Source organism: Solanum lycopersicum, chromosome 11 (genome assembly GCF_036512215.1).
Source record: "Solanum lycopersicum chromosome 11, SLM_r2.1".
Taxonomy (NCBI): domain Eukaryota; kingdom Viridiplantae; phylum Streptophyta; class Magnoliopsida; order Solanales; family Solanaceae; genus Solanum; species Solanum lycopersicum.
In genome coordinates, this window is record NC_090810.1 from 29,601,312 (window position 1) to 29,673,400 (window position 72,089).

The window sequence follows — 72,089 nt, forward strand, 5'->3', positions numbered from 1 at the left end:
GAAAGCAGTTTAATGATGAAAAATTGATCCAGATCCGAGATAAAGGGTTGCAAGGAGAGGCTAAAGAAGCGACAATCGATGAGGAAGGTGTTTTGAGGATTAAGGGAAGGGTATGTGTACCCCGCGTCGATGATTTGATCAACACTATTCTGACAGAGGCTCATAGTTCAAGGTATTCGATACATCCGGGTGCAACCAAGATGTACCGTGACCTAAAGCAACACTTTTGGTGGAGTAGAATGAAGCGTGATATTGTGGATTTTATTGCCAAATGTCCAAACTGTCAACAAGTAAAGTATGAACACCAAAGGCCCGGAGGAACACTTCAGAGAATGCCCATTCCTGAATGGAAATGGGAAAGGATTGCGATGGATTTCGTGGTTGGTCTTCCAAAGACATTGGGAAAATTTTATTCTATTTGGGTAATTGTTGATAGGCTAACTAAGTCTGCTCACTTCATTCCGGTCAAGGTGACTTACAATGCAGAGAAGTTAGCAAAACTTTACATCTCGGAAGTGGTGCGATTGCATGGGGTTCCACTCTCTATTATATCAGATAGAGGTACGCAGTTTACTTCTAAGTTTTGGAAAATATTGCATGCGGAATTAGGTACTAGGCTGGACCTTAGTACTGCGTTCCATCCTCAGACCGACGGTCAGTCTGAGAGAACGATTCAAGTGTTGGAGGATATGCTTCGTGCATGTGTGATAGAAATTGGTGGTCATTGGGATAGCTTCTTACCCTTAGCAGAGTTCTCCTACAACAATAGCTATCACTCAAGCATTGATATGGCCCCATTTGAGGCTATATGGGAGAAGATGTAGGTCTCCCATTGGGTGGTTTGATGCATTTGAGGTTAGACCTTGGGGTACTGACCTTCTGAGGGAATCGTTAGATAAAGTGAAATCTATTCAAGAAAAGCTTCTAGCGGCGCAAAGTAGACAGAAGGAGATGCAGATCGGAAGGTTAGAGACTTAGAGTTTATGGAGGGTGAACAAGTCTTGTTGAAGGTTTCGCCAATGAAAGGGGTGATGCGGTTTGGTAAGCGAGGTAAACTAAGTCCAAGGTACATTGGACCATTTGAAGTACTTAAGCGAGTAGGAGAGGTGGCTTATGAGTTAGCCTTGCCTCCAGGGCTGTCCAGAGTGCATCCGGTATTCCATGTGTTTATGTTGAAAAGATACCATGGGGATGGAAACTACATCATCCGTTGGGATTCAGTTTTGCTTGATGAGAACTTGTCTTATGAGGAGGAGCCTGTTGCCATTCTAGATAGAGAGATTCGCAAGTTGAGATCAAGGGAGATTGCATCCATCAAAGTTCAATGGAAGAATCGACCCGTTGAAGAAGCCACTTGGGAGAAGGAGGCGGATATGCGAGAAAGATACCCACATCTGTTTACAGATTCAGGTACTCCTTTTCGCCCTTATTTTCCTTCTTATGATCGTTCGGGGATGAACGATGGGTAAATTGGTATCTATTGTAACGACCTGGTTAGTCGTTTTGAGCAGCAGATTTTATTTCTGGAAAAACAGGCTGAGCCGACGGACCCCACGACGAACAGTCATGGGCACGATGGACCGTCATGGGCACAACGGACCGTCATGGGCACGACAGACCGTTGCAGGGTCTCGTTTCAAAACACTTAGAAAAACTGAAAATTGGGTACTGAAATCGACCCTCTGAACATCGTAACGGAATGGCGAACGGACTGTCACAGATTCTTCAGAGAAATTGAGTCTATGAACTCTGTGACGGGCAGCAGGACGGATCGTCGCAGGCGCGACGGGCCGTCACAGACTGCGAAATCCCAGTCTGGGCGGATTTCTTGATACGTTTTAAGGGACGTTTTTGACTATTCTTGCCTTAATTATAAAGTTAGTGGGTTAATGTTAATAAGTCTAATTACTTGGGGGTTAAAAGAGGTAACCTTAAGTTAATTAGTGGGGCATTATTGCCATCTTTTATTCTTAATTATATACTAATTAGGGTAAAAGAAAGAAGGTTGAAATAAGAAAAAGAAAAGAACAGAAAGAGAGAGAAGGGAATCGATAGAGAGAGAGACGATCGAGAAGGGGAAACACAAAGCTTTGGAGAAAATTTGCTTGCTTGATCACTAATCTTCGGTGGAGGTAGGTTATAGTTTTCATGCTTTCATAGTAAACTTTTAATAGAGAATGATATGTATTGGCAGCATTGTAAAACCCTGCTATGTGCTTAATTGTATGCATGCATGAACGTGATTATATGAATGTGATTATATTTAAGCATGATGAAGTTACTGAATCCCAAATCTTGATAAAAACCTAATCTCTTTTTAATGATGATGCCTTGGTAAGGGAGAAGGCTTAATGAGTTGATAGAATGAGATTAGGGGATCGGGTGTCACGAACCGACACGTAGAATCAGGGGATCGGGTGTCACGAACCGACACGTAGATTTAGGAGATCGGGTGTCACGAACCTACACGTAGATTTAGGGGATCGGAGTGTCACGTACCGACATAAGATGATTAATGGATATGAGGGAGCGGAGTGTCACGTACCGACACAAGAGAAATCAAGATAATGAATCTTGAAAGATATTAATATACTCAATCTAATGAACATGATTCCCAAATGAGTATGGTATTGAGGCTTGAGTCCTCATGTGTGAACTTGACGGTAATTGTTGATGATATAGTGCTTGTTGTTGCTACATGTTGAGTATCATAGTTGATTTTATGATATTACTTGGTATATATTGTTTTCTATTTTGAGTTGACCGATGATATCTACTCAGTACCCGTGTTTTGTACTGACCCATACTTTTATGTTTTCTTCTTGTTTATTTGTGGAGTGCAGCAAACGTGCCGTCGTCTCCAACTCAACCGCAAATCTAGCCAGTCTTCGTCACATCGGATCTTCAGGGTGAGCTAATGCTTCTAGCTTGGACTGGATCTTCCTCTTCATGTCTTGATGCCTTGAAGTTTCGGCATGGACTAGCTTTTATGTATTTTTAGCTTCTTAGAAACTCTTAGATTTAGTAACTTGAGGTAGATGTTCTTGTGATGATGACTTCCAGATTATTGGAAATAATAGTTATTGAATTGGTTTTTATTAATGAGTTTAAGTCTTCCGCATTACTTTATGTTGATATTACATTGAAATGTTAAGGTTTAGATTGGTTGGTTCGCTCACGTAGGAGGGTAAGTATGGGTGCCAGTCGCGACCCGATTTGGGGTCGTGACAGGGTCACTCAACAATATTCTTGATTTACATAGTTATGTGTATGATTTACTTTTATTGACTTGAGTCTACTTTGATACCTTTGCACACTTAACAATATTCTTGATCTACATAGTAATGCCTATTAATATACTTTCAGTTCTTTGAACACAAAATCAAAGAGGCAAAAATAAAAATAATGTCAGTTTGTCTACTCCAATGTTGATCCAATATTTTGAAATAGAAACACATATATAGGCATAATAAAGACAGAACTAGTTATCAAACATTATTAGTACACAAAATATCGTACTATAGATCTTTTTTTAAGAAAAATCTGTTATAGTAACTCAAAATTTAACGAGTGAGAAAAAGAATATAGAGTGTAGTTGAAAGAATAAAAAATAGCACATAAACTTAATCTTGAATAATAATTCTCTTCTGCAAAAGACAACATAAAACTTAAGTGAAGCTACACAATCAAAGCCTCCTTGAGAAAAGCTGAAAATTCTAATGTCTTATTCCCTTTCCATTACAAAAGTTGATCAACATAAAATTATGTACATCATCTCAACATAATATATTTCACATAAAAAAAATAAGTCAACCTTAGAAGCAATATTGATGATAATACGACCTTAGCGCAAAGACAATCTTTGTATGTAAATAAAGTACCATAACCTAACAGGATTATGTCTTTGTTCCATAAATTGAAACTCAACTTACAATGAGGTGCCACCCACAAATACCCTTGAAATAAAAAAAATCACATACTATATCAAGCATTCAAATTAATGTGTTTTCAGTGCTAATAGAATTTTAATACAATCTAATTCTGCTTTACCTTAATCAATCCTTAATTGAGAATATTTGGATATAAAAGGTAAAGTCATTCAAATGACATATAAAACATGCCTCAGAGCTACATGAATTGTTAAAAGTGACAACTCATCCAAAATAAGTAATTATGAATCATTCTCGTAAAGGAGAAAAGAAGCTAATCATATTTTTTAGAATAACCAACACATACTATAATTTATTTATGTATTTGTTTTCTCAAATGGTGTCCAATATTCACATTCACATCAGTAGGAAGTCCCACATTGGGGGGTAAAGGTCTACCTAACAAAGGCAAGAAAACTTGAACCCGAGATCTCTTGATTACGCATGAAGGAGTACTTAATCCTCTATAACAATCCTTGTTGGTAACCCATACTATTATTTTTATTATTATTATTAATAACCAATAAATATTTGAAACAATATTTCCATTGTTCTAATCACACTAGACTCCAGTACAACAGATATCATATTTGCTTGTCCATTTATTAAAAGTTTCAAAATATATTAGAAATTCATTTGTGAAGCATCAACAAAGAGTCATTTCAGTTGTATTTTCAATATGAAAGTATGGTTGAGTTATAAGTTTATTCGCCCTTTTCATCTTTATTAGTATTTATTGAAACAAAAGTTAAATTCAATATTCTCAAGAAATATCATTGAAAAGACATTAGATAAATCAATTAAATGTGAACCTTTTGAGCAGTTTCTTTGAACAGTATTCCATCATTTTCGTGGATCCTTAATTTTTTTGACATTGAAAGTGCTCATTTGACATTCAAAAGACAGAGGAATGAGAAATAACACAATAGAGAATTATGACTTACTATAAAAAAAAATAGAAGCGGATATTACCATTCAAAATCACTTCAAGAGATGGAACATTAATATGTTGCTTGAGATCTGTACAAGAAATTGACAAAATTAATAAATATTGAACAATAAAATGTAAATCCAAAGACCTTTAATAAACACAAGTAACAAATGGAGAGAATTTCAACATTATTAGACTATCTTGGTGAAGTGTCATTTTCCTTTTCTTCTTTTTAGTTCCAAGTTTATGTGCTATATATTTTGTCATGTATATAGTCTAGAAACAAAACTCCCAAATACAATCTTACTATTAGCATTACGACAACTCCTAATTCAATTACAATTTTTAGCAATGATTAAAATTCGCTTGAAATAACACATTGAGACTTAATTAAGTTATCAAATGTTTTCAACTAAAATTCCGAACAAATGCTTACACATTCAATAAAGCAATACACATATGCAAATGAATACTTGAAATGAAGCTTCTTACAACTAATGAAATCACCTTGATGTTGAGGCAAATACCCAAAGAATCTATTACATTTCATTTCATAAAGTTACTATCGGTTAGAGTTTTTTTAGTTTTATGGTCCACGTGTGTTAGTTTTTTTGGCTCACATCAATATTGTTTGGTTAATATATAATTACTAACTAAATTCTAATTCTAATTGGATAAATGAAGAAGTTACTTATATGTGTGGAGAAGTGGAAAAGTGGGGAAGTGAATTTCAATGGTATGTATTCTTGACTGAATTACCATAGTAATAGATTTATGTGAATATCATATAGTTTTATGATCATAAATAATTGATAGGATTTATGAATGCATAAATTGTTTATGTTTTCACAATTATTAAAATCCTTATATGTGGTATCAGAGTCGGGTTTAAAAACTAGTGATTTTTCATAAATCAATATTTTTCTTATTTAACAACGATAATAGGTAGTACAAGTGAAATAATTATTCACTATCATGATGTATTTTATTTTGAATTTATGTATATGAGATTGGTTAATCACCAATGTGGTCTAATCTTTGAAAAATTAATTCAAAATAATAATGACTAAACATACATTCATATATCCATTATTTTGAGGATTATATCTGATATAAAACTTATGGACATATTGAAGTTTTTAGTTGTAAGATATTTACCGATTACCCAAAGGTTGATTATTTCAGTTTATATCCATTGAAGATTAAGCAGATAAATTAGACGTGTCATTATTTTTATTTATTTATCAAAAGATAATAATATTGTTGATTGACACATTAAAAATTATTGAATTCCGTTAAATTCACATATAAGCATCACTATGTCTAAAGTTGTATTTTGATGTTTCTCTCATAGGAGGACATCAATATATATTTAACAATTTATAAACAATTTCTGAATTTGATACTACATTTAAAATTCATAACTCAAAGTATTAACAAATGAGCATATTATATTTGCACCATTTGTTGTTCATTCGCACTCTGACTCTATTACGACCTTTAACGATCTTAACTTCTCAGATTGGTGCGAACAGATCAAATTTCATCTCGGAGTTTTAGATCTTACTGAAACTAGCAGTACTGAAGAATGTTCTTATAATAAGCATTGGGATCAATCTAACATATTAGGCATAATATTTATCCGAATGAATATTGCGAGCAACATTAAGACTACTTCCTAAAACTGAAAATGCAAAAGATTTTTTGAAATTTGTGGAAGAATCCTCTCAAACTGCTGATAAGTCTCTTGCTGGGACACTAATGAGTACTTTGACCACCAGGAAGTTTTATAGTTCACGTACCATGCATGAGCATGTCATTGAAATGACAAACGTATCAACAAGACTTAAGTCTATGGAATGGAACTAGAACAAAATTTCATTGTGCAATTCATCATCATCTCATTATCGTCTGAGTATGACCCTTTCCAAATGAACTACAACACCATGAAAGACAAATGGAATATGCATGAATTGCATGGAATGTTAGTTCTGGAGGAAGTAAGGCTCAAGAATCAAGGAACCCACTCCATCAACTTTGTAAGTCATCAAGGAGTTGGAATGAAAGGAAAGAAACATGATTAGGGAAAGCAGAGGCACCATAATGCTAATGAGTCCTTCTCTCAAGTACATAAGAAGGAACACAAGAATGATAAGTATCGTTTTTATGGAAAATCTGAACACTTTAAGAAAGATTGTCTAAAATTTAAGGCATGGCTAGAGAAGAAAGGTTAGCCTAGTACTCTTTGTGAATACTTATACAAACTGAATCTTGATAATCTATTTTACAAAACACTCTTAACTCTGCATCATTATATTGGAACGATACGAAGTTTGGTAAATGAAGAATCTACTTTCTTGTGGCACAAACGTTTAGCTCACATATCAAAAAAAAAGATTCAAAATATTAGTTAAGAATGAATTTTTTTCAAATTTGAATTTTACATACCTTAACATTTGTGTGAATTATATTAAAGTAAAACTAACAAGACACACAAAGAAAGGAGCCACCTGAAACACACAACTTCTTGAATTGTACATACTGATATATGTGGTCCTTTTGAAATAGCATCGTTCAGTAAAGAAAAATATTTTATCACTTCTATTGACAATTTTTCACGTTATGGGTATGTCTATTTGTTGCATGAAAAATATCAAGCGATAGATGCCTTAGAGGTCGTTATTACTGAGGTTGAAAAACAACTAGACATAAAAGTGAAAATAATCAAGTCAGATAGAGGTGGTGGATATTATGGAAGATATGATGAAAATGGACAACACCCAGATCTATTTACTAATTTCTTCGAAAAGCATAGAATATGTGCTCAATACACAATGCCCGAAACACCACAACAAAATGGTGTAGAGAAAGGCGTAATCGTACATTATTGGACATGGTTAAAAGTATGTTAAGTAATTCATCTGTTCCTTTTTCATTGTTGATGTATGCTTTAGGGACTCTCGTTTACTTACTTAATTGGGTTCCTGGTAAAGCAGTCTCAAAGACTCCTTTTGAACTAGGGACTGGTAGAAAACCTAGTTTAAGGCACCTGCCTGTTTTGGATTTTCCGACAGAAGTTAGAGTTTATAACCCACAAGAAAAGAAACTTGATTCAAGAACAATCAACGATTTCTACATTGGTTATCTAGAAAAATCAAAAAGCTATAGATTTTACCGTCCTAATCGCAGTACAAGAATAATTGAAATTGAAAACGCTAGGTTCTTTGAGAATGGTGAAGTTAGTGGACCACGTAAAGTGAAAATTAAAGAAGTTAGGGTGAGTGTTTCTCTATATTTTAATACTTTTATATATGTTGTTCCTAAAGTTTTACCACCTAGCAATCAACAAGAACAACAAATTGATGCTCATGTTAATCTCAATTAAGTGATAACTGATGAACCTACAATAGATGTACCACAAGAAGTAGCATAAAGAAAATCTCAAAGACAAAAGAGATATGTTATTTCTAATGACTATTTAATATATTTACAAGAGTAAAAAATTGACTTAGGAATTGATAATGATTCAGTTTCATTTTCACAAGCTATTGAAAGTAATAATTCTGATAGATGGGTAAGTGCTATGAAAGATGAGTTGAAATCTATGGAACAAAATGAAGTATGGCCCTTGTTTAATTACCAAAAGGTTGGAAAAGAGTTGGGTGTAAATGGGTCTTTAAGACCAAATGTTACTCAACTGCCAACATCGAATGTTACAATGCCAGACTTGTTGCAAAAGGTTTCACTCAAAAATATGGCATCGACTATAAATATACATTTTCACCTGTCTCCAGAAAAGATTCACTCAGAATTATAATGGCTTTAATAGCTCATTATGACTTATATCTACATCAAATGGATGTGAGAAAAACCTTTTTAAATGGAAATTTGGAGGAAGAAGTTTATATGAATCAACCTGAAGGGTTTTCTTGTAAAGGAAAGGAACACATGGTGTATAAACTTAAGAAGTTACTATACAAACTTAAACAAGCTTTCCGACAATGGTATCTTAATTTTCACGAAACTATTGTAACTTTTGAATTTAAGGAAAACACTATTGATCGGTGTATATATTTGAAGGTTAGTGGAGTAAGTTTATTATGCTAATCATGTAAGTTGATGATATTTTGCTTGCTCCAAATGTTCTTGGTTTGTTGCACGATACCAAGAGATATCTATCTAACAATTTTAAAATGAAACATATAGGAGAGGCTTCCAATGTGATTGACATAGAAATATTTTGAAATAGATCACAAGGATTATTAGGTTTTTCTCAGAAATCCTATATTAATAGTGTTAGAGAGATTTAGAATGAAAAAATGGTCATCAAGTCCCGTTCGAATTCAGATAGGATATAAATTTAGTCTCAATCAATGTCCAAAGAATAAATTGAAACGTAAGCAAATGAATGATAGTCCTTATTCATCAATAGTTGGGAGTTTAATGTATGCCCAAACATGTACAAGACCAGAAATAAGTTTCGCTGTTGGAATGTTGGGTCACTTTTTTAAGAAAATTGCGAAATAAGTGTTGCGATAATTGCAAGGAACTAAAAAGATCTTATGCTCACTTATAGAAGATCTGACCATCTTGATGTAATTGGATATTCAAATTCAAATTATGCTAGTTGTGTGGATACAAGAAAATCCACATTTGGTTATTTGTTCCTAATAGCTAGAGGAGCAATATCATGAAAGAGTATGAAGCAGTTTGTTATAGTTGCATCCACTATGGAATCTGAGTTTGTGGCATGCTTTGAGGTCATAGTTCAGGCTAATTGGTTGCGGAACTTTATTTCTGGACTTGCACTAGTAGAGAGTATTTCTGAACCGCTGAAAATTTATTGTGATAATTCTGCAACAATCTTCTTCTCTAAAAATGATAAGTATTCTAAGGGTGCCAAGCATATCGAATTGAAATACTTTTCAATTAAGGAAGAAGTCCAGAAACATTAAGTGACAATTGAACATATTAGCACCAAACTTGTGATTGTTAATACTTTGACGAAAGGATTATCGTCCAAAACATTTGTTGAACATGTTGAAAGAATGAGTCTTATTAATAACTACGAATGACTTTATATAAAAACTATATCATATTTATGCAATTGAAACTTTGAGCTCAACTATAGATATGTTTATGTTATTATTTGTTTTCTCTTATATACATTATGTTGAGAATGATGATAAATGATTTCGTTTTAGATAAAGATATTTAAAGCATTGATATTGGATCATTATGTATTTAAAGGTTGTGTTGGGCAATATGCTAATATTGTAGTGCATAAAAGGAATTATGTCGAGAAGTGATGTATGACCGCCATGACTCCTATTAGTTGATCTGTTCAAACAATAAATAATGTTGGATTTACTATACGTGCACATTGTAATTAAAATGTTTATTAAACCATTTAGTAAATGATATTATGTATGCCAAGTGGGAGAATGTTAGTCTTATGGTCTACGTGTGTTAGTTTTTATGGCTCACGTTCAATAATATTTTGGTTTAATATTTAATTACTAACTAAATTCTGATTTTAATTTGATAAGTGGTGAAGTTACAAATATGTGTGGAGAAGTGGAAAACTTATTTAGTAACTTCCAACTACCATTAAGTCTTCCACTTTATCCATTACCTCTTCCAACTATCCATTAAGTGGGGAGTTACTTGATAGTTTAAGAACTACCCATTATCTCCATTACTCACCATGATGAAAAGGTGGAAATGATTTTAAACATACTCTTATTTAAAACGTCTTCTCTCTGCCATAAAGTTATAGTTTTATCCATCAAAGTTATTCATAAAGTATAATCCAAGAGAGAAAAATAACTTTTGAAGAATGAAAAGAAAGTAAAGACGTCCGCTCAATTCAAGTCATCCTTGAAAATTACTATAAATTATTGAGGTATATATTCTTGGCAAAATTATCATAGTAATAGATTATGTGAAAATCATATAGTTGTACGATTATATATAATTGATATGATTTATGAATGCATGAATTGTTTATATTCTTACAGTTTTATCAGCTCATTTCTCGATAAGTTAAGCCATCAAAATTAGAACAAATTGTTTGGTAATCAAAATAATTGACACAACCCATTACTATCCTTAGAGAATTTTATTCACATAGCATGTTTGTATTCTCATTAATACCTCTGACATAAAGTAGTAAATGAGTACAAAATCAGTTTTGAAAAAGCCAGCAGAGAGGAGGATCAAAGAGAAAACAATTAAACCCATTTCAATCAAGGGGCAATATCCCCAAATTATCCATCGAATCAAAATCTAAAGATATTGAAAGCGAGACACAAAAAGAAGAATTAAAGTCCACACCAAATGGTAGAAAATAAAACAAATTACCTAAGGAAGAGGATGGGAATGTAGATGTTGGATTACAACTATTTACAGCAGTACACGTGGCTTGCTCACCATTGAATACAATAATACACATGTTGGCAGAAAAAGTTATGATGAAATACATGGACACTTCTAAACAATATAAAATTAATAAAGCATGTAGTACAATAGTTATTGCATGCGTTAATTATTATATTCATTACCGTGACAATGTTGTTAGCAACTGAAAATATTTGTAGAGAAATGAACATCCAACAAAAGGAAACTTTATTTGGAAGTTGAACTTCTTCATCGAGATCTTAATATTGGTGTGAAACAGAGAGATTTTATCCAAAAAATGAGGGACACATAATGCCTCTTGTCTTCTTGTAGATTGTAAGGCCTTTTACAATCCAAATAAAAATTTTGATATCGCACTTGCAAGTATTGTTGAATTGTATCTGCAGAAGGCAGCTTCACAATGACCCTGCAACTAAAAATTATAGAGTTATTCATATAGAATGATTATTGTTAGATCAGTTAATATCACATCAAGAGCCAAATGAAAGAACTCAACATAAAATAAACAAAAGAGGACCCATATCTCCCATCCTTGGGAAAAAAAAACTTACTACATCCAAATTGTTAATTTAAGCATGGATGAAAGAGCTCATTAGCAAAGGCAAGTACATGATTTATAAAAATATATACAAAAGCTGCTTCACTTATTACTGTTTCAACGATAATATACACAAAATGTATTTCACATTTTATCACTTCATGTATAATTACACAAATTTGACAGTTAAACTATATGATGCACCTTTTAAACTACCTATTTTATCCTTCATAAAAAGTCGAGTTGGTTTGTCCCCATGTTAATCAGAAAGATAAATGGCCACTCTAATTCATAAATTTTCCTTGAACACTTCCCAAAGTTTATACTTGTAAATAAGCTACCTAAAATATTTGACCAAAGTAATATTTAACCCACACCAATAGCCCCTTATGTAGGAAATAAAACATATGAACAAATATAAAAAAACTTATTGCAAGATGACGACAAAAAAACAGAGGATTCCAAGAACTCATAGCTTATGACCAATGTTGCATACATTGGCATATAATCGTGTTCAGATTGATGCAAGTTTTTCGGCATTATAAGAATCACCATAAAAAATAGAGTATTCCTTAACTGCAATTTCATCACCAAGTAAAATACATAATAGATTGAAGAGTCAATTGTTAAGTAGGAAGAGTACGTGGGCCTGTGCAATTTCACTGATCGTTCAGATACCTAATAAATATTAATTGGTTTATCTATGTTTTAATTACACAACCCCTATTGTCCACTACAGATTGGTTGAAACTGAAACCATTTAAGTTGAAAGTCATAGTTCTCTATCATTTTCTACAATGACAACAGAGAAAGCCACACCAAGTTTCATAACTTTTAACAGCAAATGCTACTGGGAAAGTTGAATCTGAATAGTTGTAAAAATATTTACTAAGGTCAACTAATATCATGTAGTTAAAAGCTAAAAGTAGGTATTAACTTGCTAGCAAATGTAGGAATGCCAAAGAGCTTGAATAACCAACATACTATCGTTGATAGTTCATTCTTCCTAGTTCCTATTGATCGATATCATTATCGAGCCAGACTGCAGCATTCACTTGAGAACCTTCTCCAAAAGATGTTCTTTTTTAGTAAACTAATATCTCCAAAAAGGAAGATATTTCCTGCAATCGGACAACATAAAAACAGTTAAAATTGTGAGGAAAGAAGCAAATTTAAGTCATATTATGTTTCAACCGTATCAACTCAAAAGTTCAGGGGTAAGAACCAAATAACGATTGAAGGGCCTTTTGTTCATCACAGTTGTTTCCAAGTTCCAAACAAGTGTGTTGAGGACTCGATTTGTATGATGGACGCAAGAAGACGTTTTATCAATCAACCAAGCATGTTGAAATTAAGAGAAGTGCGAGAGAATATGTGGTGGAGCAAAAACCTTGATCTTCATGCTGCTGGGAGCCAAGGCAGTGATTTCAATGCTCATACGATCAACAATAACAGGGAACTTGGTTGAGACACCACTGAGCAAGATGTTACCGTAGAGGTCCTTCATCATATCAACATCACACTTGAAGTTTTAGGTAGTCTCATGGATACCTGCAGCTTCAATACAAATCATGTCTGGTTCGAAGATGACATCTGGCAACGAAACTTCACTAATTTTTATGTGTTTATCATCTTCTTTAACATGTTCTTCATATGTTAAATTCCTCAATAACATGCTTTGAGAAATTGAATGAGAGAGTTTCCTAACCAAAACAATAACTGTGGATGACATATGGATAAGATAACCAAGCCACACCATGCTCGTAGCCTCGACGAAAGAAAGAAACACAGAGGCTACTCTTGTTGTACATTTGAAAGTTGAACAATTAGATACCAAAATCTAGAAAGTGTTGGAGTAACCTTGAGTCACATTCATGGGAAAATTACAGTGGGTACTTTCATGGGTGAAAATGTGGAACATTACAGACATACCTCCATTTTTAATTTCAGCATAAAGTTGTCCTCTACAAGTATAGCATAATATATTTGCAGTACACTGCCACTCAATCGTCATACCTAGGCCCATTAGTTCACCGCCTGAGTTAGCAATAGTAGAAAAAAAGTACCGAAGAAGTGAGGAACTTACCCAAAAAAAAAAGATAACACATGTGCACGAAGAGTGAAGTATGAAGTGGACAGTGTTAGATAGAAGAAGAGGTCTACCAAATGAAATCAGAAATTCAACATAATTATAGAATTGAAGTAGGTTTTCAATAATTAATCCAACTTGAAAACTCACACTTGTTTGTAGGTTTCAATGCTCCATTTTCACTCATAATCGGTGCTTTATCAACACATTCTATTATCAGTACTCTGTTCATTAACAACTACGGTGGGTCAAAAATACATGATTCAAAAACGGCTTGCCTAAACATAAAAATGTCACCCTAAAAGGCAATATAGAGGTCATTTAAATGTACTAACATTTCATAATGCGAAAGAAAGTGACAGATTGCTTTACCAGTAAATGAACGACACTATTCAACATTGACCAGGTTCTCTGCTTTAATCATAATACTAAAGCATACTGAATGGACCTTGAATTAAGAAGTTGGCAGTTAGTAAAATCAAATTACAGGAAAAGTAGAATAAGGTAGTTTCGAAATTCTCAAAAATCTATTGTTGCCACGCATAAGCCATTAAATATACAACCTTAGCTTTACCTTCAAAATTGCTTCGGTACCATTATTTGACACATTAGGCGAGCATCGTGAGATATACAATTCTTACCAAAACAACTTATATTATCCTAATTTTGTTGAGAAACTGGTCCTCATATTCCACACACCCAAAACAGCAAAATCCTGCCAATGACCTCTTTCCCTTACAAGTGAAAAAGACATCTCTAAAATAATCTATCTTCAGATTTTACATACCGAGTCACGTCGCGGCAAACGGGTCGAAATACAATAAATCATATATCGATAAGAATGAAATTAAGATATACCCACCATTCATAATAAATATAAATATTAGAAGACAAAAATAAACAGCAATATAATAGCAAAACCAAAACAAGAAAATATTTAAATTTGAACAGGGAGAAATAGGAGAAAATTAAGGAAAAGGTGTCAAATAAGTTCGTTTTTGTTTTTGGTGACAGATTCATGAATTGGTCAAATCGTCTTTAAAATGTAATTTAGTAAATATGGACCCAAATTAATATTTTTAAAACTTTTTAAATCTTTTATAAAATACAAAAAAACACATTTATAATTCAAACAAAATCATTTAAAAAGAAAAAAAAATTCATCTTCCTTCCTCTCTTCTTTTCTTCCACCCTTGGGGAATTGTTCTTCTTCTTCCTCAGAAATTCGAAAATTCGTCGTTACTGTTTCTCTCCATTTGTTACTCTTCCTCTCCAGTCCTCCATTACTCTCTCATCTTTCTGAACTGTTATCATGTTCCACAAGAAATGGGTAAGTTATTTTTTTGAAATATTTTGTAATTTTTTAAGTTTTTTTGTTGGGTTAATGAACAATAGAAGGTTTTGTAGATGTAAAACTTAAATAATCGAATTAATGGTGAGTTTTAGTTATTATTTTTGAAAGAAAATGAGTCAACTCAAAAAATCCTTATTTTGAGGAAATGTATATGCATTGTTATCCTTTAGTGAAAAGTCGTTTCTTGTTGCTGTTGTTGTTCTATATGTGGCCATTTTGTTGATATGATTTTAGAAATATAGTGTTGTTCAGGCGTCCAAAATATATTTCATTTGTTGAAATATTAAGCGTATGTTGTAACATTTTAGTGATATGTTGGTGCATATTCAAACAGTTATCATATGTTGTAACATCTCACTGTATGTCAACAAAATGGTTAGTTGTTGCCACATAAGATTCAAATGTTGCAATAATTTGTACATTTGTGTCAACATATGATTCATCTGTTACTACATAAGATCTATATGTTGAGACAGAAAGTTTATGTGTTGCAACAGCAAGTACATATGTGGCAACATAATGTTAATATATGGCAACAAACTATCCATCTGTTGCGACACACTGCTATTATTATTTTATAATGAATTGTAAAATCTCAATATTTCTTTTATTTACCTTGTAGATGAAATGATACAAGCAGTTTAATCCATGACAACAACTCAATCTACTTGTACCCCAACAGAAAGAAGATATGTGGCAACATATGTCATAGAAAGAAGATATATGACAACATATGTCACAGAAAGGAGATATGTGTCAATATTTTATTGTTACCAATGTGGTGTCTGTGACAACATATATATATCATTTGTTGTAAAAAACTGATAAAATTATATCCATTTAGCCCAACACAAAGGATATATGTGGAAACAGATGTCACACTATGAGTTATCAAAAAGAATTAAAAAAATAAAATAAAAAGGTATAAAAAGATTGTTTTGTTTCATATTTCAAATTTAATTTATTTTTTACTAATTTTCGTTTTCTTTTCTCTCTCTCCTTTATCTCATTCCATTATTTCTTTATAATTCAAATTGATGTTATTATTTTCCACAACACCAGTGATAATATGTTCCGATTTTTTTTCTACAACAAAGTGTTGTTGTCTCATCATTTCTAGTTTATCGTAGATATCTTCTAATATAAAATAGAATAGTTATTGATATTAAATCAAGACTTTTAGAGACTTTTTTCACTTATTTGTTTGTAGGATGGTTAGGTTGTTATTCCTTTTGAAATATTATCTCAAAAAAATACATTTTAAGATGTACATGTTGCCATATATGACATGTCTGTTGCAATTTATCCAACAAAACGGGCATATGTTGTCACATATGTCACTTCAAGGTTGACCTAATCGATAATTGAACGATTTAGGCATACAAAAATGTAAAATTCAATCAAATTTTAATACTCTGGACCATAATTAAGCAATAAAAATATGTTATAACACTTGAAACAACGAGTTACAACGATGTTAATAACTATCATATGAAGTAAGTTGATCATTGTATGATGAACTAGTGATATGATAACGTTTGTAAAAATAATTGATAGAATTGAGAAAGGTTGTTACATTATACTATAATTTTGTACTTCAACATGTTGTAGGACTATATATTAGTGTTACATGTTGAATTAGGTGACAATCTAATTGAATTAACACATCAAAGACCATTTTATGATATACATATGTTGCTACATTGACATTTTTGTTGCAATTTTTTCAATAGAACATGCATATGTTGCCACATATGTCACTTTAAGAATGGGTTAAATGATTAATAGAACAATTTATGAATGGAAAAATATCAAATTGGACTAAATTTTAGTACTATGGGACATAATTAAGCATTAAAAATATGTTATAACACTCGAAATAACAATTTATAAGGGTGTTATATAACTATCATATGTAGTTACTTGATGATTGTATGATGAACTAGTTGTAAATGATAGTCTTTGTACAAAAATGATAGAATTGATTAAGGTTCTTTTATTAGACCATAAATATTATACTTTGACATCTTATAGGACGATATATTAGTGTTACATGTTGAATTATGTGACAATTTAATTGACTTAACCCAAAAGATCATCTTATAATATACATATGTTGCCACATATGACATTTATGTTGCAATATTCCCAATAGAACGTGCATATGTTGCCACATATGTCACTTCAAGGATGACTTAATCGATAAATTGAGAGATTTATGAATGAAAAAATATCAACTTGAACAAAATTTTAGTACTTTAAACTATAATTAAGCAATAAAAATATAATATTACACTTGAAATAATGATTTACAAGGATATTATATAACTATCATATGTAGTTACTTGGTCATTGTATGATGATGGTAAAAATAATTGATAGATTGATGAAGGTTGTTGTATTAGACCATAATTTTGTACTTAGACATGTTATAGGACTATATATTAGTGTTACATGTTAACTCATGTGACAATTTATTTGAATTAACCCCCAAAGGATCATTTTATGATATACATATGTTGCCACATATGACGTTTTTGTTTAAATTTTCTCACTCGAACGTGCATATGTTGCTACATATGACAATTTTGTTGCAATTTTCCCAACAGAACATGCATATGTTGCCACATATGTCACTTCAATGATGACTTAATCGATAAATTGAGCAATTTAGGGATGAAAAAATGTCAAATTGGATAAAATTTTAATACTTTAAACTATAATTAAGCAATAAAAATATGATATAACACTTAAAACAACGATTTACAATAGTATTGTATAACTATCATGTCGATTGAGACATGCAAGTCATATGTTACTACATGTCTACCTTATATGTTGCAACTTGTGTAAGTTATATGTTGCAACATCTATCAATTCTGTTGCTATTGAAATAACCAATTTGTTGCTACATATGGCTATAACTTGTTTCAATAGTCAATTGTTGCAACATATAACAATCTATTGGAAACACAAATGAAAATAATTGAAAAAATTGCAGGTGCCCAAATGATGATGAATAATTTCAAAGAACTATTAATTTTACATATTAAAACAATAGTTTGTGATTCTAATCATTTATGAAGTAATTTCAATTGAGAGCAACCAAAATCTAATCCATTGATTAAATTAGTTAAATCTGATTCAAGAAGAAGAAAAGATGAAAAAATAAGAAAAGAAGAAAGCTCAAGCACTAACAACCAAGACAAATAATGCACGAAAAGAAAATGAAAAAGATAAAGAGAACGAGAAGAAAGCCAAGCAAGCAAGCAAGAACGACGAAGAAGAAGAGAAAGAAAAAAATAAGACGAGAGGTGGGGGAAATATTTTATTTCCCCTTTTAATACAACTTGCTGGTGGCTTCCCCCAATTTTAATTTCCACCGAAATTGGTTAAATTAGATTTTAGTCAATTTACGTTTTTATCCTTCATTTAATTCAATGAACCAAACTATCAACTTATAAACTTGAGGGCAAATCCACAATCCTTAATTATTAATCATATAATTGTCAACTACATCCAATATTCATGACTTATGTCACCACACATTTATTTTGAAACCATATTGTCACTTTATTTTAAAAGTCCCTAGGAGAAATAGAGCAGTGATGTTCAGTTCTTCTTGAGTATTAGGGTTTAAATGTGGAGATACAACCAAGTGTACTATGTAGAGAAAAAAGTTACACGTGACTTAATATATTACAATACATATGTTGTATGTGAAAGAATAAAGTAGTACAATTTAACTTCCTTTTGGTACAATTGTTTTATATTGCGTTCGTCCCTTTCCTTGTTCACATATATAAATACTAAATAAGGATGGCTCGAGCTCACCACGGGCCCAACATTATAAATCTGCTCACCGTTGATGATAAATTTTAGAGCATTTTATTGCTGAAAAATATATAAACTACAAATTATAAGGAAATAATATTCAAATTATGTGTGTTAATCTAATAAGGAAGGAACAAAATATGCTCGTTGACTGTATTAATTGTACAAAATAACAAATCATCGATAAAGTAGAAGACATGAAATATTGACACAACTCCGAAAAAATGGAAAAGAGAATGAATGTTGTCGGAAACATTCTGCTTTTATGTGTCATTCAAATTCTAGTGCTTTTATTTTTTCCTCTTTTGTTGTTGTAATTTGTTGTATGAAATGAGGGAATGAATATTTAATTCCTATACCCTTTTTTTTAAGGTAGTTAATTGTCTTAATGTTATTATTAGTAATAATTTAACCTTTATCTTCTTCCTGCATATGTTGTCTCTCTCAGAGATCACTGGACTTTTTTTTAGTACTCTCTTGTTGGATTGAAAGCTCAATTTACATTGTTCATACAGTTGGCTCATTTCTCGCGAAAAATAAAAAAAATCAACATATCATCAATTATCATAGGTGCACAGTAGAAGAAAGTGTTTTCAATTATGATCTATACTTTAACTTTGTGGGAAATTATCATCACTGATCAAACAAATCACAAGCAGCAGAATAAACACTAACTAATCTGATTATGATCATATGAGAGAAAAAAATTCAGTTGCGCAACCAAGTTTGGTAATCACTTGCTGTAAGCATTTGAAGAAATTGAAGACCCATAAAAAAATTTATTTTTTCACAACTTTCTTATAAGAAATTAAATTCAAGCACCACTTGTTTACTTGAAAGTGTTCATCTCAAAGTGTTATGCACAAAGCAAAAAAGATCTCTTAAATTGGGGGAAGAAGCAAAGTCAAGAAAATCTTGTTCGAGGGAATCTAATTATGAATGCCGACATTACATGCTCTGCATTAGTCCTTCTACAGTTAGGATGTTCTGATGCTAAAATAACAAAGTATCAGATTTATTTTCTAGATTTTCATCTTAACACTTTCAGAACTCCCTGAAGATGGGCATTCAATATTTAGCTACAAATAATGCAATTCTCTACAATAATATTTCATTGGCAATTTACTACCATGGTGTTGCTATTCAAACTTGTAATACACGAACTCAAGCCTAGCTTTCTTAAACTTGTAATACACTAACTCAAAATTTTAAGGATCTGGTGCATCAATGAGCATTATCTTGAAATCAAGTCTAGCTTTCTCACATTTTTTAATAAGCCAAATGATTTTCTAATTGTATTAATAAGATGAGGATTGAAATATCAATTATATATATCAATCTAAATACCATTAAGTCACATGTGATTGATTGTTCTTCTTTCCATGGTAAGAACTCCCTCAATTTCACTAAGTACATTTATTTTTCTTTCCGTTCAGAAAGATACACTAACAATGGAAGGCAACATGAGAGTGTTTTAGGCAAAATCCATATATAATCAATGCCTTCACAAAATTATCAAGAACATCTAAGGCCATAGACAATCAGTGATGATTTTCACATCCACAATAGAATCATAGAAGAAAAGAAAAGATACGTTAGGCAAAAAAAAGGGATACCATGTACGTGATCCCTACTAATTTGAACAAAAAAATAAAATGAAAAAGAGCTTACTGACCACTGTGTTTTAAATTGATGTCTGGCTTGGTGAAATTAAAAATTCATCAAAAATAAGAAGGGAGGCTTCAACATATATGATATTTATACAAAGTCCATGAGTATTCTGTGCATCTGACACATAAGCTATTGAAATCACGAAGGTAACTGTGCAGCAAGAAGAAGACATAGAAGGTGAAAACATCTCTATATAAAAGAGTAAAAATGAGGCATTAATATTCTTATAAGCAGTTGGAGAACAGATACCTTGAATCAAGAATTCACAATCATGTTTATATGACATCTTCCTTTTAAGTTTTACGAAATAGTAAAACAGTAACAAAAAACACTCTATTCAAATATCATGAGTAAGATTTTTCAAATGTATATCTAAGTTAGTTGTTGAATTATGTCATCACCTGATCACAAGTCTTACAAATGAAAACACGGGGAAACAATCCTAATGACAAGTTTTAATCATCAAATTTCTTTGTTCCCATAGGGGAATACTGTTGTGACAAAAAGATGAAACCGAAAATCTAACAATAAAGAACACCATGTTTAACGTGAAAAAACCCTTCAAATCGAAGGTAACCACCACGGGATCAACAAGATCTGAATTGATTCACTATACCAATAAGAGGTTACAAATATTCCTATAACGGCTACACAACAAATGCCAAAAGAGAACAAAAAATAGTTACACCAACAAAAGATAAATAGAAAGAAACACCACCCAAACTCAACCTCTGTTCGAAACATAAAATAGAATCTTTTTGACCTGCAAATCCGATCTTCACCGTTCAAATCAACCACTAAGATGTTAGGAACACTCAGTCCAAATTTCAGCCTGATCAAACGGTTAGTTAATAGAGAAACGTTATCTGAACATTGCTGGTCGGAGAAAAAGACTGCAGCAAAAGAACCCTTTTCTTTCTCTCTTTTATCTTGTTGAAAGCTCTCTCAAAAAGCCTCTCTTATGTTATAATATATTTCAAAGGCAATACCAATGAGCAATTAATTATTCTCTCTACACCATCCTATATTTAGAGAGTTGTGCTTTTCCTTACAAAGCCCAAACCAACTACAAATATGATTACGATTTCAATTATTTTCCTAATAGAATTGGAAATCAAATAAAGAGAATAATTTCAATCCTTTTTCAAATAGGATTAGTCCATAGGCCTTTGGCTAGAACATGGGCAATATCCCAACAGACTCCCCCTCCAGCCAAGGGGCCAAATGGACTTCAAGTGGAGGATCTCTTGGCAGGCTTCATGCCTGCCGCACTTCTACAAAACTCATGCTTATCTACGATCACCAATTTCGTAAGCATATCTGAAGGATTGTCATCAGTGTGTATCTTCTCAACCCCAAATAATTTGTTTTCTAGGGCCATTCTAATCCAATGATATTTTCTACTAATATGCTTGGACTTAGAATGAAAGGTAGAGTGCTTGGTGAGATAAATAGCACTTTGATTATCACAAAATAAGAACAATCTTGATTGTTCAAAATCTATATCTTTGATAAACTCCTACATCCAAAGTAATTCCTTGGCACCTTTAGTAATGGCAATATATTCGGCTTCTGTGGTAGATAGAGCTATTGATATATCGTGGTTTCACGGTATTTTTAATGCTTTTTCCTTAAGTTTAGTGTGTGTCCAAAAGCCTTTTTGTATTAATTTTTATGCAAGTTTCTCTTTATTTGCAGCAAATCTGTCTAAAGATGAACGCAGAAGTTTTTGAGCAAGAAATGCAAAAAAGTTACTACCTACGGAGCTTGTGACGGTCCGTCGTGTCCGTGACGGTCAGTAGGTGGCATCATAGTGAAGCTGCTGAAGGAAGATGGGGAAGTATGACCAAGTGTGGGATTATGAAGTGCATGACAGACCGTCGTAGCGATGACGGTCCATCCTGCTGGTTCATCGTGATGATCAGAGAATTAGTCCAGTACCCAAATTCCAAGGTTTAAGTATTATGGAACGGAGACCTTCGACGGACCGTTGTGCCTGTGACGATCCATCATACCTTCCGTCGAGGGTAATGAAGAGAGCAATAGAAGAATTTGCAAAGTGTGGTACGACGGAGTCCATCACGGCCCGTCGTGACCACAACGACCCGTCGCGAGGTACGTCGACCCAACCGTGTTTGACAGATTTTCAACCAATTGAGTCCATCTTTTATTAGGTTTTTGTTTTTATATATAGTTCGAAAAACCTCATTTTTGGGGTTAGACTCTCAGATAGCTAGACTCTCTTATAGTGAGACTCTCATATAGTTAGACTTTTGGTTATTATACACTTTTATGTTAGATTCTTTGTTAAGAGATTATTTTGATTATTACACTTTGGATTGTTACACTATTCTCTGGAGTTGATGGTTGGTGATTTTGTCGATTAATCAAGTAAATTTCTGGATTTTATTCTTTCTCATTGAAGTAAGTGCATGAATTCTTATATTATATATATGAATATTGTGATTATGACTATGGGTAACTAAACTCCATAACTAGGGTTGTGGGAACAATGGTTGAATAATAAGGTAAAATCTAACTAAAATAACAATTCTAGATAGTGTCTTGCATGTATTGATGTCTTTCGCTTAGAAGTATTTTTAACGGATGGCCAACGTTAGAACTCTCCTTATTGCTACTTGCCAGACCAAGGAGGTAGATAATAGAAAAAAAATTATCAACATAGATTTAGTTTATACTATATGATAGGCTAGTATTGATTGGTACGAGGTAATTAGTCAAATATAGAATACGATGCTTAATATGAGGTAAAAGTAGGAGTATAGCAACACACATAGCCGGACCAAGGTGCGGAGTAAAATTTTCTAGATGCCGAACCAAGAATATAGAAATACATAACTTATAATTTTGAATGCAAGATACTAGGAAAAAATTGTTATGGTTAGAATTATCAAATTAGAAACCTGTGGGGAACACGTAAACCCTAGTTACTTTTATTAATTGATTAAACTCCAACAGTTGTACCTGTTAATTGTCTACTTTAATTTAGTTAGTTATATTTAGTAATTTAGAAATAACCCCCCCCCCCTTTATTGTCTTTGTTTTCTAAGGAAATAATTGACTAAATAATAGTAATAGTTGATTGAAGTTAAGTCTAAACTATTTCCTCGTGGGAACGACCCTAACCTCATTTAGTTTGCGTTCTTTACTTGATACGACCGCTTTACTTCTTATTTGTGAAGTAAGTTTGAGCATATCAAATTTTGGTGCCGCTGCCGGGGAAAGTAGCTTTTAGATTAGCTTAAACTTATTACTATAGTTTAGTTGATTTTTTCTTAATTTTTCTTTGTTTCTTGTTTTTTTTTATTTTTGCAGAACTATCTTCCTTGTATACCAAATACACGGAGAAAAAGAGAACCCTTGTTTCCATACGATCACGAATTAGAGCGTACACTATGCAACATGAATCGAAACTTGGGTATTAATGATGATGATCCAAACCAGAACATCCCAGCTCTGGCTGATGTTCATGGTCAGTTGTTACCCGATGCTCCGGGTGAAAACCAACAGAGGGGACAAAATCCTGCTCCACGGCCCCAAGAATACTACAAAGGCTATGACAATATAGCAGACTCCAATGGGCCACTTGTCTTGCCCCCTCAACCACCAGGCCACACCTTTGTGGTAACTAGTATCCTGATGCAAATGCTCACTGCCAGAGGTTTGTTTTCAGGGCTACCTTCTGAGGATCCACATGCCCATATAGCTAAGGTAAGGGCAGTGTGTAAAAGCAATGTAGGGAGGCCTGACTTGTACTTTGATGTAATAGGGCTAAGAGTGTCTCCTCTCTCACTGACGGGAGAGGCTGCTATTTGGTTCACTGAGTTTCCATATAACTCAATTTTCCCTTGGAACCAACTAAGGGACGTTTTCTTAGCATGCTACAACCGGTCTCCAAGAAACTAAACCACAAAAACAGAGTGAACAACTTTGTGGCACTACCAGGAGAGTCAGTTAGTAGCTCTTGGGATAGATTCACCTTGTTTTTTAGAAGCGTTCCCCATCACCGTATAGATGATGAGTCACTGAAGGAATACTGCTATCAGGGACAGGATGATAACAATTAAGCGGTGTTGGATACTATGGCATGTGGTTCTTTTGGGGGATGTCCTTATGCTGAGATTGCCGAAAATTTAGAGAAAATCTCCTAGAACAATAAATCTTGGACTACTAAGAAGTCACATACTGGGAGAAATACCTTAATGGTACAATCCACTCACAACCCAGCCACAGATGAGATTCGTGAAGAGATGGCTCAGATGAGAACTGAGCTTGGATTGGTATTAAAACATATCACTGGGGTGCAGAAAAGATAAATGCAGTTAACTACTTTTCTAAACAACCACCACCAAATGATGAATGCTATTATGAGGAGAATTCCTATGCGATAAATGGACAGCCGGGGGGTTTTCGACCGAGTGACCAAGGTGCAAATCAGGAGAATTGGCGTCAAGGTCAAGGAAACCAAGGTTGGATCTATGGTAACTATAACCATTGTGGTCATTATGTCCGAGAAGGAAACTACAACAGTGACAACAACTTTAACAGGGGAAACTATGGTAACAGAGATGATAGAAATGGGTCGTATGTCCCTCCTCAAAATCGTGAAGCTACTCCTAGGGATGGTGGTGATAGTATGACGCGAGTTGAGGATATGTTGCACAAAATAATGAGGAGGTTTGATGCTAATAATGAGCACATTAAATTGTTAAGGAGTGATTTAGTGGGTATTGGGAAGAAAGTCAATACACATGCAATATCGATTAAGCAGATTGAGTTGCAAATGGGCCAATTATCTGCGACTGTGAACACACGGCAACGGGCACTCTTCCTAGCAACACTGTCCAAAATACAAAAAATGATGGACATTGTATGGCAATCACTACTCGGGGTGGTAAGCAGACCATTGACCCACCTATGCCGTCTAAGGAGGAAAAGGTGATAAAAGATAATGATAAGGTAGTAGAAGGTAGTGGTGAAGTAGAAGATAACAGTGGAAAAGACGTTGAAGGGCCTGTAAAGGTAATTCCCATGCCTAGACCCCCCCCCCTTTCCTCAGAGATTAGTGAAAAAGACTGAGGATAGTAAATATCGGCATTTTATAATAATGTTAAAGCAGCTTTCTATCGATGTCCCTTTGGTAGAAGCTCTAGAAAAAATGCCAGGTTATGACAAGTTTATGAAAGATCTGGTTACAAAGAAGAGATCGGTCACTTTCGAGGATGATCATAGAACGCAACATTGTAGTGCTATTGCTACAAGATCTCTCGTACAAAAGAAAAAAGGTTCGGGTGCGTTCACTATTCCTTGTAAAGTCGGGTCATTACATTTTGCGAAAGCATTATGTGCTCTGGGGGCAAGCATAAATCTCATGCTCCTCTCGATTTACAAGAATTTGGGTTTGGGTGACCCAAAGCCCACTGCCATGCGGCTACTGATGGCCGATCAAACAGTGAAAAGGTCTATCGGGATACTCCACGATGTGCTGGTAAAAGTTGAGTTGTTCATATTTTCGGCAGATTTTGTTATTCTTGATTGTGAAGTCGATTTATAAGTGCCTATTATTCTTGGGAGGCTATTCCTTACTATGGGTAGAACCTTAGTTGATATGGAAAAGGGGCAGATGAAATTTCGGTTGAACAATGAAGAAGCGACCTTCAAAAATTTTAGGTCCATGAGGCAGAGTGGTGTGCTCCAATCGGTATCTGCTATATCCTACAAAGAAAAGATGAAGAAGGATTATGACCTAAAAGGTGAAAAACGAGAGATTATGGTTGTGGATTTGCTGCTTTTAGACAATTCTAGGTTGTGTTGGCTTTCGGGCAAGCTCATGTCCAAATGGACTGGCCCTTCCTTGATTACCCAATTATTCCCTCATGGAGCAGTTGAGTTAGACACCAAGGAGGGAGTGCGGTTTTAGGTGAATGGAGACGAATAAAATTCTATTTTGGGCATACTAAATCAGAAAATGAAGTGGTTGAGGCATACCATCTTGATGAAGACAGAGTAATCAAGTATCCTCAGTCGTGCCGGACGTTAAATCAGGAGCTTGTTTGGAGGCAACCATACTTATAGTTTTTCTTTCTAGTAATGGTAGCATTTTCTTCTAATGGGTGTTAAATTTGTAGGCACATCACCAAGAAATTCTACATAAAATCACTGCAGCAATTATTGACGGACCCACCAACGTCTAGGGCACACGCGACGGAACCGATGACGGACTTTCACAATTGCGACGGATAATGGGGACTCATCGTGTCATTAATGAGCGTACCCGTCCCGACCCGGCTGGAACTTTTAAAAAATTTCAACCTATAAAACCCCCCACCCCTTCATTTGAATGGTTTCTTTCCTTCTTTCTCCCATTCCCTCCCTTTTAAACATCCCATTTCCTACCTCTCTTTCAATTGATCATTTCTCCTAATTCCCCAATTCCTAAAATCCACTCTTTAATAGTCAGAGTTTGTTGTTGTGGTTCTGTTCTTGCTAACCAAGTGCCTCACTTGCTTGTCTTTCTCCTGTTCTCAGGTTTCTGTCTCTAATTTCTACCCATTTACATTGCATTTTTGTTTTTCAATTAGTATTAGCCTAGTTCTTATTGATGGGTCTTCATCCTTTGATCCAATTTTTTCTAACCTAGGTTGAGAATCCTTAAATTGCCTTGTTAAAACTCTAGAAATAGGTGCTTTAGCATTGCTAGTTTACTAGGTGTTTGGGTAGAAATATATAGGTTAACACTAAGTATTCCACATGAGTCATAGAGGATGTATGTGGCATCCTCAGTTCTGTCATTGAATGACAGAACGAGACCCCGATGACGGACCGTCATACCCACAATGGACCGTCATAGGGTCCATTCCAAAACCCCCAACACCCCACTGTCCAATTTTCTCCAAGTGTCCACCAACGGACACAAGCGACAGACAACGGTCCGTCACACCCTCGACGGTACGTCCTGCACAACCGTCGTTATGGTCAGAGACCCTTCTCCTAAGGGTCTCCATACTTTTTTTAAGTGTCTTCTGACGGATATCTATAACGGACCATCCTTACCAAGACGGTTCATCCTACACAACCGTCATGGTTGTCAGCGACCCTTGTCCTAAGGGTCTCCAACTTTTTCCAAGTGTCCTCTGATGGACATCTACAATGGACCGTCACATCCTCGATGGTTCGTCCTGCATAACCGTCATGACGGTCAGAGACCCCTCTCCTAAGGGTCTCCATACTTTTTCTAAGTTTTCACTCACGGACATCTACGACGAACCGTCACATTCTTGATGATCCGTCATGCACAACAGTCATGATGGTCAGAGACCTCTTTCTTTAGGGTCTTCACGACGGACATCGATGACGGACCGTCATTGTCACGATGGTCCATCTTGCTTATCCGTCATACTTGTCAGAAACTTATCTTCAGGGGTCTCCACATCAACATAGTTTAAGCAAGACATGACGGACCCTATGACGGTCCGTTGTACTCACGACGAACCCTATGATGGTCCATCATATTCACGACGAACCGTCACCTGGTCCGTAGTATTTCACTGTTACTAGAGAAAAGTCATTACAACTTAGCCTTTATATATATTTTGTTTCATTTTTTGCTCGTATTGTTTCCTACTTCTCGTACTAATATTGATTCTTTACAGGTCCTATCTATTGTGCCACCAAAACAAGATCGAGTTTACACACGTGGGCGATCAAAGTTTGTCCCCCCGTCTGGTCATTGGCTTTGATAATGAGCGTGACCCCGAGTACGTGCCCCCAAGTACTGCCACTCCATCCCGAGTTGCACGTGCTGCCACAACTACGCCGAAAAAGGTGGTGTCCGGCGTAGTCACTTCCTCCCAATCTGATAAGAAGCGCACACAGACTAGCACCTCTTCTGGGTCAGCTACTCATGAAGAAGGAGCGTCTGGCTCCTTAAGATTTTCGTGGTCGGAGGAAGCCTCTGGGTCGTTTGAAGTCCCTACACCCACCATCGCTGCACAGTCGGCCTCGTCTGATGAGGATGACAGTTTTGAATCCACTTCCGGCTCAAGGACTCGTGTTCTCACCTCGGTTTCTGATCAGCCCAATCAGTGGTGTGTCGACGAGCAGTATCAAGCTTATTCAGACGCAAAGTTTATGAATGAGAAAGGAGTCATTACACGGACGCTTACATTGGAGAGACGGGTCCTTAGGGGAAGTCTCACTACCATGCGAGATATCCACAACCTCTTCACCAGACACCGACTTGAGTGGACAGCGCGTTCTTTGGGCCGTTATAGTAAAAAGTTGGTCCGAGAGTTCTAGCCTCTTATGTGGCTACTCTCACATCACAAATTTATAGGCGAGCTTCCCCCGCCAAACAGGCTTGAGCATGTTCGAGTACGTGGCATTCAGGTTGATATCTCCCTGCCTGCCATTCACTGTTCTCTATACGGCGATGATGTTGATGCCAACCGGACATCTCTCACCGCCGAGTTTGACTACTAGTGGCAAATTGTCAAAGAAGGCAAATTCTTGTGTGAGACATCACTGAGAGAGACCACTAAGAAGTGGACGACCCTGCACTTGTCTGTTAATAGAGAGGGTGCCGAGCCGACTGTGTAACTGAACCGAAGAAAGCCATCAACAAGGCTAACCTGACCATCATGGCTAATTTCTTATGGTTGATTGTCCGCCACTGCTTTCCCCCCACAGCCGCTAATAATATATTCACATGGGATCGTGCAGTTCTGATGGCGGCGATAATAGCTGGGTTTGAGGTGGACTTTACTTGGCTTCTACAGGTGGTCATGCACGAGAGGGATTTTAAGGTCACAACTACATACCCTTGTCCGTGCATGATATTTTATGTATGTAGGTCCGCAGGTGTATCCGTCTGGCACAATGATCAGCTCATGACTCCACTGGCCACAGTTGATATCGGCCTCGTCAGGGATGAGGCCAATGAGTTGTCTCCACGCAGAGGGCCCCGTTCAGAGTTGCCTCCACTCGGTGACAATCTGGCTGATACAGTAGCACAGGCTCTCACGGCTACACAGGCTGCTTCTGAAACCACTGACACTACCCCGGTCGAGTCTATCCCGAGTAGTAGCACTGCCCCGAGTTCCTCTCGCTCAGCCCCTTTCCCCGCTCTGGTCTTGCTTGCTAGGGTCCAAAAACTAGAGGCGCAGATGGATACACTTCTACATCACATCCATCCTTGAATTCAGAGGTCTATTGCTGAGGCAGAAGAGCGCTTGGATCGGAGAATGGTCCGGCACACAGAGTGGAAGATCGCTGAGGTTCATCAGCGCTTGGATGCTTTTGAGTTGTTGGTGCTAGCCCGGACAACCCCTCAGGGGGAAGTGTCGACCCTTAAGGCTGCGGTCGAGAGTCTTCGAGATGACATTGACATGATCCTAGAGCGCTAGGGTGCGTGAGTCTGAGTCCCCTTCTACAGAGCCTACTGAGGACACAGTGATGGTAGCCTTATTCGCCACTTTTGAGATTCAACCACCTCCCCATCGAGAGCATGCCAAGAGGCATAAGGTTCGAGAGGAGGATGAGGCTAGAGCACGGATGAAGGAGCGCCGTAAGATGGAGGCTGCGGGGAGAGCCTCGCTTGCTGATGAGGCGGTGCATCGGATAAGGGCTGTAGAGTCAGATATTGGGGCATCTAGCTCCAAAGATGTGGCGATAGAGGGAGGGAAAAAAGTCACTAAAGTATAACTAAATATACCTTACCTAACCTTGAGCCTATGTTACAAGCTAAGAAATTCCTATTGTGATCCTAAAAGCTGTATAGCGAACTTAAAGCAGTGAAAATGAGGGCGAGCTTATGGCAATATGTATGAATGAATTGTTAATTTGTTCCAAGAGTGAGTGTTGAAAAGTAATCCTTATACTCAAATTGAAATTATTATGTGAAAAATGAGGATGTTATTTTGAAGTGAGGACACTAGTTGCAATACTGGAAATATTAGCACCTCGGTGAGAAATTGAAGAAGATAGGTGTAAGTGCGTGGTGAGTCTGTGTGATGGTCTGATTCCACATAATTCAAGCCTAATAGTGATAACATGCATAAATATGATGAGACTGATCAGGATTGATAGCCAAATGACTACGAAAGATAAAACATAAATACTATTGTACAAAGATTTTGTAGTGAGTCATAGTGCGTCGCTTGAGGACAAACAACGAATGTAAAATGAGGGTGTTGATATACCGTTGTTTCACGGTATTTTTAATGTTTTTTCCTTAAGCTTAGTGTATGTCCATAAGCCTTTTTGTATTAATTTTTATGTAAGTTTCTCTTTATTTGCAGAAAATTTATCTAAAGATGAACGCGGAAGTTTTTGAGCAAGAAATGCAGGAAAGTTACCACCTACGGAGCTTGTGACGGTCCATCGTGCCTGTGACGGACCGTAGGTGGCATCGTAGTGAAGCTGATGAAGGAAGATGGGGAAGTCTTACCAAGTGTGGGATTATGAAGTGCATGATGGACCGTCGTAGCTCCATGACGTTCCATCCTGCTGATTCGTCATGATGATTAGAGAAGTAGTCCAGTACCCAAATTCCAAGAGTTTAAGTATTATGGAACGGAGACCATCGACGGATCGTTGTACCTGCGACGATCTTTCATACCTGCCATCAAGGGCAATGAAGAGAGCACTAGAAGAATTTTCAAAGTATGGGACGACGTAGTCCATTCCGGCCCGTCGTGCCCACGATGACCCGTCGCGAGGTCCGTCGACCCAGCTGCGTTTTGACAGATTTTCAGCAAATAGAGTCTATCTTTTATTAGGGTTTTATTTTTTATAAATAGTTCAAAAAACCTCGTTTTTGGGGTTAGACTCTCAAATAGCTAGACTCTCTTATAGTGAGACTCTCATATAGTTATACTTTTTGTTATTAGACACTTTTATGTTAGATTCTTTGTTAGGATATTATTTTGATTATTACAATTTGGATTGTTACATTGTTCTCTGGAGTTGATTGTTGGTAATTTATCGATTAATCAAGTAATTTTATGGATTCTATTCTTTCTCATTGAAGTAAGTGCATGAATTCTTATAGTATATATATGAATATTGTGATTATGACTATGGGTAATCAAAACTCCATGACTAGGGTTGAGGGAACCATGGGTGAATAATAAGGTAAAATCTATCTAAAATAACAATTCTAGAATAGTGTCTTGCATGTATTGATAATTCTTTCGCTTAGAAGTCTTTTTAACGGATGGCCAAATTTAGAACTCGCCTTAATGCTACTTGCCGGTCTAAGGAGGTAGACAATAGGAAGATAATTATCAACATAGATTTAGTGTGTACTATCTAATAGACTAGTATTTGTTGGTACGAGGTAATAACTTAGTCAAATATCAAATACGATGCTTAATATAAGGTAAAGGTAAGGGTTAGTATAATAACACACGTAGCCAGACCAAGGTGCGGAGTGGAATTTTCTAGATGCCAGACCAATGATTTAGATATATATAACTTATCACTTTGCATGCAAGATACTAGGAAAGAATTGTTCTAGTTAGAATTATCAAATTAGAAACCTGTGGGGAACACGTCAATCCTAGTTACTTTTATTAACTGATTAAAATCCAACATTTGAATATATTAGTTGTCTACATTAATTAGTTAGTTATCTTAGTAATTTATAAATAAAACCCCCCTTTTGTTGTCTTTGTTTTCTAAGGAAATAATTGACTAAATAATAGCAATAATAGATTAAAGTTAAGTCTGAACTATTTTCCTCGTGGGAACGACCCCAACCTCATTTAGTTGGATTTTTTACTTGATACGGCCACTTTACTTCTTATTTGGGAAGTAGGTTTGAGCGTATCAACTATGCACTTTTGAAGTCTTTATTGACAAGAAATAGCTCCCCCTCCGAAAGTGATCAAATAGCCAGAAGTGGATTTTGAATATTCAAGATTTCCTCCAAAATCATAGTACGTGTAGCATACTAGTTCAGACTTGTCACTACCAAAGCACAACTCCATATCTAACATACCCCAAATGGCGTAGTATCAATTTCACTGCACCCCAATGTTCTTTTCCAAGATTGTAAAGAAATCTGCCAACGGTACCAACAACATGTGTAATATCTGGTCTAGTGCAAATCATAACATACATCAAACAACCAACCACGGAAGAATATGGAATACTCGACATCTAATTCTTTTCTTCACTAGTCGATGGACTTTAAGTCGTACTCATCTTTAAGTGTTTAGACAGAGGTGTACTAACCACTTTTGTCTCTGTCATGTTGAACCTCTTGAGTACTTTATTGATATACTCTTTTAGGGATAGATATAACTTCTTCTTGTGTCTATCTCGATGGATTTGTATGCCTAAGATCTTTTTTGATGGCCCCAAGTCCTTCATCGCAAACCAATTTCTTAACTTTTTCTTAAGGACTGCAATTCTAGATTAATTTTTGCCAACAATCAACATATCATCCACATAAAGTAGTAAGATAATAAAATCATCATCAGAGAACTTCTGAAAGAATACACAATGATCTGAAGAAGTTTTCTTGTATCCTTGAATTTCAATGACAAATTCAAACTTTAAGCACCACTGCCTTGGAGCTTGTTTCAAGACATACAAACTCTTTCTCAATTTGTAAACATGGTTTTCTTTCCCATTAACTACAAAACTTTCAGGTTGCTCCATGTAGATATCCTCTTCTAAATCACCATGAAGAAAGGCAGTCTTGACATCCATCTGCTCAACCTCTAAATATAGACTTGCGGCTAATTCTAGAACCATACGAATAGAGGACATTTTCACAACATGAAAGAAAATTTCATCAAAGTCAATCCCCTTTCTTTGACCAAAACCTTTGACGACTAACCTAGCCTTGTATCTAGGTGCAAATGTATGTTGATCTTGCTTTAATCTAAATATCCATTTATTTGATAAAGCTTTCTTACCTTTCAGTTACTTCACTAGATCATATGTGCCATTCTCGTGAAGTGACTTCCTCTCATCTTCCATGTCTTCTACCCACCTATCTCTATGAGTATCTAGCATGACTTCATCATTTTTTTTCCAGGTTTTCCCATGTCAGTTAAGAGGATATACTCATTAGGAGAATAATGTGTTGAGCTTTGCTTTTCTCTAGTAGATCTTCTACAAGAGGTTTCTAGAGCATCCGAAGCGGTCATCCCAACATGAGTTGGTTGATTATTAACCACAACATCATCAGTAGAAACAATTATATGTTCTACGCTCTTATCATTTTCTTGATCATTACCTTGGGTTCCCTCATGTGCAGAAGATGTATCAATAATAGAAATTAGATCAACATCAACTAAGATCTCATCAGTATGAGAATCTAGTTTCTCAGTCTTGTCAATATCTTTAATAATTTGATCTTCAAAGAACACAACATCCCAACTTCTAATGATTTTTTTATCTATTGGATCATAAAAGAGATATCCAAACTCATCTTGACTATAACCATTGAAGATACATTGCTTACTTTTAACATCCAATTTTGACCTCTCATCTTTTGGAACATGCACACAAGCTTTACACCCAAACACTTTCAAGTGATCATAAGAAACATCCTTATCAAACCAAACTCTGTTTGGAACATCTCCATCCAAAGCAACAACAGGAGACAAATTGATAACATAAGCAACAGTGTTAAGTGCTTCAGCCCAAAAAGAATTTGGAAGTTTAGACTCTAAAAGCACACATGTAACTCTCTCAACTAAAGTTTTGTTCATCCTCTCTGCCAAACTATTTAATTGAGGAATCTTTGGAGGAGTCTTCTGATGACAAATTCCTTGCAATCTACAGTAGTCATCAAAGGAACCAATATACTCACCACCATTATCAGTGCGAATATATTTTACTTTCTTTCCCGTTTGTATTTCAGATAAGGCTTGAAACTGTTTAAACACATCAAGCACTTCATCTTTGGATTTCAAAGGATATACCCAAATCTTGCAAGAATGATCATCAATGAAAGTAGAAAAGTAAAGTGCACCACCTTTTGACTTCATTTTGAAAGGACCACACATATCTGAATGTACTTGATCCAATAGCTCAGACATTCTTGAAGGAGGATGACTGTGAAAAGAAACTCTTTTCTGTTTCTCTTCTAAGCAATGAACACATCTTTTCACCTTTGTTTGTTTCATACCAGCAAGCAAATTCTTCTTTGCCAAACCGGTGATTCCCCTCTTGCTCAAATGACTAAGACTCTTGTGCCACAATTAAGATAAAGTCTCTCTCTCCACCAAATTTATAGTCACCACACCATGTATGAGCCATCATAATTGAAGTGCAAATTTCAGATCACAAAAACGTACCCAATCTCCTTCAATAGCCATCATTCATGGCTTTACCATAAACCAATAAATTCCACTCAACAATAGGTGCAATATCATAAAACCATTTTATAATAGGTAATGTCTAAGTCAATCATAACCATCCTACTCAATTCAATTATAAGTTCATGATCAAGGGTTAAGAGCAAACGGGTTGATTCATGAATTCTTCAAGAACCAAGATCAATCCCAAAATAACAACTACTAGGCAGTCCATAAACGAATTAAGACCATAAAGACAAGCCACACATTCTCTTATTTTCATTAATGTACAAGTAAGAACCAAAAATTGCGGAAATTAGGGAGAGGACATGATCTATACAAAATTCCAACAATTAACATCAATTAGTGAACAATCTACACTTGATTAGTCATAGGCAATAATAATTAAACATGATTAATCCTCAATTTTGACATTGAAAGAAAACCCATTTGTGGAGATAAACCCTACGAATTTGTTAATTTGAAAAATCAACTTAGAGAGGACCCCTTGGGAAAAGGAATCCCAAGAGTGAAGAACCCACACCTTAATGAAGCTTTGTCCACAAAAATTGGGTGAAAACCTTGGAGACTTTGTCTTCTTCCTCAAGCTTCTTTTTCTTCAATGGAGGATGAATGGAGAGAGAGAAAGTAGAGAGACGTGGGAGCAATTTGGGTTTCAATTTGTGTTTGAGTTTTTGGAATGGGAAGTGAATGATTTTTTACCTAAAGTCAATACATAGTCCACTCCCTAAATATCCAAAAAAAATCGCTCACTAAGTTGGACTTCCAAAAGTTAAGTTCAACTTAACTTCAGTGTGATCTCCCATCCATCTTCACGCCCTGCTTCACAGTCCGTGAAGTGCATGATGGACCGTGGTGGTGGTCGTGGAGTGGTCAGGAAATATCTCTCTCAAACGACAACCTCCACTTTTTCCTCTAAGGCAACTTTATGAGCCCCTTTACCCCTTCCGTGAAGATGCACCACGTACCTTTAAATGTCTCGTGGTGATCTTAGGCACTAGCTCCCCAATGCCTCACCAAACTCCCCTCAATGGCTAAGGCATTTTCACGGCAGCCTTCTCCCTTCCGTCAAGTGCACCACGAGTCATGAAGAGGCTTGTGGTGTCTTGGAAAATATCTAGGTTCAAGTACCTTTTCCCCTTCATGTACAACTCATAATCACAAGCTCCTCACCTGGGTCGTGGTCATGCTTGTGTAGAGTGAGGTAGTAGCCTCCTTTCTTAGGAAGCTTTGGCCTCTTGGATTTGGCTTTCCATTGAAGGTTGGCACTCCTCACTTAGACTTTCTTATTTATACCCCCTCTTTGGATACTATGTTCATTATAATTACCTGACCATGATTAACCCTTTATGCCCCTCTTTAAAATTATCAAGACACCAAACTAGTCCAAGTTACAAGTGTACCAGACATCGTGGGCGTTCCTTGACGTTTAACTCCAACAGATTTTAAATGATTTATATTCATTATTTAAGGTCTTATAATAGTGTTTTAAACCTTAGAAACTAATGTGAGGATCTATATTAAGGTTAAGACTTTCGGAGTGTTACATTATGCGCCATCCCCCTTTAGGAACATTCGTCCCTCAATGAAACTAAAACCTTTTGACGGGAAAAGATAGACTCGAGACTAGAAGGACAATCAACAACATATATATTCAACATGATTTACAACTCAAACATGACATTTACACATACCAATTCAAAACATCAGTTACTACACATAAGAGCTTAAAACAAAAACATAGGGAATTTCCTTCTCACAACAACATGATCTCAACATATCATTAATGACTCAGTAATGCCAACATTCACTCTATCAACATTATCCATATTGTTTTTATAAAGGCAACAACATACAAAGTAAAGAATAAAAGCAAAACAAGAAAAACATCATTTTATTTTAGCAAAAACTTTTACCACCATTATGCATATATTTCAATACAAGTCAAATTCAAAGTAAATCATTATTTTTATTATTAATAGGAACAAACAGATGAGGGTAACGGGACTTCATGTCAGCCTTGGCCTCCCATGTTGCTCCCTCCACTAGGTGGTTTCTCCGTAGAACATTTACGGAGGCCACCCCTTTGTTCCTCAATTTCTTCACTTGACGATCGAGGATTTTCACTGGAACCTCTTCATAGTAGAGGTTTCCATCCACACCTAGACCTTCAATAAGAATAATTGGCTTGGGATCATTGATGCAACTCTTAGGCATGGAGACATGGAACACCGGATGAACTGAAGCTAGTTCACAAGGTGGTCTCAACTCGTATGCAACACTACCAAACCTTAGAAAAATTTCATAGGGACCCACATAACGAGGACTTAACTTCCCTTTCTTGCCAATTCACATCACCCCTTTCATCGGTGAAATTTTTGAATACACTTTATCACCTTCTTCAAATTAAAGCTCTTTTCTTCTATTGTCAGCATAATACTTTTTCCGACTATAGGCCGTCTTCAACCTATCCCTTATGACGCGAATTTTTTTCAAAGCTTCATATACTAATACTATACCAAGAAGTGAAAACTCACAAACTTCAAACAATCCAACAAGATATCTACATCTTGTACCATACAAAGCTTCAAAACGAGGCATGGATATGGAAAAATGTTATCGATTATAGTAAGAGAACTTAAAAAAAGGCAAGTGGTTATCCCAATTTCCTTTGAAGTCGATCACAAAAGCTCTAAGCATATCCTTAACGGTTTGAATAGTACGCTCCGCTTGACGATCTATTTAAAGATGAAAGGCGGTACTTAACTTCACTTTTGTACCCAACCCTTTTTGGAATGACCTCAAAAACATAGATTTGAAGTGTGCATCCCTCTCTGATATGATGGATAACGGAAAACCATGAAGACATACAATCTCAGCTATGAAGATTTTTGCATAATTCTCCGCTGAGTAAGTAGACTTTACAGGAATAAAATGAGCGGACTTTGTCAAGCTATCCACCACCACCTATATAGAGTCATTTTGCCTTCTAGTCCTAGGCAAACCCACTAAAAAGTCCATATTAATCTCATCCCACTTCCAGGTGGGAGCTTGCATTTCTTGGAGTAAACCACCCAATTTTTGGAGCTCGACTTTCAGTTGTTAGAAATTTGGACATTTGGCAACAAATTCTGCTATGTTCATTTTTAATGCATCTATCCAAAACACTTCTCTAAGGTCATGATACATTTTAGCCGAACCCAGATAAATAGAGTAAAGGGAACCATGATATTCCTTAAGTATCTGATTTCTCATATCATCAATATTGGGACCACACAACCTTTCTTGATACCTTTAAACACCATCCCTATAAGGAGAATGACTCATTGAGCTTACCAAGAACCGATTCTTTCAACTCCATCAATGATTGATCAACGTGTTTCCTGGACTTCACCTCAACCACCAAAGATGTTCGGAGTTATGATGGATTATAAAACCACCATTTGGAGAATCTTCCAATCTAACACCCAAAAGATCCAACCTATGAACATCTTTTATTAGGTCTTTATTGTTTTCTTCTTCATGAGACACGCTACCCATGGTCATACAACTTAGAGAATCCGCAACAACATTGGCCTTGCCAGAGTGGTAGAGAACACTCATGTCATACTCTTTCAACAAAACCAACAATGTTCTTTGTCAAATATTTAACTCCTTCTGAGTAAAAACCTATTGAAGACTCTTATGGTCTGTATACACATCAACATGAACACCATAAACATAACACCTTTATTTTTTCATGGAAATACCACGACCTCTAACTCAAGGTCATCAGTTGGATAATTCTTCTCATGCACCTTAAGTTGTCTAGAGGCATAGGCTACTACTTTATCATGTTGCATAAGGATATTACCCCATCCCACTCGGTAAGCATCACAATATACCATAAAACCCTTATTACCCTTCGGTAGAGTCAATACGGGTGGAAGTAAGCCTACCATTTAAAATTTAGAAGCTTCTTTCACATGCCTCCGACCACTCAAACTTCAATCTCTTTTGGGTCAAGGTAGTCAAGGGAGAAGCAATAGACACAAAACCATCCACAAACCTCCTATAATATCTCGCTAAACACAAGAAACTCCTAATGTCAGTTGGAGTCACTCGTCTAGCCCAATTTTACACTACCTCGATTTCCCTTGGATCAACCTCAACTCATTCAGTAGAGATTATATGACAGAGAAATTCCACCGACCTCAACCAAAACTCACATTTTATAGACTTAACAAATAGTTGGTGTTCCTTAAGCACTTGCAAGACCCCTCTCAAATGTTCCATGTGTTCAGCCTGATTTTTTGAATATACCAAGATGTCGACAATGACAAATGAATCTAGGTAACTTTGAAACACCCTATTCATTAGGTCCATAAAAGTCATCGGGGCATTAGTGAGACCAAAGGACACTACTAAGAACTTATAGTGACCATATCTAGTTCAAAATGCCTTTTTTGGTATATCCTCACCTCTCACCCTAAATTGGCGATACCCCGATCTCAAGTAAATCTTAGAAAACTAGCTTGCCCTTTCGAATTGATCAAACAAGTCATCAATCGTAGGGAGAGGATAATTGTTCTTAATAGTGGCTTTATTGAGTTGGCGATAATCAATGCACATTCTAAGGGACCCATCCTTTTTCTTCACAAACAATACCGGTGCTCCCCATGGTTAAATAGTAGGTCTACTGAAGCTTTTTCTAGTAATTCCTTCAGTTGAGCCTTCAACTCTTTTATCTAAGTCGGAGCCATCCGATAAGGAGGAATTGAAATGGCATTGGTATCCAATAAGAAAATCCTTCTAAGACTTCCTTCAAGCCTAACTAGTTTAATGTTTAGGTAGGTCTCATATCCCTACCTACACTAAGCTAGAACCCATAGGATATTCTAGTTAGAGTTCATTACTTTAATTCATTTTACCTTTTGGAAATATATTTCCTTAACTAACATAGGTCGCATTAGCAGATGTGGTATCTAGTGTAATAAAACCTACACCGAAGGAAGGCGGACTACTTGCCAAGGTAGTAACAAAACATGAACATAGAAACTACGTGGATCAACTAACTAGTATTCCTATGAGGGCAACATAGTTCAAGACCTAGGAGATATAGTTCAGACCCTGTTTATGCTATATCCATCATGGTCTCCAATCTCAACAGTACCTTAGTGATCCTACCTTCCCTATGTGGGAAGGGACACTCATTCTAGTTTGGTGCTAAGCTAGAGTCCCTTTTGAAATGTATTTAATAATCATAATAGATTAATGTAGATCATACGGTCTTTCCCTTGTATAAGCATCATCATCATAGCTCAATAAGAATCGCATCAGTATCTTCCTTTCATTACAATTCATATAAGTGAGGTTAGCACATTTGCATAATCACATCATAATAAGGCATATTGGTAATTTAACACCATCCTTATATAATTTACATCTTAGCCAACATATCATTAACCATAGTCAAGAAATTTAAATTTAACATAATACTAACCCTATGAATCCTATTACAAGATAAATCATTGGGTGATAATGATGGTAAGTTCTTGTATTTCATTCTTTTTGTGTTATGAGTTCCTTCTAATTTGGGAAGTATGGTGAGTAGTGTAATTATGATTGATTGTATCATCTCCTCTATTAAAATGAAGCTTGAGAGTAGAAAGTCATAGAAGTATGTTGCATGAGCATTGTGTTTAGGGGTCTTATTGAAATTGAATTTTACTGATTCCTTACACTTTGCATTTCATGAAGTTATGATTATGTTGTAAAATGTGTTTATTTGATCTTATTTTTCACGTTCGCATGTTTCCATCATGAATTCCCTAAAAGTTGCTTTTTTTAAATTTTTGCATAAATCACTGTAAAGGTTTCCAGTTTACTGTAAAGATTTTGGAAAATTAGCTATTTCATTCTTTTGTTAAAAAGTATTGTACGGTATTTAGAACTGATTTATATGAGCATGATTTTGAATATAAAATGATTTTTTGTTATTTGGAATGAAGGATGTGAGTTTTATGGCATGATGAGTTGTAGAATTTATTCTAGTTTCTTGTTCTGTTAAGATGCTCTTGATTATGTAAAATTGATGTTATCCTAGACTTTTTTTATTTTATAAGGTGTTATATTTTATGGTCATGAGTTTCAAATTAAATCTTTATTCTTGGAAATGTTCGAAGAGTAACAAGTGTAATTCTAGGAGAAATGTTGTCCAAGTGGGAAAAATTGTAATACCTCAAAAATAAATTAGATGAATATAGAGATTAAGATGTTTGTCATAAGGTTCTAAGGTCTTAAATTGGTATATAATTTGGTATTGAGCCTGTGTCTAGAGTTTTAGGTGCATTGAAAGTAGAACGTCAAGGAACGACTAAGACGTTCGACGATTAAGTCATCTATGTGCCTCATGGGTGGTTATGTGCCTATACGTGTGTTTCAAAAGTTAATGAGGTCCTTATATGATTTATTATAATATGTTTAGGTACTATGTTGAGTTTAATGAAGTTTGGAGGTCAAACGTCCAAGAACATCCATGACGTTCAAAAGGTTTGCCTTGAAATGATGTTGTGTGTCTTGGCATGTTTCGTCGAGTTTTATGTGTTCGTTTTGGATGAAATTTATATGGGAAGTCATAAAATCGTATACAAAAATATTCAGGTTGTAAACGTCTGGGTAAACATTCGTATGGACCATCCAAGGGTCCTTGAGGAAGAACCTTGCCTTGTAACAAAGGCTATCTTAAACCAGCCCAATACACTGAGGCAATCGACGGCCAGTATCCTGGTCGATGGACCTTCGATTGAGGGCGTGTTAAGACATAGGTGTGGCAGTGCAAGATTACCGTCCAGCCTCTGTCCCAAACCACGGAACAACAGGACGGTCTGTTGGTTGGGAAACAGCAAGTCGATTGCATCTGTCTGTGAATTTGTTTTCCTGCGCAGCTTTACTGTAATTGTTGGGGTGAAGTGGTAAATTCACCCCACGTCCAAAAAAGACTTTGGGTGGTTACTTAGGGGTACTTTGGGGATTTTAAACATATTTTTAATCCTTAAAAACTTACGGTAATTCATGTTTCAAAATCAAAACCCAAAATATATTGGAAATTCTCTAGAACTCCATTGAAGACAAACCTCAAGAAAGATCTTGGATTGGAAATTTGAGTGGTGATTTTTCATCAATTTCGTGGATTAACTTCATTGAGGTATCTTTTTTGATCCTTGAAACTCTATTTATCAAGAAGCCAATCTTCAAACTGATTTTCAAAGACTTCTCAAAAGATGAGTTTCCGAAATTGAAATCTATCCATGGGTTCTCCGAATAAAGGTTTTATATAATTGAATATTAATTGAATTTTTATTAATTAGATGATTTCAAGATAATTAACCTATGAAACCATGTAACTTATGAACCCTAGATTTTACTACTTAATGGGTTAAGTTATATTGTTTTAATGCTTATGAATTCTAGGGTAGTTTTCTAAGGGCTATTGAATTGTGTAACAATTTCATTCAATTGATGTTTAATTGGTCGTATATTGAAAAATATATATTGAATTGACCTAGATTCATTCAGTAGTATAGTTTACCTATTGAATTTATGTTCATGACCATAGGTAAGGGCCTTATGGTATTGAATTGGATTATTTAGATTTGGATTGAAGTGGTGAGAATGGATTGGTGGTATGCTGCCGTAATTATCTTTATTTTAAGTAATGTAGCTCTTGTATTATGATATGATTGGTATGGTCGACTTATGGTGGCGGTGCTATGTGAATGATGTGGCCTTGTCGGCGTTACTTTATGTGTTATGATGATCATGGACTAGTCGGCACTACTTGAAGTATTATGATGATTTGTGTAGTTGATTTATGTGAAATATGATCATATTCATCTAGTTGATATTTAAGTGAAAGTATGTGTTCTTCCATTGATGTTCGGTGATCATGTTAGACTTTGACTGTGTCTTTGTATATGTAGTCTTAGAGTTGATGCATAATTATTCCTACTTGACTATATGAGTCTATGATGATTATATTGATAATGCTATAGTAGTGTATAAGATGATTTAGAGATGATAATGGTTATTCCTTTATGCTTCTAGAGAGATATGATATATGTGTTAAAGTGAAGTATGTTGTGTCTTTTTTTGGTTTACTTCATTCCCTTACTTGTTACATGTATGAATGTGAATATGAGATGCCTTTACTTAGGGTCATAAAGACTATTAGTATTAAATGTATGAATTAGATAAGACCTTGAATGATTCTAAGAAGGTCACTTAGGTGAAACCTTGCTAGTGGTAAGGTTATGAAACATTAAAGTCGAAAGTCGTAATGGTATCCTTCATGTATTGAATGATGAACTTAAGGTTGGTTTGCTGGAACGACATCATATATTACTTAGGAAAGTCATTAATAGCTATCTTGTCACAATTGTATGGTAGCCCTAGATAACCTCTTTGGTAGGGTGAACTTGATTGTGTTATAAACTTGACATGGAACCCCTTAGTATGATCCTTTAATGTAATTTACTCTAGGAGAACAGAGGGTGGAAACGACTGAGTATGGTAAGGAAAGTAGATCTAGTTAAAGGATAAGGATCGAGTACAAAGTAATCCCTTCTTATTATTTAACCATGTGCCTACATGGATGTGTCCACGTTCTACCATTGGCAAGTAGAACACCCTCTATCGGAGTAGGTTAGAACTTCGGATTCCATGATTTGCTATCATGGTCTATTTCGGTTAATGCAAATTCTCATAATATGGGATACCTATTAGCATTAGAGAAGTTCTATGAAGATTTAGTGGTAGTATGGGACTCTATCTAAACATTGCACAATCAGATTTGAAGATGTTAGTGAGAGTCCCTTGTCTTCTCCAAGACTATTACCTGAATGTTCCTTATATGATAAATGTCTCTTAAATGAACTATTGAATGTGATGACTTAAGTTAAGGAAGTATGTTAAATAATGATGTACAAAATGAGAGTAGTTATGGGTTGGCTAGTTAATGTGTGAAGGGGGCATAGGAATGGTCATTTCGTATCTTACCTAGATAAGTCTTATGAATGACTCTAGTTAGGGATGTTGGTAGATTATGCAGACATTCAAACTTACATAGTCTTAAGGAATACATAGATAATTTTGGAGAGGTCAATCATGGATGTTATCTTTTTGATTTTCTTGATTAAGTCTTTTGATAACCTTTGGAAGGGTGAATGTCATATTAGATGTATGTTGTTGTATTAAGTGAGAATGATCTCATTTTAGTTAATCTATAGGATCTCAGTTTGATGTGTTGAGGTATTGTAAGTGTGTGTATCTCATTAAAGTGGTCTTAAAGATCATTTAGGTGTGCCTAGATAGGGTGTATGGGCGTTCTTTATTTGTCTTACTTAAGTGAGTCTTAAATTAGCTTTTAGTGAAAGGAATACATGCTAGAAAGTGTTCCTTCTGAAGTTGAGAAACTTCAATGTAACAATGATAATTAGTTCACTGTAATTTGACAGAGCTGACTGTAGTATTTCTAAAAATGTGATAAATTAAATAATTGTCATCTGATGTGTTTATAAGGTGTGAAACGTTATTATTATGCTTATATTATGATATTTAAATCAAAAGATGCATGTTTTCAATAAATGTCTATTTTCATGATATTTATGCATTATATCACACATAGTACATGTGTTTGTACAAATTCCATGCATTTATTTATCTCTAAAGTTATTCATAGGTGAAGGTGCTTTTGGCATCTAAGTTTGGATTAGAGGATCATTCCAGGAAGTTGAAATATGTCCTCATTTGACTCAAGGGCATAGATGTCTTTTGTCTCTCTTATTGAAGTATTGTAATAATCTAAGTAATACTATATTTCATTTGTGTATGGGTTGTGTCCCAATGTACTCTTGATTCAATGATTTGATGAAATAAGACTTAGTGTTTCCTAAGAGTTTTATATGAAAGAGTTTTATAAAGACTATGCAAATGTTTGTGAAAACTTTTAATTCCGCACTACTTTTCATATGTTTATATGCGATGAACGATATGGAAGGGCTTGTACAAGACCTCCAAGAGGTAAAGTAAGGCGGTCCAGGACTTAAGGAATGCCCTAACTTCTAGGGTATATATAGGTTCCGGTCATGACAAGCTTGGTCTCAGAGCATAGGTTATGAAATTGGTATTAGGAATCAAAAAGTCTTATCAAATCACGTCTAGTAGAGTCTTCACCATTGGCGTGAGTCGAGAAACCTCTATGGGCGAGAGGTTATAGGAATATAGAGTTTCATTTATTTTCTACTCCTATGTCGTTCCATATAGTAAAAGTTATAGCTACTCTTTTCTTATGGTTTTCCTTGTTCTAATAGAAAGATGACTTCTAGAAGGATGGCCGAAATAAGGCGGGAAGAGAAAGGAGTGCATGAGGAAGTTCTTCAATAAAATTAGGTTCCGGTGGTTTCCCTTTTATTGACCAATGGAGAGATTAGCGAGGCTTTCTTTGCACTAGCCCGAGTAATAACAACTCATGTGACTAGGGGTGTTGAGCCTAGAGTAGATGCTTTAGGGAGTAACATGAATTCTATGTTGGGAGACTATGTGAGGATGAATCCTATCTTTTTTGGTTCTAAGGTGCGAGACAATCCTCAAGAGTTCCTAGATATAGTGTACAAGGTGTTGACTGCCTTGGGGGTGACTTCTATGGAGAAGGCGGAGTAAGCTTCAGACCAATTTAGGGAGGTTCCTCAACTGTGGTACAGTCAATGGAAAGATAATAGGCCAGTTGAGTCGGGTCCCATAGAGTGGGAGACGTTCAATAGGTATTTCTAAGGAAGTACTTTCTCCACGAGAGGAGGAAGGTGAAGGTTGTGGATTTCATAGACCTTAGTCAAACTAAGGTGAATTATGAAAACCCAAACTTAGGAGAAGCATGAGGATTTTAAAGAGGAGCATGGCGACTTTGAAGAATGGAAAGTCCAATAAGCAAGGTCGACCTATGTTTAAGCAAAGAGCCCCAAATCAAGATGGAGCTAGTGCTTCAAAAGAGAAGCTACGGATAGGTAATGGTTCTCAAATTATTATGCCCACTTCTTCTACTTGTACGAAGAGGCACTATGGGGAATACCTATTGTGTACTGGGAGTTGCTTTGATTTTAGTAAGGAAGGACATAAGAGGAGCGATTCTCCTATTTTTGCGACTAGAAGGAAGGAAGATCTAGTAAATTCCTCCAAAAAACATTGGGTGATAATGAATATAAGTTCTTTTATTTCTTTCTTTTAGTGTTGTGAAATCCTTCTAAGTGGCGAAGTATGGTGAGTAGTGGAATTTTGATTGATTGTCTCATCTCCTCTATTCAAATCAAGCTTGAGAGTAAAAAGTCATAGAAGTATGTTGCATGAGCATTGTGTTTAGGGGTCCTGTTGAAATTGAATTTTATTGAATCCTTGCACTGTGTATTTGGATAAATCTATGATTATGTTGTAAAATGTGTTTATATGATCTTATTTTGCACATTAGCATGTTTCCATCATGGATTCCCTAAAAGTTGCATTTTTGAAAAATCTGCATAAATCACTGTAAACGTTTTTAGTTTACTGTGACGATTATGGAAAATTAGCTAATCATTCTTCACTCAAAAAATTTGTATGGTTGTTAGAACTGATGTATATGAGCATGATTTTTTATTATTTGGAATGAAGGATGTGAGTTTTATGACTTGATGAGTTGTAGAATTTATTCTAGTTTCTTGTTGTGTTGTGCTGCTCTTGATTATGTGAAATTGATGTTATCCTAGATTTTTGTATTTTATAAGGTGTTATATGGTATGGTCATGAGATGCTAATTGAATTTCTATTCTTGGAAGTGTTCTGAGAGTGACAAGTGTTATTCGAGGACAAATGTTGTCCAAGTGGGGGACAATGTCATACTCGAAAATAACTTAGGTGAATCTAGAGCATAAAATATTTGTATTGAGGTTATAAGGTCCTAGATTGGTCTATAATATGGTATTGAGGAACTGTCTAGAGTTTTAGGTACACTGGATGTCAAACGTGAAGGGACGACTAAGACGTTCGACGAGTAAGTCACCTATCTGCCTCATGTGTGGTTATGTGTATATCTATGTGTTTCATGATTTGATGAGGTCCTTATATGAGTAATTACAGTGTCTATAGTTAGTTTGTTTAGTTTCATAATGTTTGGAGGTCAAACGTCCAAGAACGTCCATGACGTTAGAAAGGTTTGCCCTGGAACGACCTTTTGTGTCTTGGCATGCTTCGTCGAGTTTTACGTGTTTGTTTTTGATGAAATTGATTTGAAAGTCCTAAACTTGTATACGAACATATTCGTTTTGGCATCGTCCAGGAAAACATCCCCAAGGACAATCCAAGGGTCCTTGAGGAAGGAACTTGCCTTTAGCCAAAGGTTGTCTTAGACCAGTCCAATTGACTGAGGCCATCGACGGCCAGTAGCATGGTCGATGCCCCTTAAACCGAGAGCGTGAGTCAAGACCTAGTCATGGCATGGAAAGCTTCAAACGACATGCCTCATTCCTAAACCACGGACCAACAAGACGGTCCGTTGGCTGGCAAAACGGCCAGTCGATTCCATCCGTCTGTGAAGTTGTTTTCCAGCGCAGCTTTACTGCAATTCTAGAGGTGAAGTGTCAAATTCACCCCACGTCCAAATGAAACTCTGGGAGATTACTTAGGGGTAATTTGGGTATTTCAAAGACGTTTATAGGCCTTAAATACCCAGGATAATCAGTCTTCAAAATCAAAATGCAAAATATCGTAGAAATTCTCTAGAACCATATTGAAGCTAAAATGCAAGGAAGAGCTTGGATTTGAAGATTTTGGTGGTGAATTTTCATTAATTTTGTGGATAAACATCATGATTTTTGATCCTTGAAACTCTTTTCATCAAGGGATAATCTTCAAAGTAAGTTTCAAAGATTTCTCAAAAGATGAGTTTTCTAAATTGAAATCTATCCATTCGATCTTATATTATAGGTTATAAATCATTGAATATTGATTGAATTGTTGATAATTATATGATTTCAACATAATTAATCTATGAACCCATGTAATTGATGAACCCTGGTTTTTGACTACTTTATGGGATAAGTGATATTGTATCAATGCTTATGACTTCTAGTAAAGGTTTATGTGGGCTATAGAATGATGTAAGAATTGTATTCAATTGATGTCTAATTAGTATTAGATTGATAAATTTATATTGAATTGACCTATATTCATTGAGTATTATAGTTTATGTATTGAATTTATGTTCATGGCCATGGGTAAGGGTCTTATGGTATTGAATCGGATGATTTAGCTATGGATTGAAGTGGTGAGAATGGATTGGTGGTATTCTTCACTAATTCTCTTTATTTTAAGTAATTTATCTACGATATTATGCTATCAATTGTTATGGTCGACCTATGGTGGTGGAGTTATGTAAATGATGTAGCTTTATCGGCATCATGTATTATGATGATCATGGCCTTGTTGGCATTACTTGGAGTATTATAATGATTTTTGTATTTGATTAATGTGAAGTATGATCAGATTCATCTACTTGTGATTAAGGTGAAAGTATGTGTTCTTCTATTGATGTTAGTTGATCATGTTAGACAATGACTATGTCTTTGTACATGTAGTCTTGTGTTGATGCATGATTATTCCTACTTGACTATAGGAGTCTATGATGGTTATATTAATGATGTTATAGTAGTGTATAGGATGAATAGTAGTATATAGGATTATTTATAGATGATAATGGTTATTCCTATCTACTTCTAGAATGATATGATATATGTGCTAAAGTGAAGTATGTGGTATCTTGTTTTGGTTGACTTGTGTCCCTTACTTGATACATGTACGAATGTGAATATGATTTTTCTTGACTTAGGATGCAAAAGTCTCTTAGTCTTGTATGTATGAATTATATTAGACTTTGAATGATTCGAAGAAGGTCCAATGTGTGAAACCTTGAACCTAGTGGTAAGGTTATATAATATTGAAGTCGAAAGTCGTAATGGCATCCTTCATGCAATGAATAACGGACTTAAAGTTGGGTGGACGGAAAGACATCATATCTTCCTTAGTAAATTCAAGAGCTATCTTGTCACCATTGTAAGGAATCCCTACAGGACCAGTTTGGTAGCGTGAATGTGATTAGGTAATGAACTTGATATGGAACACCTTTGTATGATCCTTTAATGTAAGTTACACTACGAAAACAAAGGCTAGCACCGAGTGAATATGGTAAAGGAAGTAGCTCTAGTTAAAGGATGATGCTAGAGTACAATGTAATCCCTTCTTATTCCGTAACCATGTGCCTACATGGGAAGAATCCATGTTCTACCATTGGAAATTAGAACACCCTCAATCGAAGTAGGTTACAACTCCGAATTCCATGATTTCCTACCATGGTCTATGTCGGTTATTGTATATTCTCATCATATGGGATACCTATTAGCATTAGAGAAGTTTTATAAAGTTTAGGTGGTGGTGTGGGGACTTATATAGACATTGCACAATAGACTTTGAAGATGTTAGTGAGAGTCACTAGATCTTCTCTAAGTGTATTACTTGAATGTTTTTTATGTGATGATGTCTCTTAAATGAACTAATGAATGTAATGACTTAAGTTAAGAAAGTATGTTAAATGAATAAGTACATATCTAGAGTAGTTAAGTGTTGTCTAGTTAAGGTGTGAAGGGGGCATAGAAATGTTCACTTCGTATCTTATCTTGATAAGTCTTAAGAATGACTATAGTTAGGGAAGTTGGTTGATTATCTAGACATGATCCAAACTTACTTAGTCTTAAGGATTACTTAGGTAACTTGAAGACGTCAATCATAGATGTTATCTTCTTCATTTACTTGAGCAAGTCTTTTGATAACCTTTGAAAGGGAGAATATCATATTATATGTATGGTGTTGTATTAAGTGAGAATGATCTTACCCTAGGTAATCTATAGGATATCTTAAGTGTGTGTGTACAAGATATTGTATGGGCGGTTGCTTCACAACTCACTCAAGTGAACCTTAGAATCACCTTGGTAAGAGGATCTCATGTCTATGTTGTTGATGTATTCTAAGAGTGTATATGTCATTATAGGTGCTCTTAAGGATCATTTAAGTGTGCATAGAGAGGGTGTATGGACGGTCTCTCTCTGTCTTACTTAATTGAGTCTTAAGATAGCTTTTGGTGAAAGGATGGCATGCTAGAAAGTGTTCCTTGTTAAATTGAGAAACTTCATTGTAATAGTGAGAATCAATACATAGTAGGTGATCATGTTAGACTATGACTATGTCTTTGTATATGTAGTCTTAGAGTTGATGCTTAATTATTCCTACTTGACCATATGAGTCTATGATGGTTATATTTATGATGTTATACTAGTGTATAAGATGACTTAGAGATGATAATGGTTATTCCTTTATGCTTCTAGAGAGATATGATATATGTGTTAAAGTGAAGTATGTTGTGTCTTTTTTTGGTTTACTTCTTTCCCTTACTTGTTACATGTGAATATGAGACGTCTTGACTTAGGGTGCTAAAGACTATTAGTATTAAATGTATGAATTATATGAGACCTTGAATGATTCTAAGAAGGTCACTTATGTGAAACCTTGAAACTAGTGGTAAGGTTATGAAACATTAAATTCGAAAGTCGTAATGGTATCCTTCATGTATTGAATGATGAACTTAAGGTTGGTTGGCTGGAACGACATCATATCTTCCTTAGCAAATTCAAGAACTATCTTGTCACCATTGTAAGGCATCCCTAGAGGACCAGTTTGGTGAGGTGAATGCGATAAGGTAATGAACTTGATATGGAACCCCTTTGAATGATCCTTTAATGTAAGTTACTCTACGAAAACAAAGGCTAGCACCGAGTGAATATGGTAAGGGAAGTAGCTCTAGTTAAAGGATGATGCTAGAGTACAATGTAATCCCTTCTTATTCCGTAACCATGTGCCTACATGGGATGTATCCATGTTCTACCATTGGAAATTAGAACACCATCCATCGGAGTAGGTTACAACTCCGAATTCCATGATTTGCTACCATGGTCTATGTCAGTTATTGTATATGATAATCATATGGGATACCTATTAGCATTAAGAAGTTTTATAAAGTTTAGGTGGTGGTGTGGGGCCTTATATAGACATTGCACAATAGACTTTGAAGATGTTAGTGAGAGTCACTAGACCTTCTCCAAGTGTATTACTTGAATGTTTTTTATGTGATGATGTCTCTTAAATGAACTAATTAATGTAATGACTTAAGTTAAGAAAGTATGTTAAATGAATAAGTACTTATCTAGAGTAGATAAGGGTTGTCTAGTTAAGGTGTGATGGGGGCATAGAAATGTTCACTTCATATCTTATCTTGATAAGTCTTAAGAATGACTATAGTTAGGGAAGTTGGTTGATTATCTAGATATGATCAAAACTTACTTAGTCTTAAGGATTACTTAGGTAACTTGAAGACGTCAATCATGGATGTTATCTTTTTCATTTACTTGAGCATGTCTTTTGATAACCTTTGAAAGGGAGAATATCATATTATATGTATGTTGTTGTATTAAGTGAGAATGATCTTACCCTAGGTAATCTATAGGATCTCTTAAGTGTGTGTGTACAAGATATTGTATGGGAGGTTGCTTCACAGCTCACTCAAGTGAACCTTAGAATCACCTTCGTAAGAGGATCTCATGTCAATGTTCTTGATGTATTATAAGTGTGTGTATATCGTTATAGGTGCTCTTAAGGATCATTTAAGTGTGCATAGAGAGGGTGTATGGGCAGTCTCTCTTTGTCTTACTTAATTGAGTCTTAAGATAGCTTTTGGTGAAAGGATTGCATGCTAGAAAGTGTTCCTTATGAAGTTGAGAAACTTCATTGTAAGAGTGAGAATCATTACATAGTAATTTGACATGGTTTACTGTATATTGTCTCAAGGCAAGGTCCATCGACCTATTAAATTCTATTCTTATGATTTTATTATCATATTTAGATCAAAAGATGCATTTTTTTAATAAATGTCCATTTTCATGATATTTATGCATTATGACATTCGTAGTACATGTTTTTGTACTAATTCCTTGCTTTTATCTATCTCTAAAGTGATGATTCATAGGTGAAGGTGCTTTTGGGAGTTAAGTTTTATTTAGAGGATCGTTCAAGCAAGTTGAAGTATGTCCTCAATTGACTCGAGGGCATAGATGTCTTTTGTTTCTCTTATGATGTATCGTAATAAAAAAAAGTAGTACTATATTTAGTTTGTGTATGGGATGTGTCCCAAAGTACTCTTGAGTCTATGATTTGATAATATGAGACGTAGTACTTCCTATGAGTTTGATATGAAAGAGTTCCTTTAAATTCTATGCAAATGTTTGTGAAAAGTTTTAATTCCGCACTACTATTCATATGTTTATATGCGATGAACGATACGGAAGAACCTGTACAACACCTCCGAGAGGTCAAGTACGCTGGTCAACGACCTAAGGAATGCTCTAACTTCTTGAGTATAGGTGTGGGTCGTGACATTGGGTTTTGAATTATGAAACATTAAGTTAGTATAATTAGGTTAGGGTCTTTAGATAGTTTGATAATTAACTTAATCAAACCTCCCCTAAACCCCTAATATACCTCCTAACTAAGCCAACAAATTGAATGAATTAATTTAAAACGTGTAGCACAATAGTGGCTCCACAGACGAGACCATGATCAACTGATCGTGTGTTCATCGCAGGCACTGTTCCCCTCCGTGTCGCACACTCGTCCATCAATTCAGCGATTTTCCATTTGCAGGCTTCCCAAAATTTTGCTAAATGTCCATCGATGCAAGAAGTCCACGCCCCGTCGAATTGACAACGGATAATGGGTTGCATCCGTGGGTGGACCATGCCTTGGGAAGCTTTGGATCCCAAAATGCAAGGGTCCTTTTCAAGAATCTTTTGTTGGTCCTTGGGGAGTCATTCCTAGACTTTTTCGACATGAATCAACTCTATACTTGTTAGAAACCCTTCCATAAAAAATCATAAATTTCTGACTCCTTAAAGCTAGTCAAATAGGTTAAGGCATGCTAGTACATCATTGAACTAGTTTCCGTACGTCATGGACGTTATTTGACATTTTGATTTCTAAACTTTCTAAATGACTTATATATATATTAAAATTGACCTTAAAATAGAGTATAAACCTTTGATACTAATATTAATATTTAGAACACATCTTAGACTTTCGAAGTGTTACACAACATCTAAATTTGGAGTCCAGTGTCACGAAACCCTACAGCTAATCAAGGCGGACTACTTGCCAAAGTTGTACCAAAATATGAACATACCATTCTTAGGTGGATTCACTAGCTAGTATTCCTATGGGGGAAACATAGTTTAAGAACTAGGAGATGTACTTGAGACCCTCTTTATGCACATTGAATTATAGTCATTATCTCATGAGTACAAAAGTGAACCTACCTTCCCACATTGGGAAAGGACACATCTCAGATATAGTTCGCTCGGTTCTAAGCTAAAGTCCATTTTTGAAATGTCTTTAAGCCTTTAGTAATCATCATAGATTAGTATAGGCCATAGGAGATTGACCCTTTGTATATCATAATTATTATCTCATTAGGAATTGCATAAGAATGTCCTTTCGTTGTAACCCTTCATTTGTGAAATTAACACCGTCATCATCATATCATCAAACGGCACATAAGTGATTCACAATCAAACTTATATTGCCATACCTTAATCATCATCTTACAATGCATATAGTCAAGACATTTCAATTGTATTCATTATACCATCCCCTACATAATATAATAACATGTAATACTTCAATTGAAAATCATCATCAAATAAAAGCCATAACAATTGAAGTAAAGATTCAAGATCATAAGGTCTTACCAATTCACCTTCATAAACCTCCTTCAGTAGCCTTACCATCAACCAACCATATCCACCCATCAATACGCTTAATAACATCACAGAATAGTAATTTATACAAGAACTAAGTCAACTGTATCATCACTATCCAAATTAACTTCAATTCATAACCTAGCTTTCCCTTGAGGGTTGGAACTCCTCACTTGGACATTCTTCATTATACCCCTGCTTAGTCACTTATGTCCACTCTCATCACCTCACCATGACTAACCCTTTAGATACCTCTTTAAAACCATCAAGGATCCACAGTAGTCCTTGTTAAAAGTTCACCTCACGTCGTGGACGCTCCTCGACGTTTTGACTCCACCACCTCCTAAATGTTTTAAATAAATTATAGGTCTTAATACAACGTTAAAACTACTAGTTCATCATCTGAGGTTCTATATTATGTCATTGACTTTCGGAATGTTACATTATCACCCCTCAGGAACATTCTGTAAGATTCGGAGAGCATTCCCTAGACATAATCGGCATAGTCATCTTCTTTCAGGACTAAGACTAGACTATTTGTATACACATTTACATTCATATGCCAAAAATACGGAAATATAGAACTTTTCGTTTCTTCTATATTGTGGTTTGCATAGACCTCTACATACACATAATACTTATGTCGAGTACACATAGACCCTTCGAATAGGAAGATTACATAGTCTTCTCTTTTATTGCACATAGATATATAAAATGTCTTTAATGGATGTCTCATCTCACAACCATCTAACATGAGTATAACAATTTGGGCCTTGCCCATATATCAATGAAATAGAGCTATATATAGGCTACACAATGTTTAGTATCAAAATGAAATGGAAAGAACATAAGAGTGTTAAAACTAAAACAACTTCATAAGCTTCATAGTGGTATTGCCCTTGAAAATTGAGGACCTACACAACTTGGATGAATGAGAATTCCAAGTCTTCCTTTAAAGTCGACTCAAAGCCCTTTAATGATCTGAACCTAAAATTTTAAGTTAAAAGGGGAAAATTGGGGTTAGTACGCCACTTTTACTAAGTATGAGACAATATGCACATATAGTATTAAATCATGCAAAAAAAGGACATTTCATTGAGACATGCTATTTTACCTTTAGAAAGTCTTGTGCACATTCAAGGAGATCATTTCAATCAATAAGACATATTCATTATATCTAAATCATGTACATCAAAAGACCAACAACACTAAGTCTAGTCAATTTATAATTGCCATAAGCATGAATAAGAGTTCATTTAAGACAATTACCCATAAACCCCTATTAAGTTAACAAGTGACATGACCAAGCAAAGCCCCATAACCTTACTTAATCAACTAACCCAACAAGAATCATGACCAACATCCAATTTCTCATAGCATATCATTAAGAGTAAATATAATCACATTTTAATAATGAAGACCAACACATATTCATAATTGAAACTAATCATCATATAGTATCAACAATGTGAAATATCATTATATACATCTCATGTACCATTATAAGCTTATTCACATATGAGAATATCCTCCTAAGACTTCCCTAAAGTTTAACTAGTGCAATGTTTAGGTAGAGTCTCATACCCCAACCGAGACTGAGATAAACCCCTTAGGTTATCCTAGTTAGAGTTCATTCCTTTAGTTTATTTTACCCTATGGTAATATCTTTCCTTAACCGACATAAACCACATAAGCTAATGTGGAATCCGGTGTCATGGAACCCTACACCAAAGAAAGGCGGACTACTTGACAAGGTAGTACCAAAACATGAACATAGCAACCATGTCAATCCACTAGCTAGTATTCCCATGGGGGAAACATAGTTCGTGAACTAGGAATATAGTTGGAACCCTATTTATGCTACATTGTCTCCACTATCAAGAGTACATTAGTGATCCTACCTTCCCTATGAGGTAAGGGACACTCCTCACTATAATTCACTCGGTGCTAAGCTAGAGTCCTTTTTGAAATATCTTTAATGTCTTTATTAATCATCATAGATTACTGTAGGTCATAGAGTCTTTCCCTTGTATAATCATCATCATTGTAGCTCAATAAGAATTGCATGTTTATAGTCCTTTCATTACAATTCATATAAGTGAGGTTAACACAAAACATAATAACATCATGATAAGGCACATCGGTATGTTGTCACCATCCTTACATCATTTACATCATAGCCAACACCTCATCAACCATAGTCAAGACATTTTGATTCAACATCGTACCAAACCCTATCAATATTAATACAAGATAACTTGCAATATCATCGTTTAATCACAACTTACCACAATTTAAGTAAGGAATAGGAATTACAAGACTTACTAAGTCTCCTTCATAATTCATTATCAAGGTCTTATCATCAATACATAACTCAACCCTATAAGGGTGTAATATCATGATAAAAAAATAACTCACCATGATAATAAACCAATTGAACCACTACATTACAATCCATCACTAGTTCATAGCTTAAGATAAGAGACATAGGTCATGTCACAATCAAGATTAATTACTCAAGAACTAGAATGGTAGGAATATATTTAATCCTAATCTATCCATGATTGATTCAACAACATCAACTTGTATTAATTGAACCAATAACCAATTCAATTGAACCAACATTGCACAATTAATATCAAGATCACAACCTAGGGTTAACGGAATAGGTCATCTTCTACAAACTAGACCAATAAATCAATACGTAGTGTAATATAGTTATAATTCATCATAATTTAATGAATACAATCCAAACAAACCATAAACAAATCAATTTGAAAGATCAGTTTCGATATTGGAAAAGACTCAATTGAATTTCATACATTTGAAATCAATTTGATGGAACCCTTTGAGGAAAGACGTCTCAAAAGTAAAAGGAATCCATACCTTGTTGTTTGATGAAGATTTATGGAGAAACTTTGCTGATTGAAGCCCTAGACTCCTCCTTGACCTTGACTTCTATGGAGTTCTTCAACTAGAGAGACAAAGAAGAGAGAAAGAAGAGAGTTTTGGGTTTGGGAATTATGAGGGCTTAGGTTATCTTAGGGTATTTATATAAGTCATTAATAACTTAATTAGACCTCCCCTAACCCCTAATTAACCTCCAATAACTTAATTAATTAATCGAAACTAACTTAAAATGAGCATCAAAAATAGTGGTCTCACAGACAAGACCACGTCGACGCTTCGTGTGTCAATTAACGGGCCAAGGACCAACCCTCCTGTTGGTCCATCGTTGAGTTTAGAGGATCTTCCAAACAGGCCTCTCAAGAATTTTTCTGAGTGTACATCCGTCGATTGGACAACAAATCGTGGATTGCATCCGTTGGTGGACACTGCTTTGGGCAGCCCTTGATCCCAAAATGCAAGGGTCCTCCTCAAGTTCCCTTGGCTGGTCCTTGGGGAGTTATTCCTAGATGTTTCAACTACTATTCAACTCTTAACACATCTTATACAACTTTCAACCAATTTTAATCCTTTTTGGCTCCTAAAAGCTAGTCAAATAGGCTAAGGCACATTAGTACCTCATTGAACTAGTTTTCGAACGTCATCGACGTTCTTGGACGTTTTGATTTCCAAACTTCCTAAATGACTTATATTTATTAAAATAGACCTTAAAACAGTGTCCAAACCTTTTAACATTTATGTTAGGCTCTACAACACGTCTTAAATTTTCAAAGTGTTACATAATCCCCCCCCCCTTAGGAACAGTCATCCCCGAATGACACTAGAATCTTGAAAGGAAGGAATAGACTCAAGACTAGTAGCAGAACCAGAAATAATAAGTACAACATGAGTTACAACATCAATCATATCATTTACACAAGGAAATTTAAAACTTCAATTACCACAAATAAGGCTCAAACATCACATTTTGAGGAATTTCCTTCTCAGACAACAACATGAGCTTAACATACCATATATGAGTCAATTATGCCAAAACCCAACTTACCAACATGCAACATATCATTTTATAAAGACTCACCATATCAAAATGCACAACATAACTCAAAAAAAGCCAAAGAGCAACATTGACAATTGTCAAGTCAATTAGGCATATTTCATTGTAACTTCACTGTAATGACACCAAAAATGTACATTTTTATAAAACTTGACTAAAAACCAAAGTAACTTCAATTTTAGTTATTATTTTCATTATAAATAGGAATAACTAACCTTAGTTATCAAATATACAGGGGAAAGGGGACATCATATCGGCCTCGGCCTCCCATGTTGCACCCTCAACTAGGTGATTCTTCCATAATTACACCTTTACAGAATCCACCTCTTTATTCCTCAATATCTTTACTTTCCTATAATGGATTTGAACCGGAACCTCCTCATAGGTTATGTTAATTATCCTTCACGCCAATACCCTCAATAGGAAGAATAGTCTCAGGATCACTGATACACTTCTTAAGCATAGAAACATGGAAAATCGGATGACCCAAGCCAATTCACTAGACAACTTTTACTCATAGGGAACCTAAGAGTTCTCAACTTCCCTTTGTTGCCAAATCTAACCACCCCTTTCATAAGCCAAATTTTCAAGTACAACTTATCACCCTCTTCAAACTCTAAATCCATTCTCCTATGATTAGCATAAGACTTTTCCCAACTATAGGTTTTTTGCAACTAGTTCATTATGATATGAACTTTCTCAAAAGTCTTATAAATCAAATCGTGACCCAAAAGTGAAGACTCAACAACTTCAAACCACCCAATAGGAGACCTACACGCCCTACCATATAAGGCTTCATAATGAGCCATGGATATGGATGAATGGAAACTATTGTTATACGCAAACTCCACCAAAGGCAAATGTTTATCCCAATTTTTCTTAAAATCAATGATACAAGCCCTAAACATATATTCAAGGGTTTGAATAGTATGCTCCGCTTGACCATCCATTAGGGGATGAAAAGTGGTGTTCAACTTCACCTTGGTTCAAAACCCTTCATGGAATGAACTTCAAAACCTAGATGTGAATTGTGTACCCCTATTAGATATGATGGATAACGGAATACATGGCGACACACAATCTTATCTTTGAAGATCCTTGCATAATCCTCTGCCGAATAGGTAGACTTGAAGGGAATAAAATGAGCGGATTTGGTCAACATATCCATAACCACCCTTATAGAGTCATATTATTTTTGTGTCCGAGGCAAACCTACCACAAAATCCGTATTGATGTCTTCCCACTTCCAAGTAAGAACTTGGATTTCATAAAGTAAACCACCAGGCTTTTGGTGTTTGGATTTTACTTGTTGGCAATTTGGACACTTTGCTACAAATTCCACTATGTCCTTCTTCAAGCCTTCCCACCAAAACACTTCCTCTAAGGTCATGGTACATATTTGTCGAACCTGGATGAATGGAGTAACGGGACCCATGAGCTTCCTCAAGGATCCGATTCCTCAACCCATCTACATTGGGAACTCACGACCTTCCTTGGTACCTCAAGATACCATTCCCCTAAGGAGAATGACTTATTTAGCTTGCCAAGAACCGATTGCTTCAACTCCATCAATGGTTGATCAAGATGTTGTTTGGACTTCACCTCAACCGCTAATAATGACTCAAAGTTATGATGGACCTTAAGACCACCATTCGAAGAATCGTCCAACCTAACACCCAATCTAGCAAACCTATGAACATCTTTTACTAGGTCTTTCTTGGCTTCCTCTACATGACACACACTACCCATGGTCATGTGTCTTAGAGCATCAGCAACCACATTGGCCTTGTCGAGGTGATAGAGAACACTGATGTTGTAATCTTACAACAATTCCAACCACTTTCATTCTTTGAGATTCAACTCCTTTTGAGTAAACACATATTGGAGAATCTTTTGGTCGATATACACGTCAACATGAATACCATACAAGTAATGCCTCCGTATTTTCAAGACAAAAACCACAACCACTAACTCAAGATCATGAGTTGGATAGTTCCTCTCATGCACCTTAAGTTGCCTAAAATCATAGGCTACCACTTTACCATGTTGCATAAGCACGCACCCTAAACCCACTCGGGATGCATGATAATATCCACTGAAGCCCTTTGTACCCTCTAGTAAAGTCATCACCGGAGCAGAAGTAAGTCTATCTTTCAAGATTTGGATGCTTCTATCATATGCCTCCAACAACTCAAAGTTCTTACCTTTTGGGTCAAAGTAGTCAAGGAACATGAAATGGACGCAAAATCATCTACAAACCTCCAATAATAACCCTCTAGACCCAAGAAACTCCTAATGTCCATTGGAGTTAATGGTCTAGGTTAATTTTTCACTGCCTCTGTTTTCCTTGGATCAACCTCAACTCCCTCACTAGAGATGAAATGACAAAGAAACGCCACCGTCCCCAACCAAAACTCATATTAGCTATACTTGGCAAAGAATTTGTTCTCTTTAAGCACTTGTAACACCAACCACAAATTATCCATAACACCCTTATTTTTAGAATACACGAAGATGTCGTCAATGAAGATAATGAAAAATGAATCTATATAACTTTGAAACACCCTATTCATAAGATCCACAAATGTTGCCGCGACATTAGTGAGACCAAAGGACTATACTATGAACTCATAGTTACCATATCTAGTCCAAAATGCCGTTTTTGGCATATACTCACCTCTCATCCTAAGTTTGTGATACTCCGATATCAACTCAATCTTAGAAAAATAGCTTGCCCGTTGGAGTTTATTAAACAAATAGTCAATCCGAGGGAAAGGATACTTGTTCTTAAAGTTACTTTATTAAGTTGGCAATAATCAATGCACATACTAAGGGATCCATCAATCTTCTTCACAAATAAAACTGGAGCACCCCATGGAGAAATATTAGGTTTAATGAAACCTTTGTTTAGTAAATCTTTGAGTTGAGCCTTAAACTCTTTCAATTCGGTCGTAGCCATATGATAGGAAGGAATTGAAATGGGATTTATATCCGGTAAAAAGTCGATACCAAAATAATTTTTTTGTTGGGGAGGAATACCGCGAAGATCTTTAAAAAAGACCTACGAAAATTTCCTCACTACGGGGACTGACTTAATGGGAGGAATTTCGGAGTCTAACTTTTGAATCTTACAATATGGTATAAACACCCTTTGGAGATCATCCTACAAGCTTTCAAACAAGAGATTATACGACCTCCAGGAATAGAATTTTCCCACTTCCACTCTAAAATGGGCTCATTTGGAAAGTTAAACTTCATCACCCTTGTTCTAAAATCTATAAAGTCAAACCAAGAATGCAACGAATCCATACCCAATATGACATCCAAAATCAAACATATAAAGTTCTACTAGTTCAACACAACTAACTCTATTGGGCAATATTATAGGAAAATTTCAGTCAGTATATCGGTTTTAATGTCAAACTTTTAAGCTACTAGAGGAGTAAAAAACGACAAGGTAGCATTGTAAGATCCCGAAAATGACATAGGTGAATATGGAGCCTAACATGGTTGTCATGATCCTCTGATATCGTGAAGTGGTATAAAATTGGTATTGAGGAAGTGTCTAAGAGATTAGGTGCAGTGGAAGTCAAACATCAAGGAATGACAAAGATGTTCCACGACTAAGTCACATATGTGACTCATATGTGGTTTTATGTGTTTATGTGTGATTCATGAGGTTATAAGGTAATTATATGAGTTATTATAGTGTATATAGTCAGTGTGTCATGTTTTGAGAAGTTTAGAGGTCAAACGTCCTTGTGTGTCTAGGCATGTCTCATCGAGTTTTACGTGTTTGTTTTAGATGAAATTCATGAGAGGTCCTAAAATCGTATACAATCATGTTTGGGTTGTACACGTTGGGAAAAACATCCCCAAGGACCATCCAATGGTCCTTCAGGAAGGATCCAAGTTGGTGTCCAAGATTGTCCAAGACAACCCCAAACAACGAAGGCAAACGACGACTTGTCGACCTGTCGATGCCCCGTAAATGGGTGGCAAATACTTAGGCGTGGGAGGAGAGGCAGCAAAATACAATCCTCCATCCCAAACGATGGACCAACAGGACGTTCCATTGGTCAAGGGATGGGCCATCGATGGGCAACCCTCAATGGTTTGTGTTTCCTGCGCAGGCCACTATTAAGTTGAGGGGTAAAGTTTTAAATTCACCCCACTTCCAAATAAGAGAAATGTAGGTTCCTAAAGGGTCTTTTGGGTAATTTAAATATTTTTATAATACTAAAACACTTGGAATATTTCATTCTTCAAAATCAAAATCAAAATTCCCTTAGAAAATCTCTAGAACTCCATTGGAGTCAAAACTCAAGGAACGGGTTGGATTGGAGAATTGAGTGGAAATTATTCATAAAATGAAGAATTAGCTTCATTGAGGTATGATTTTTGATCCTTGAAACTCTATTCATCAAGGAGCCCAACTTTTGAAGATGTTTTCTAAAGTTTACAAAGATGAATTGTCCAATTTCATGATCTATCCATGGGTTCTTGCATTAAAGGTTTTTAAGCATTGAATAAGGATTGAATCGTTATTATTAAATTATATTAACTCAATTAGCCTATGAACCTATGTAATTGATGAACCTAGTTTTGACTACTTTATGGGTTACTTGATATTGACTTAATGCTTATGAATTCTAGTTTAGTTTTTATGGGCTATTGGTTGATGTAATAATTGTATTTAATTGATTTCTAGGTTGTATTAGATTGATAAATTCATATTGAATTGACCTAGTTTCATTAAATATGATAGTTTTTATATTGAATTGATGTTCATGGCCATGGGTAAAGGCCTTATGGTATTGAATTGGATGGTTTAGTATTCGATTGAAATGTTGAGGACGGAGTGGTGGTAGGCTGCCCTAATTTACTTTATTTTATGTTAATTAGACTTAACTTAGTTGTGATAGATATGGTAAAATCATGGTGGCGGTGTTATGTGCTTTACTTGCAATTGATGTGGCTTTGTCGGCGTTATTTTAAGTAATATGGTGATCATGGCCTTGTCAGTAACTACTTGAAGTATTATGATGATTTTTCTAGTTGATTATGTGAAGTTGGATATGCCTATCTACATGATAAATGATGTGAAAGTATATGTGTTCTTATATTGATGCTAATTAGGTGATCATGTTAAATTATGATTATGACTTTATGTGTATAGTCTTAGGGTTGATGCATGGTTATTCCTTCTTGACTATATGAGTCTGTGATGGTCATATTTATGATGATATCATAGTATAAAGGATTACATAAAGATGATAAGGGTTATTTTTATGTGCTTTTAGAAGGACATGTAATATGTGTTAAAGAGAAGTATGTTGTGTCTTGTCTTTGTTAACTTGTGTCCCTTACTTGATACATGTATGAATGTGAATATGAGATGTCTTGACTTAGGATTCTAAAGCATCTTAGTATTGTATTTATGAATTACATGAGACCTTAAATGATGTTAAGAGATTCTTTTATGTGAAACCTTGAACTTAGTGGTAAGGTTATGAATGTTGAAGTCGAAAGTTGTAATGGTATCCTTCAAGTAAAGGAATGATAGACTTAAGGATGGTTGGTTGGAACGATATCATATCAAACCTTACGAAATTCATTATAATCTTCTTGTCGCCATACTAAGGTAGCCCTAGATGACCTTTCTTTGGTAGGGTAAATGTGATTGGTTATGAACTTAATAAGGAACTCCTTTATATGAACCTTTAATGTAAATTAATCTATAAGAACCAAGGCTTGCACCGAGTGACTATGGTAAGGGAAGTTGTTCTAGTTAAAGAATGAGACTAGAGTACAAAGCACGCCCTTCATATTCCTTAACCATATGCATACATGGGATGTGGCCAAGTTCTACCATAGGCAAGTAGAACACCCTCATCAGAGCAGGATAGAACTCGGGATTTCATGTTTTGCTATCATGGTCTATGTCGTTTATTGTCTATTTTCATCATATGGGATACCTACTAGCATTAGAGAAGTTCTATGAAGTTTAGGTGGTGGTATAGGATGCTATCTAGACATTTCACAATAGGCTTTGAAGGTATTAGTTAGAGTCCCTAGGTCTTGTCCAAAACCATTACTTTAATGTATTTATGTGATGATTGAATCTTAAATGAACTAATTAAAGTAATGACTTAAGTTGATAAAGTACGTTAAATGAATAAGTACTTACCTAGAGTAGTTAAGGGTTGTCTAATTAAGATGTGAAGGGGGCATAGGAATGGTCACTTCGTATCTTACCTAGATAAGTCTTAAGAATGACTCTAGTTAGGGAAATGTTGATTATGTGGACCTGATTTAGGCCTTAAGTAGTCTTGAGGATTATTTAGGTAGTCTTGAAGAGGTCAATCATCACTACAACAAATTTGATTATTAGCGACAAATAATTTTGTCACTAGAAATTGACATTTCGTCACAAAAAGAATTTAGTGACGAAAAATAATTCGTCTATCATTCATCCCTAAAGCATGGGTCACTAAATCTATACATAGACAATTTAGTGTTTCATCACTAAATAGAAATATATTAACTACGAAAATATTATCGTCCAAATGCTTCGTATTCATGACAAATTGTTTTTTTACAAAAATTATTTACTTTTGTAGGTAAAGATAATTTTTTGTCACTAATTAGGTTATTATATCCAATGAAAATGATGTGCCACTAATTATTTAGTTTAATTAGGGAATGGAATTTGTCACTAATATTTTATGTGTTTCATAGTCAAGTAAATAATATTTCGTCACTAGAAACTACTTTCTACATACACTTTGTTTATTGTCTCTTAAGAAAAAAATAATTGAAAACAATATATTTAAATGATTTAGTTACTAAAAATAATTCTTTTGCCGACAAAATAAATTTTTCGGAAAAAAATATCATAAATAAGTAAGCAATTTGTGGGACAAAACTATTTTTATCACAGAATTTCATACTTTAATGATGAAAATGTTATCGTCTTAAAAAAATAATGTATTTGTCACTAATAATTGTGTTTTTGTAGATAAAATGGTTAGTCACTAATGAAATTTAAACTTGTAGCAATATTAGAATTTATATATAGCTAGGTCTACATAAATTTAAAATTTTATCTAAAAATTAAAATTATTAAATAATCGAGTACAAATATATTAAACTTAATAGCATGGAGTAATTTTTTGAATAATGAGCATTATACATAATACAAATTAAAATTAACATATATTATAGCCCTCAAAAATTCTTGCAATCTTTTGTACGTTGTATTGTGTTTAAATCTTCCAGTTGTTATTGAGCATCATACCGTATGACCTAAAATAATAAAATAAGTGAGTGTCAAAGATAAAAATTATGCAAAAACAAATAAATTGGGAATCTATGTCTAGTTAGCACTGCGATATTTTCTGCTTTGTATTTTTATTTGGAATTATATTGAGATTTATAGAAGAAAATCATGCCATGCAATTATTCTTTTAAAAAAAGGTAGAAGTCTGAATCAATATCTAACAAAATAACATGTGACAAGTCATATATGCTCAGATTAAACACAGCCCCTTACCTACGATGTAAACAGTTACCTCAGCCTTTTCAACTTAAGCTAGAATCACAAGATCATGTTGCTAAAACAATAATGTATTGTTAAAGTTCATGTAGTTGTCTCTATGCTTATTTTTATATCAAAATACCTCAGTGACGTAAATAACCCTTCATAAAAAAGCAGGCACCCCAAATAATTTAAGTAATACGAGAGTATAGATTACAATAAGTTGCCTGTAATACTTATTCGTGCATTTAATAGATCCTTTCAAGCTATCATGACAATCTATCAAAGTTGTGTGGGGTTTCACCGTATATGTTGTTTCTCAAATTAAGATTTCAAATGATGAATATAAACCAAGACCTAACCACCATAATTCAGGTATAATGTATCCACCTTATTAGTTCACGATAAATAGTTTAACATATCAACAACCTACAATGTTTATACGTGAAAATTAAACAACCATTGACAAAAATAAGAAAAAGAATACCCTGAAGCGTCCATTGAATCTCAATCTTATCTTATAACAGTGCCTATTTCCCTTTAGAATACCATCTCAAATCATTTTAGGTTCTTCAATATTATTATTTATTTACCTTATCCTCTATGATGATTGTGTCAATCACCATCATAACAAGGTTTCTACCATAACTAGGACAATGCATAGTCCCAGAATACCATTAAACACCATGTTTATATTATGTCCAATAATTCACATAAGACATTCAGTAAAGAAACAACAGAATAATTAATTAAATATCTAATTAATCTTACAATGCCTAACAATATGCCTAAGCCACAAAGAAACAAGTAAATTATTCTGGGCAAGAAAAATGATGGGTTCTATAACTACAAATATAGAATGAGATTTATGTTCCTCACTCCTCAACATATCTAGGTTAAAGTAGAGATGAAATCCTTTGCTTAAGCAGTGAACTAATTAAAATCACAATTTATACGAATAAGAACAAAGATATAAGAAAATGCACAAATATCTAATCATAAAATTGATATAGATACTACGTGGTTTTAATTGTCAAGTCACCTAAATAAAAATAAATAAAAGATCCATATTCAAACCTGATAAAATGTAGTTCTCATCGCTTCTTCTATTCAACAATGTTAATTTTAGTTGCTGATCCCATATCGACAAAGCTATCACCTGAAACTTTTGAAAAAGATGCTAAAACAATTTTCAATGAAAACTTGATCAGTTTGAGTCTTCTTTCTTTATGAAATATTTTAATTAACTGGAACTATGCACCCCTTTTAATTAGATTGTACAAAATAGTATAACGTCTCCTATCCAAATTTGAAATTTCAATTGCTTGATGCAATAAAATTTAGTATTTTCTTTAACATTGTAAGTATGCTAAGAAATGTGTCATAAAAAAAACTTCCTATTCCAATATGATGGATCCCTATATTGGTCCACCAGACATTAGAATGAGAGATAATGAAACAATATGAACATTTAACACTTTTGAATCTTTGTTATTCTTGATTTTTGTCAAATAAAATATGACAACTAAAACTCCTTAATATGAACTGAGTATGATATAAGATTGACCAATAAGTTCGCCATACATAACAATTAAGTTCTATTGGCAACTTTCATTACTATTGGTTACCATTAACTGAAAGATCAAAAGATAAATAAATTTATAAGACCAACTATATCTGATTATTTATTCATAAGACAATAAACCGACCCAAAAAAGAAGTCTATGTAAGACCAATCTAACACTTCTCAAGAACACCAATTATTTCATATGTATTCTCTTACACAAGCACAATTACTAGTATTACGAATAAAAGTTGCAACTTATGCAATTTAACTAGATATTCTAACGTGCATCTGGAACAAACCTTGACCGGGTACTTCAAAAAAATAATCATGATTTACCCCACAAAATGAAATAGTTATAAATATAACCTAAGCAAAATCTTGAAATTTCAAACCAGCGAAGAGTTTTATTTACCTCTTGTCCAATGTAAGGCTAGTCGTTCCCACACAAAAATAAGTCAAAACAATTTAAGAGTCTTCTCCTTCAAGAAAGGAACAATCTCCATTTTCAATGGTCAAAATGTAATATGACTTCAAAAGTGAGTAGCTAATTTTAGGAATTTGTTCATATTAAAAAGACAAAGAAACAATATTATCTGCAATTATGTAAACATACCATCGGAAGAAATAAATAATTGGCTACACACAGCATTCGCTTTTTGGCAAGAAGAAAGGGTCGTAGGCAACGCCCGGTTGCCGACTGCTCGCTGGTCGGTGTCGTTCGCTGCTTTGCCTGAGATCCTAGGAGAATAATAGAGAGGGAAAGATAGGGGTGGAAGAGATGGAAATGGAGATGGAGATGGAGAAATATGGATGACTTAGGGTTTTGGTTCTTTTTATTTAAAACTAGTTTCTGAGGACGTGCTTGTATTCTATGTGAATTTTTATAGATTTGTTATAATGATAAATATTTTAAGGAAATATATATGTAAATTAATGAATAATATAATGTAACAATTACAAAATAAGAATAAAGACTTACGCAATAAAACATTCATAAAAAAACTAAATTAAGAAGTCTGATGATGATAAAAAAAAAAAAGACAAAAAGAAATAGATTTAAGAAAGATCCAATGTAAACATTGTTCTTATAAGACTGATGTATTTATAGATGAAAAAATAAGTACAAAATTAGTACATAACTCTCTAAGTTCTTATCGACTCCTTTCATATCCTATCAAAATTCAAGAGGTTTCTTCATCTACTTTGACTATAGAATGAAAATGATAGCCTAATAATCTTGGTAGAGGTTTCATGAGATTAAAAAAGTTGAATTTATATAGATAGAATAGAAGGAATATCAAAAGATATATTAAAGTTTTAGTTTAAATATTTGGAGTTTATGAATATGAAAGGATGAGAGTTATGAATATTAAGAGTATAAAGTTGAATAAGTAATTAACAAATAATAATAAATAAATGAAGAATATGAAAAAAGAAGTTAAAATTAGCAAACCATGCAGAAAGAACAACTAAAGGTCTTATCACGTAACTAAGCGCTAATAAATTTAAATTTGTGAAGATAGAGTCATTCTTTAATAATAATCGAGAGGACATTATCAACGTGTGTCTCCATTTTGCAGTTTTGCACCCTTTATATTATTAAATTCGTTATTTATCATAAAGGATAATACTTTATCCACATAAATTATATTATTCATGAGAGGGTTTAAGGAAAAAGTTATGAGAAAGAGGAAAAATATAGCAATTTACTAAATACTTTTTTTAAAAAAAATTATAATTATTATACACATATAGATTATAGATGATAAATATTAATTAATTGGATATTTAATTAGAAATCAATATTTAGAAGTCTAAAAGTCATTAACCTTTTAATTAAATTTATACAATCAAATATTGAAATATTTTATAACAATTTAATTTATAGAAGGGGTAAAACTGTAATTCAACTTTCAACTTTTTTTGTTCATGCTTTTAGTAATATATGATAAATAAGAATGAAGATTTGATCTCAACCTTTGGTTTGAATGGTATGGACGATAGAGATTTGATGTTGTACTTGATTTTGATGAACGAATGGCTAAGGTTAAAGGTGGAGCTTTTGAGTATTGAATTTAAGAAGAGAAGATATAATTGATAAGTGTTAAAAGGCTATAATTGAAATAAGTAAATTACCAATATTGACATGAAATTAAATAGTGAAAAAGGTCTGATATACCCCTCAACTTTGTCATTTATAGCTGATATATTCCTCGTTATAAAAGTAACTCATATATGTCTTTACGGTCATACAAACGGCTCGCATATACTCCTGTTGTTGCTAAATGGCTCACATATAACCTTCATTTAACGCGAGTTTAAAAAATTAATTTTAAATATATATTTATTACTTCTAATTTTTTTTAAAAAAATTATTCAGGGGTATATATGATTCTTCTATCAAGTTCAACGTATATATTTTAATTTTTTCATACATAATTATTTTTTTGACTTCTTTTATTATAATTATTTGAGTTTCTTATTCTTATTTTGTTTTTTTCTTTCATTCCTTAGTTTAAAGAAAAAAAATTAAATTATTTTTTTTGTGTATTGTAGTTTGATTTCGTATTCGAAGAAAAAATTTGGTCATCTACAATAAGTTTTACAAGAATATTAGTGAAACATAAATAAATTTGATTATAAAAATAATAATTATAAATTGGTCTTGAAATAAAAAAAATTAAAAAAAGTATGTTTGACGAGGATTATATTTACTCATATGGGATTATATTTTTTAGGAAAAACTAATAATAATTTAAATTTAAATTATTTTTTTTCATTTCCGTTAGAGAAAAAGGGTATATGTGAGTCATTTGCTTACAAGTAGGGGTATATATGAGTCACTTTCATAACAAGAGGTATATCAGCTCTAAATGACAAAGTTGAGGGGGATATATCAGATCTTTTTCCCAATTAAATATGAAAGGTTAGAATTGAAATAACATTGAATAGGAAGAGGCTATGAAGTAGACAAATTGAATAAATGAGGTTATGATTTAAATAATTTAAGGGGGAATAAGAAAATGTTATTCAATTAATAAGATACTACATATATTAAAGTATTTTTATATAAATTAAGCACACCTAAATTTAACAACAATTAAATAAAGTAGGTAGTTCGAGTTTAACTAGCGATAAATATAATAATTTAATAATAATAATTGATAATTTTGTAAATTAACGATACTATAACATATAATTGTAGACTAAATCGATTAAGATTTTAAAACTCGTTATATTTTTAAAAAAAATACATATTTAATTTAATAAGTCTGTCAAAATTGGGTGTCAACAATATAATTAATAAACTCATGTTGATCGATATAGTTAAATATATATATATATATATATATATATATATATATATATATATATATATAAAACACAAGTTTAATCAATACCAAATTTAATATATAAATCTCCTTAAATTGATCATCGGTATTTAATTAATTTATAATATATTTCAAATCTGAAACATAAATATATAAGGCTAGATTATTTAAATTACTCTAGGAGTATATAATCAACATGTTTCATACTCCGATGAGTTATCCTTTAAATGTCATTGCCTACGGTATGATCACTACACTTGACATCCATTCGAGAAGAAGGAGATAGAGAGGAGAGGCAGATCCGCCTCTTTTGTAGATGAAATATGAAAAAACTAGGGTTTTTTTGTCTTATCCATTGATCACATTTGAATGAGTGCTTATGATTATATCTTTGTTATATCTTAAAGTATGGACGGTTAATATTAAATTAGAATTTGGAGTTGATAATATTAATAAGAATATGTTGTAATTTAAATCAGCAATGGATGTAACTAAAAGAATAATTTGAATTGAAATGGCTAGAATTGAAATGAATTAGAATAAAACAGGCTAAAAATAAATATTTTGGAGGAATATTAATGAAGTTCTATTCAATAAATTAAGTACAAAACATATTAAAATATTTCCATATTCTTAAAAAACCTAAATTTTAGAAATACCGAGTAAGTAAATACTGCTAATGTTGGTTTTAAGTCGGTAAAAATTTGGTGGCAACAATCACAATAACTAAAATTTAAAAGACATATATAAGATTAAATTGATTATTATATTTGTATTAGTGTCGCATAAATTGGACAAGGGGAATAATATATTCTTTTTGTTTAATTTTATTTTTCTTTTAGATAATAAGTAATTTAGTTATAATAGTTTTTATGTAGTTTTAAAATATATAAATAATTAGAAATTCATTTTAATACGTTCATAGTCAAATGAAAAAAAAAAGACCATTGATTTAATTGAAATTCCACAAAGAACAAATGTTCACCAAGACATGTGTGCTCATAGAGTCTTATATACTACTAGTGCCAAAACATCATTCTTTGAGGCGACACTTTTAATTGATAGAATCTTAAACATATTTACTCAATAAAATTTTCAAAGACATTAACTCAATGCTACATAAATTGAGGGTACAATAGGGAGAGAATTTTATGTTTAACTATGAAATTATTATACTTTGTTTGTCACATATAATAATAAACAAACATAGCCAAATATTATTATATGTAGCTAGAAAATAAATTTTGTCACAAATAGTAAAATTATATAGCTACAAAATTAAAGTCGCCGCTACTTACGCATTGCATATGTAATGACAAAATTATAATACAATTATCATCACCGGTTGCTTGTAGTATTAGTGACAAAAACTAAGGTTATAATTAAATGTAAGACTATGAAAAAACAAAACTGAAACTTAAAATATAAGGCTAATAGAGGGAATCAAACCCTTGATGTGTAGCTCAATTTCAAGGAGACCTGCCACTAGGCTATAAGTTTCTATTTGTCATTGAGAGGGTGGACACTATATATATTCATATAAATACAAAAAAATCTACTTTATATATACCGTGTAATATTTTACCGAGGAGGTTTGGGTGAACCTCCCAGAACCTATGTGGGTCTGCCGCTGTTGGTGAACTCTTTCA